This window comes from Dendrobates tinctorius, unplaced genomic scaffold (genome assembly GCF_039654945.1).
Source record: "Dendrobates tinctorius isolate UK_male_01 unplaced genomic scaffold, ASM3965494v1 ptg000032l, whole genome shotgun sequence".
NCBI classification, from domain to species: Eukaryota; Metazoa; Chordata; class Amphibia; order Anura; family Dendrobatidae; genus Dendrobates; species Dendrobates tinctorius.
In genome coordinates, this window is record NW_027361700.1 from 37,710,303 (window position 1) to 37,782,391 (window position 72,089).

The following is a 72,089-nucleotide window of genomic DNA, read 5'->3' on the forward strand; positions in this document are numbered from 1 at the left end:
GTGTGATACTTACCTCCGACTGGCTCCCCCGCTGTCTATCGCTGATCGCGCGTGAACGTCCTGGGCCGTTTCTGGTGAGATCTGCCTGTGTGGCAGCACAGTAGCGACCACTTAGCGATGCACCTGCGATCCTGACCGCGTCATATCGCTGGTCGGGATCGCTGGTACATCGCTAAGTGTGACAGTACCTTTAGGCTAAAGCCTGAATTTATGGGTAGGTAGGATGTTAAGCGTCTCCCATTTTTTCTGGTTATCTAGAGCAGTAATGCTATTCATATTTACATGCTTTAGTACTACAGAGTGCAACTTTATTTTTTTGTCAGGTATATAAAAAAAACGAGACACTGCTTTGGTTAAGATACTAGAGCCAAGGTATGTTAAGTGCAGGGTTAACTCTGCCAGACAGTATTAATGAGCAATAAGAAATGCTATCTGTTCTTGTGTTCTCTTATGTAATCTCGATATGTTGTATAATCTTCAATAAAATTAAAAAAAAAAAACAAACCAAGCATGAACTTGTTATCCAAGGTCGAGTTGTGCTTAATCTGTAATATATTTTATTGGATTTATTTATTTACAAGTCCCAACAACCACTGGATGAAATGTTCCTGGTCACTGATACTAGTGACATCTTATCTTGCAGTAGTTAATCCGGAAGGTCACAAAGCAGTGAGTCTAGGTCATCTGGGGGGGAAAAAAAAAAAAAAACACAGCACAATTACCTCTGTGATGCAAAGACCTACACAATGTTGCCTAACTAAATGAAGTTATGAGTAAAGCCCCCGTTACACACTGCGATATCGCTAGCAATATGGCTGTAAAGTCACCGATTTTGTGACGTATCAGCGATATTGCTAGCGATATCGCTATGTCTGATACTTACCTCCGACCGGCTCCCCCGATGATTATCGCTGATCGCGCGAGAACGGCCTGGGTCATTTCTTGTCGGGCGCTTCCTGTGGCGCCGACGAGCGACGCGTGGACGCGGGCGGGAGGACGTCAGGATCGCCACGTCTGACAGGTAAGTAGCGACCCCCGTCCCCAGCGATGTCGCTGGTGAGATCTGCCTGTGTGGCAGCTCACTAGCGACCACTTAGCGATGCACCAGCGATCCATATCGTTGTCGGGATCGCTGGTGCATCGCTATGTGTAACGGTACCCTAATACAGATCAAAGACGGGGATCAATGCCTGCAGAAATTATTTATTTTCTGTGTATACAGTGCCACCGGTTATTGCAGTTCATCCCCACTCTGGTGTGTGATGTGACTTGCAATGCCACCCACAGCCTATGGGCAAGCAACACCTTCAAGATCAGCAAATGTTAAAGGAAAACCGATTACTTCACTCACCTAAATCCCAGTCCGGCTGTGGGGTGTCTGGCTGCTCTGTGCTGTATGACTGGCGAAAAACTGCTGTTTTGGCATGAATTGACTGTGTAGTGTAGGATATGCGAGAAGCCACAGGGTGATGACTTCTGAAGGACGGGTGAGACAGTATTGGCTGAGAGGTCTGGGCATGTGATGTGCTGGATAAAGGAGAGGGTGATGTCTGTGGGGCACTCAGCGGTTCTGTGCTCGATGAGAGATCAGGTGGTGATCGGGCCTGGTTACAGGTCAGATCCATGTCCTCATGTGGCACAGGCACCTGTATAGAGACAGTGGCAGTAATGTTTCATTTCAATAAAAATTACATTTTATTTACAGCTTTGCATTGCATTGTCCCTCTATTACTTCCCCTCATCAATGCAGTGTGTCCCTACACACAGACTAGAAGCGATATGCATAACACTTATGGAATTACATGGGGACCATCACACTCATCTCATAAGCTTTACCTTGGGTTTCAAGCCTTCATCCACGGGGGGATAGATTTTTACCAAGTTGCTTGGGGTCACATTAAGATAATGATTACGGTGAGATGGTGAAAAAACTCCGACCTGCAAAGGCAAAACAAAGGAATACGATGAGTGTCATTAGTACGTAGGTATTCCAGTGTCAGTAAAAAATCATTCATTGTATGGCTGGTTTGTCAATATAATGTCTATGGCTGGAGTCACACATAGCAACTTACCAGCGATCCTGACAACGATATCAACGTGTCAGGATCGCTGGTAAGTCGCTATGTGATCGCTGGTGAGCTGTCAAACAGACAGCTTCACCAGCGATTAGCACAGCGATGCCTGTTCGTTAGCGCTGATGCCATGGATCCATGTAAAAAATAGAATTAAAATAAAAAATATTGTAAGGGTATGTGCACACGCTGCGGTTCTGCTGCGGTTTTGGCCCTGCAGAACTGCAGCAGTTCCGCAGACATGGTACTTCACCATGTTAGCCTATGGGTTTTCAAAACCGCAGTGCTCACGCTGCGGTTTTTTACCTGCGGAAAAGCTGCGGGTTTTTTTCTGCAGCATGTCAATTGTTTCTGCGGATTCTGCTGCGGTTTCACACCTTTAACATAGTAGAGGTGTGAAACCGCAGGGCAAAACCGCAGGCCAAACCGCAGGTCACTTTACCTGCGGTTTTACCTGCGTTTCCGCGGGAAAAAACCCGCAGCAGAAACCGCAGCGTGTGCACTCACCCTTATTCTCACCTTCCGACGTCCCGCGCAGCATTCCCGCCTCTCTCCACGCTCCGGTCCCAGTAATCCTTTGCGAGAATGACCGCGATGACGTCCGTTCTCGCGGGATCGCGAAGTCTCGCGGTCATTCTTGCAAAGGATTACTGGGACCTGGAGCGTGGAGAGAGGCGGGAAGACTGCGCGGGACGCCAGAAGGTGAGAATAACAATAATTTTTATTTTTCTTTATTAATTTTACAGCTGATCGCTGGTCTCCCGCCTGTCACACGCAGCGATGTGTGCTGGCCAGCGGGAGATCAGCGACGAAAAAAATGTCCAGAGGTTTCTTGCAGCGAACAGCGATACCGGCAGGGGGGCTGATCGCTGTCACACACAGCGATCTCGCTGGTGAGATCGCTGTTGTGTCACAAAAGTTGTGACTCAGCAGCGATCTCGCTAGCGAGATTGCTATGTGTGACGGGGCCTTAAGAGAATGTTATAAAGTAATGAGATCAGACTACGAGAATTGTGTAGATTAGCTATTCTCTGTATTATTGCGTTTCGGGGTACCCCTCCTTCCAAAACAATGCCTTCTGCCTAATATGCGTGCCTAAATTGTAAGTATTTATAGCATTCAGAGGAAGGTAACCCATATTCGTTTTGCAGCTGTGAAAATTACTTAATCATATCACCTATCAGCACTAATAATAATTTTATTTCTATAGCGCCAACATATTCCGCAGCACTTTACATTATAAAGGGGACTTGTACAGACAATAGACATTACAGCATAACAATAATCACATAAATCATAATAGATACCAAGAGGAATGAGGGCCCTGCTCGCAAGCTTACAGTCTATGAGGAAAGAAGGAGACACAAAAGGTGGATGGTAACAATTGCTTTTATTGTTGTGACCAGCCATGTTGTAAGAATCGTGTATTCATGTAAGGTGGCATGAACCAGTTAACAGTCTAAGTATGTAACAGTACAGTCACAGAGAGCTATTAAATGCCTAAAGCGTGTGAGAACATGATACGAGGAACCTGGTTATGGTAAAAAGTTGTGAATGGGCCACACAGGGCCATTAAGCACTGCCTAATGTCCAATTTAAAGACAACAAAATATGGGGACAGTAATTCTTGTATTTGGCTAATAGTGTTCAGAGATATACAGATCACGTAGCTTATGCCTGAATACAGCCCTTCCCCATCTCTTCTGTGACTCACAGCTGGATGCTCTATACCTGCCGTACCCAACTACCATCCAAAAAGAATGCAAAGAATCGGAGGAAGCCCATAATCAGAAACGCCCGACTCTCAAACTACATGCCCAGTGTGCTCTCCGACAGCTTGTTTTAGTGAGTCATCATTTTGTTATGCCATTACAGCTCATGTCAGAAACAGAAAAAATTTGTATATAAAATGTGGGTCATGCACAAAATAGATAAGGATCATAAACAAAAAAAAAAAAGGGGTGCAAAAAAGACCAATGAAGGAAACGTAATCGTATATAATACAGAATTTTATTAGGGATAGTAAATAAAAAAATATAATAGGCAGCTGTAACAGGTGATGGCGCACGTTACAAAGAAAGGAGTATACAAAACTCCTAGAAAGTATGAACTCATAAAGAGGTTACATTGCAAAAATGCCCAGAAAAAGTTACAGCTACAAAAAGCTAAATCAAAATGAAGTACAAATGTCCTAGCAGCACATTAGATACAGAATAGCACATGATAGATACAAATACCAATTGTAACCAAAAATAGAGTAAAAACACATCAGTGTGTTAGTATAGTATACATAAAGAGTAAGATGGCAGAGTGTATAAGACGATTAAGCATATAGGCACAGTGTGCTAGTAGAAAAGATAAAGTGCATGAGCAACGTCAGAATAACATTTTCACCTAAGGAGTAAACGTGCTGCCGAAACACAGACACAGGTAAGGGACCCAGCAGCACGTCTATTCCTTAGGTAAAAATACCCCTTTATTTCTGTAACGTGCACCATTCATCTGATTCAGCTGCTTATTATAATATATATATATATATATATATATATATATATATATATATATATATATATATATATATATATTAGCCCTAATAAAATTCTGTTTTATACTATTACGTTTCCTTCAATGGTCTTCTTTTGCACTTTTTTTTGTATGTGTTCATTAAAGCTATTAGAAGAGCAGACCTGTGCCTGTTCTTTGCTGCCCTTACATAGAGCATCATAGTCCAACAACAGATATGAGGCTGAAATATTCTCCTAAAAGAAATCTATATATTGCATATTATTTTTCCTGCCAATACCCGGCCATTGTATCAGTATTTTCCAGGATATGTTTAAAATATGATATATTAAGTTACTTTTCACATAAAAGGCACAGTAAGCTCAAATCCGAAGATGGATAAGTATTCTGCTTTTTTTTTTTTTCTTTTATGTTAATACAATATAACCTGCATGTATTAAATCCTAAGTATCTCTGTATGTGCAGCACTGTGAACAGCGTACAAGAGCAGAGGTCCCACTGCAAACATTATGGTTTTGGGATTTTGCAACCTAGGCAAGATGAGGTGTGTGACCACAATTACCTGCTGCAACAAGAGGACGCTACCAATCTTCAGCTCACTCTCTCGCTCCTCTAGTAGCACATGATGGACAGTGCCCTGGATATCTCCTAGAGAAGAGAAGGTATACTACTTGTACTCATTGAAAAATGACCAGAAAAAAAAACAAGAAAACCGCTAAAAAAGGAAGCAGCAGCCAGAGTTATAGGGGTGAACAGAGTAAGGCCAAAGTCACACATCCATTTATCATTGCCCAAGTACAGGAGGGGACTTCAGGACTGACCACAGGTCTCATGATCCAAACTCAACAACCTCATATACACCCATCAAGCTATTAAATTTAGGTAAGGTTACCCACATCGAGTCCAGAAATATAAGTCCATACTCGGACATTTGGCCGAAGTCACTATAGTAAAATGGGAAGGGTAGCGCTCACAGTACCTGTGGGGTCTCTGAACACTGCGCTAGCATCTCCATTGGCCAAGGTCAACGTCTTAAGGGCCACCGCCATTTTTGGGACTTTGTTCCTTGGAAGTTGCTTTAGAGCCGCCTGAGAAAAGGAGGGGAGTAGAGCAGTCGCATCTGGAAGCCACATATGATTATATAACCCCCTCATGGGCTCAATAAGGAAGAAGATCTTTTGTTACCTTGCGGAGCACCATGACCACACTGTACGTTCGGAGGAAACAGGCAGGGTCGTTTTCATCCAATGACAGCTCAGCTTTCATAGTGGCCCAGGGACCCCTGATAAACTGCTCCTCTACTGGTTGCTGTGAGGATCCCCCTTCCTGTAGACAGAAGAAACCATGAATCTATGTACGGTGGTTGAACTAATGTGAGTACAGAACTGTACACAGACAGGAAAGATTAAATACCCACCTTACTATGTAGCTTGGCACGTGCCCCGTGGCTCGGGGTGTGAGGAGTGGACACTAAGATTTCATCCAGCCCTCTTCCACTGCCCTGGGAACAGATGTCAATCTAAGGTTTATTCAAGGACAACAGTACTGCAACAAGTCGTATGACAGAGGGTTTATCAGGTTATGGTCCTGGCACTGTTCCTACCAGCAGACGGAAGAAGAGAATGCTGGCACTACATACGCAGCTCATTACCTTACAGCCATTAAAAACACACGTGACATGCACAAATGTGAACAAGTCGGTCGGACAGTGTTCACACCACCCACTGACTGAAACACAAGAAGAAAACACAGAGTAACAAATTTGCAAAAATACTCTGCAGTAAAGAATATGACAGTAATCAGCAAGTGCTGGTAAAAAGATGATAATACATACAGGGTATTTAGTCGATAGTTTTTTTGCAAAAAATGTATACCAAGCTGCCCCACCTCGTCACGGTAACCCTTAACGGAGCAGTCCCTATCTAATGTATTTAAAACCTGAACATATGAACAGTGTCTACATGAACAGGATTCAGACAGGCGCCGTCTTACACCACGTGCCCATACTAGGAAGCGCCTGTCTGAATCCTGTTCATGTAGACACTGTTCATATGTTCAGGTTTTAAATACATTAGATAGGGACTGCCCCGTTAAGGGTTACCGTGACGAGGTGGGGCAGCTTGGTATACATTTTTTACAAAAAATGTATCGACTAAATACCCTGTATGTGTTATCTTTTTACCAGCACTTGCTGATTACTGTCATATTCTTTACTGCAGAGTATTTTTGCAAATTTGTTATTCTATGTTTTCTTCTTGTGTTACTTTACAGCCATTGCCTGATTGCAGAGTGAATACCAGTGGCATCTGTATAAGTAGGGAAATATTTATTTGCGGTGTCATACAACAGTATTTCCCAAAGTGGGTGCCGCAGAACCTTAGGGGTCCTATGTGGGGCCTCTGGGCTCCGGCAGATGGCTTACCAATAATGGTGGTAGGTTTTATGCTTTTACATTTACAGAGAATATGCTACAGCAAACTGGCATCTTATAGGGGCAAACAAGGGTAGAGCAGTGGGCAGCCACGGAGACAAGTTGGAGGCCCATCCTACTGTGACATAACGGTGATTAAAATTTGCCAATGAAGGCAACTGATCCAATAACTTTGAATGAACTATTTAAAGAATAAGATTAAAAGATGCGACAGTCATTGTGTATGTGGGGACATCAGGATATACCGTATTTTTCGCTTTATAAAACGCTCCGGATTATAAGACGCACCCCAAATTTTGAGGAGAAAAATAAGAAAAAAATATTTTTTTTAATAAAATGGTGGTGCTTCTTATAATCCATGCGTCTTATTTCTTACCGGGGGGTGGTGGCTGCGGTGAAGCGGGGTCCCAGGGTCGCTGCTGGAGGAGGCAGGAGTAGGGTGACACTGCAGGCCGCAGGAAGGGATGAGAGGGTGCTCCGATTTGCAGCGCGCTGCCAGGGGGTCTTGTGCTGCTGCCAGGGGGGGCTCTGCCGACATTTACCGGGTGTAGGCCGCAGGGGTGTCCGGGTGTCCAGCAGTGTCTCCAAGTGCCCAGCGGTGTCTCCGGTTCCCATCCCGGGGCTCTGCCGACATTTTGCGACAGGCCAGAGCCCCGGGGCTCTCTCTCTCTCTGTTTCCTCTGTATTGACTCCGGCAATATGGCGGCCGCCGCTCATCTCTCTAGATCTCAGTCCCGAGATAACCATTAGCGGTGGTGTCTGTCTGTGTCTGCTAATCCCACTTGGGGAGACGAACACTAGGACAGGTACGAATAGCAGACAGGCTGGTGGGCACGGCAGAGACACTGGCAGGCGGGCACGGCAGACACACTGGCAGGCGGGCACGGCAGACACACTGGCAGGCGGGCATGGCAGACACACTGGCAGGCGGGCACGGCAGACACACTGGCAGGCGGGCACGGCAGAGACACCGGGACAGGGACCAACTTGAAAGGCACAGGGAAACGGGCAGGAAGGAGTGGTGTATGGAATAGGTAGGGTCCTGTTCACACAGCAGGTGCAGGTACTGGCAGGAAAGAATGGTGTATGAAGGGACAGGTAGAGACCTGTTCACACAGGAGGTGAACCACAAGACTGCGGAGATGTGCTGCAGTTTGCAGCAAGAGGTTCCGCAGCAGAGGAAGCGGGGTACAGGCAGAACTGCAGGAGTGCGGAGCATAAGCAGAGCCATAAGAGTACAGAGCAGGCAGAGCCGCAAGAGTGCTGAGCATAAGCAGAGCCACAAGAGTATGGAGCAGGCAGAGGTGCAAGAGTGCGGAGCACAGGAAGACAGAGGACACAAGGATAGACACAGCAGGGAAAGTAGCCTCAGACGAAGAGACCGAGAGACAGGAGGTAGGACTGAGTACAGACAAGGTAATGGTAGGAGACAAGATACAGGAACTAAGACACAAGGACCATGATATTCTGCCTCCTGGAGGGCGGCAAGGACAAGTACTAGACAAGGTCAGGAGCAATAGCACAGAGGTCAGGATATTCTGCCTCCTGGAGGGCGGACAGACAGGAACAAGGCAAAGCTAGGAATCAGGCCTCCAGAGAAGGCGAAACACAGGACCAGACCTGGCAACTCAGTAGCAAGACACTGAGTTAAGACATTGCACAGGCAGCTACCACTGGGTGGAGCTGCCCTAAATACTAGAGGCCTCTTGGTAATTGGTCAGGGACACATTAGACAGGTGCACCCTGATTCCATAAGAACCAGAGAGTTCTGGCACCGCCCCCCTATGCACAGAGCCAGGAAGCATGCAGAGAGCAGGCAGGAAGCAAGAGGAACACAGCATGGAGCCGGCAGCAGACAGGACTCACAGTATGGCCTGGAGCAGTGAGTAAGTTGGTGTGTGGGGGATAGGAAGCCATGCAGTGATGCCGACAGGGTTGTTACACGTTACATGAGGTTTTATTGGGTACGTTTTCTCCTTGTGGAGAGAGACATGCCAGGTCTGGCATGCCAGTATGAGGAGACTTGAACATCTCTGGGAAATTCATGGCACTAGAGTTTGTCCTCTTTTAAACATTTTTCAATAAAGAAATACATTTTATGGGAACACTGGAGGATGCTTTTTTTCCATTATATAAAGCATATTACATCTGCTTGGAGGGTCCTTTTGAAGGTCTTGTCCTATAAACAACATTTATCACCCATCCACAGGATCAGTGATGAATGTAAACCTGAACCACCTTTGCTCCATTCATGGTCTATAAGAGTGGTGGTCATACATGCTTACTACCTCTACGTTCTGTGGGCTCCATTCTTGAGATTGATGGGAATCTCGGCACCTAAACCCTCAATAACCATACATTTATCATTTATCCAGTGGACAGCTGAGATGTTTATAGAACAAGCCTTTCAAGTGTTGCATTCATTTAGCCCCGACTCTCACACATAATTAAAACTTATCCTCTAACTGAATAGACAGGTCACCTGCTGTGGAAGGAGTCCTGCTGGCCCCGGAAATCTCCTCTCTTTGGATGGAGGGGTCTCCCATGGAAGATTCTGTGAGGTTTTACTCGCTGCTGTCATCAGCTGTACAAGATGATTGGTCACCACTGGTGTCTGTAGAGTATTGGGTGGGTGTGGGCGGGGAGATGAGAGGGGAGTTCCAGGTGGCACTGAGTGGGAGTTGGCCGGTCCATTTTGCCATACTTTTGTTGAGGTGGATGCACTGGATGACGAAATATACCGTGGATGGGCAGAACCTGAGAGCTTATTGAAGGATCCACCTCTCACTGGGGTCACAGGCTGAGTTTCCACACCAGGCCTTATACATGGCCTCTTAGCAGTGGGCCCTGGAGACTGACATGGTCCATTTGCCCCACCACTTAGAGCAGGACTGTGATTTAAAGGATGGTTCGTATTGATATGTGGATACCGTGTCTGTGCAGTGGTGTCACTCAGCGAATGCCTGTGTCCCATATCTTGATTATTCCGAGACGGCCGCAATTGTAATGAAGACCTATTTGTGTCTTCACTGATGTTTTGTGAGGTCTGGTTGGCCATGTTGGGGAGCAGAGGAGGTCCTGGAGCCTGACATTGATTAGACTGCTCGGCCTCCAGTTCACTACACAGAGACAATAGTTCCTCATCATCCACGTCCAGGACAGAAGGTGGGGCACCTAGCGTTAGCGGAAACTTCAAGCTCCGTCCCACAATGGCCGTTTGGCACACTGGAGAAGATTTTGTAAAATATGACTCCGTTCCTGGGTCTCCAATAGTGGTTTTAGGGATAGGCCGGAGATATACCGATGAGGGTTTGTGGTTAACATGACTGGACTCTGCACCCTCTACTACAGACAGGAAATCCTACAAAAGAAAACGGATTATATAAATTACACAACAACAGATAACAAGATGTAGCATGAATGTAAGCGCTGGGGGACGCACCTCTGAAACCCTGACCCATTTTTCCCCATAGCTGACGGCAGTTGTATTCAGCCTATTATAGCAAAAACATGATATTCCTAACAGCGGGAAGCCCATCATATATTTAGACCATATCCTCTGGCTACGCCATACAAGAAACCTGCTTTGGGTTAGGAGCACACTGTCTTTCAGGTGAAAATCGCCAGAAAAACCTATTCGAAAACACTCAAAATAAGCATTTCTTTGCCAGAATGACATGTTGAAACGTGTTTTAATCGCTTCAGATTTCTAAAATAACCGGCTAAAAGAAGCGACGTGTCCATTTTTCAGGTGTTTTTCACTAAGAAGATCTGTACTTTACAAGATGAGTCAAAGACACCAGAACTTCTTTTGAGATTTTGGTCATTGCTGTTTTTTTGGCCTAAAAAAATACGCTGGGGGGGGGGGGGGGGGGGAACAGTTTTATGAAAAATCTTCTGCTTGAGAATCTCAGCGGGTATTCCTGAACTTAAAAGACATGTGTGCACATAGCTTGAGTAGGATTTGTCACGAAAGACTTCCATTGCTTAGTACATGTATGTTTCAGCCAGTACACCCCACTAATGGTCTGTATTTAATTTGGAGAAACGTCCCCTCGCTCAACATATTATTTTGGGTAGAAGAATGATCAGTGATGTGGAATTTCATCATCTGACCCTTTTGATCCCAGGAGAGATAAGATGCCGCTTGGGAGGACAGCCAAACCAAATGGGCACGTGTATGGTGGAGTCAGAAGGAAGAGCTGTGGGACGATGTATGGGCACCTTTAGTCCAATATGAGTGCAATCTCTGCAGAGCACCTAATGTTATGTAAGTGCTATATAAATCTCTATCCCACACACATATGGACACACCTTCGCATTCAAAGAGTTTTCTTTATTTTCATGACTATGAAAACTGTAGATTCACGCTGAAGGCATCAAAACTATGAATTAACACATGTGGAATTATATAATTAGCAAAAAAGTGTGAAACAACTGAAAACATGGATTTTTGTGAGTACTCACCGTAAAATCCTTTTCTCCGAGACGCTCATTGGGGGACACAGAGACTGTGGGTGTGTGCTTCTGCCGTCTGGAGGCCGACACTAAGTGTACAAAAAAAGAGTTAGCTCCTCCTCCGCCGCATACACCCTCGCCCCTAGGCCGGGCGTAACTCAGTTTAGTGCATAAGCAGTAGGAGAACGCGCCTTAAACTCAGGCAAGAAACTATATGTCTGAAAAAGGGGGCCACCCTAAACCTTGTACAAGGAATTGTAAAACTCAAAATAAGTAAATGCCAACTGGCTGATAGGGTGGGTGCTGTGTCCCCCAATGAGCGTCTCGGAGAAAAGGATTTTACGGTGAGTACTCACAAAAATCCATGTTTCTCCTTCGTCTCATTGGGGGACACAGAGACTGTGGGACGTCCTAAAGCAGTCCTCTGGGCGGGATCTTAGCTCACCCAATCCATGCTAATTTGCGCCCCTGATTAGAGGTGCGCAACTGCTGCCTGGAGAATCTTTCTTCCCAGGCTTGCATCCGAGGATGCCTGGGTATGTACGTTATAATGTTTGACAAACGTATGTAAACTGGACCAGGTAGCTGCTTTGCATACCTGCTCCGCTGAAGCCTGGTGTCGTAGTGCCCATGAGGCACCCACTGCCCGTGCCGAGTGAGCCTTGATCCCTGCCGGAACCGGCGTGCCACTGATTTGATAAGCTTCTTGGACCGTCAGGCGAACCCATCTGGCCAAAGTCGCTCTGGATGCAGCGAGCCCCTTCCGCCGTCCCTCTGGAACCACGAATAGAGAATCTGTCTGGCGGAATGGCGCCGTCCTTGTCACATACCTCCTAAGAGCTCTTACCAGATCCAGGGTGTGCAAAGCCTTCTCTACCCTGTGCACCGGTGCCGGGCAAAATGAAGGTAAGACGATGTCCTCGTTGATATGAAATGCAGACACAACCTTCGGCAAGAAGGGGGGAGCTGGCCTTAAAACTACCTTATCCTTATAAAAGGTTAGGAACGGTGGTTTACAAGATAAGGCCGCCAATTCCGAAACCCGCCTAATAGACGTTATGGCTACTAGAAAAACGACCTTTCTGGACAGGTAAGGCAAGGATACCTCTTGCAATGGTTCGAAAGGGGCCTCCTGAAGGGCTCTGAGCACCAAGTTCAGGTCCCATGATTCCGTCGGCGCCTTATAGGGGGGTACTAAATGTGCGACCCCTTGCATAAACGTCCTAACCTGCCAGACGGAAGCGACTTTTCGTTGGAAAAGTACCGACAGGGCCGAGATTTGCGTTCTGAGGGAACTCGGGGCCAACCCTGCGTCCAGCCCTGCCTGTAGAAAAGCCAGTACGTTGGGGATCGAAAAAACCAGAGGAGCCACTTCACGATCCCTACACCAACGGAAGAAAACTTCCCAAGTTCGATGATACACCCTCGCCGAGGAAGGCTTTCGGGCACTCACCATCGTGGCCGCCACATCGCGTCTGAATCCTGCCTGTGTTAACAGCCAAGATTCAATGGCCACGCCGTCAAACACAGGGCCCCTAAGTTCGGATGGCAGATCGGCCCTTGGGACAGTAAGTCCGGCCGATCTGGAAGACGCCAGGGTACGTCCACCACTAGTTGGACCAGATCTGCGTACCAGGCCCGCCGGGGCCAGTCCGGGGCCAGCAGAATTGCTGGAACCTTCTCTCTCCTTATTTTCCTGATAACTCTTGGAAGCAGCGGCAGCGGGGGGAACAAGTACGGGAGACGAAACTGGCTCCACGGGAGCACCAGCGCGTCTGCTGCGATTGCCTGCGGATCGAGGGATCGAGCAACAAACCTTAGTACTTTGGCATTCTCTCTGGATGCCATAAGGTCCACGTCTGGTGTCCCCCACCGTTGGCAGATCTGCTGAAAGACCTCGGGGTGCAGGGACCATTCCCCTGCCGCGACCCCCTGTCGGCTGAGAAAATCTGCCGCCCAGTTTTCGACTCCTGGGATGTGCACCGCTGAAATTACCACGCGGTTCTTCTCCGCCCAACGTAGTACCAGTCCGACCTCGCGCATGGCTGCCTGGCTGCGCGTGCCCCCTTGATGGTTGACATATGCTACTGCTGTAGCATTGTCCGTCTGGATGCGCACCGGCTGGTGTCTCAGGAAACACTGGAAATGTTGTAGGGCCAATCGTATTGCCCGTATCTCCAGAATGTTGATCGGGAGAACTATCTCCTGAACGGACCACCGCCCCTGGGCTATGTGACTCTGGAAAACTGCTCCCCAACCTTGCAGGCTTGCATCGGTCGTCACCACCAACCATTGTTCCGGGGGAAAGGGTTTCCCCTGGACCAGAGACGAGTCGCGAGACCACCACCGGAGAGAACTCCGTACCAGCGGAGACAACTTGCACCGATGACTGAGAGACAGCAGCCTCCGGTCCCATGCTGTCAAGAGCGCATGCTGAAGCGGACGGAGATGGAACTGGGCAAACGGGATTGCTTCTATCGCCACCACCATTCTGCCCAAAACACTCATGCCATACCGGATGGACCTGGAGCCCGGCTGTAGAAGGTTCCGTATCCCTTGCTTGATTTTTTGCGCCTTGTCCTGAGGGAGGATCACCAGCCCCCGGGAGGTGTCGAAAATCATGCCTAGGAACACAATTTTTTGGGCTGGAACCAAGGACGACTTGCTCCAATTGATCAGCCAGCCCAGACGGGCCAGGGTATCCAGAGTAATACTGACATTGTCCTGGCACTCCTGAAACGACGGCCCCTTTACCAAAAGGTCGTCCAGGTAGGGTAACACCGTTATGCCCCGTGCATGCAGGATGGCCATAACCACCGCCATTATCTTTGTAAAGACTCTGGGGGCAGTGGCCAGACCGAAGGGCAGAGCCACGAATTGGAAGTGACGTCCTCCGATCGCAAATCGCAGGAACCTCTGGTGTGGGGGGAATATCGGAACATGCAGATATGCATCCTGCACATCGATTGAGGCCAGGAATTCCCCTGGATCCATGGCTGCAATGACCGAGCGGAGGGATTCCATCCGGAATCGCCTGACCCTGATGAATCTGTTTAGGATCTTTAGATCCAGAACCGGCCTCACAGTCCCGTCTTTTTTGGGGACCGAAAAAAGATTGGAGTAAAACCCCTGCGACTCTTCGCTCTGCGGCACTGGGGCGATGACCCCTTTGTGCTGTAGCGACGCTACAGCCTGTAACAAACTCTTCGCCTGCGAATCTGTTATGGAAAGTCGCGAACGGAAGAATCGCTGAGGTGGCCGTCCGACAAACTCTATCTTGTACCCGGACGATACAAGTTCTGCCACCCAAGCGTCGCGTGTCACTGCGACCCAAACGTGGCTGAACCTTAGTAGGCGTCCGCCCACTCTGTCGTCCGTAGGTACGGAGTGCCTCCAGTCATTTAGCTGGAGGTTTTTGGGGCTTGGCCCCCTTCGCTCTGGGTAAATGGCCTCGGCCTCTACCCAGCGGATTGGCCCTGTAAGAGACTTGTCTTTCCCTACTCTGGCCATCGTTTGCGGAGGAGTATGCCCTGGCCGAAGTCCCCCCCCAGGGGCTACAAAGGGTCGAAAACGCCTTTGCGTTTGCCTGAATGCCGGGCGACTTCTCTGCTGCGGAAGGAAACTACTCTTCCCCCCTGTGGCTTCTGAGATAAGCCTATCCAGCTTCTCACCGAACAGTCGATTGCCCTGAAACGGCAATGAGGTTAAGGATTTTTTAGAGATAGAATCCGCTTTCCACAGTCTCAGCCATAATGCACGCCTAATGGCGATCGCATTTGCCGCCGCCACCGCCGAACACTCGGCCGCGTCCAGTGAGGCGCTGACAAGATAATCACTTGCTCCTGACATCTGATTTGCCACCTCTAAGACCTCCGCGGGGAGATCCCTGTCCTGGAGGGCCTTATACAGAGCGTCCCCCCACGAAACCATGGCCTTAGCCACCCAAGTCGCCGCAAAGGAGGGGGCCAGAGCCGACCCTGCTGCCTCATATACCGAGCGGGCAAGCCCGTCCATGAGGCGATCAGTTGGGTCCTTTATAGAGGAAACACTGGGTATCGACAATAGCGATCTTGATGCTAAACGTGACACCGGAGGATCCACTACTGGCGACTCTACCCAAGCCTTATGGAGCTCAGGAGGAAACGGATACTTTGCCTGCAGCGCTTTTTGCATTGCAAAACGCTTATCCGGGTGATCTCTATGTTTCTGGACTAGCTCCTCAAACTCCGGATGCGTGGCAAATCTTCTATGTGGTCGCCTGGATTTCTTAAAAGAGACCTTGTGACCTGAGGCTGTGGGCAAATCGTCCTCGATCTCTAATGTCTGGTTGACTGCCTCAATGAGACTGTCCACCGAATCCTGGAACCCCAGACTCTCTAGATTCCAGGCCTCTTCCTCCTCTCCTTCATCCTGATCGCTCCCAGAGCTTAGTGACGGGGAACGGGATGCCCTAATACCCGCCGCCGAAGCCCCGGAGGGTCCGGCCGACGGGGAACGAACCCTCTTGATATGAGCTTGCCTGGTACTGGAGCGACCTCTAATGGTTGGAGGGTCCTGAGACGAGGACGAGCTCTCTTCCGCTGGCAGACCCCCCTCCCTGTTCCTGCCCGGGCCCTGAAGGGATTCAATTGCCCTTGTAAGGGACAGCATAGACTGCGATAAGGACACCGCCCATTCCGGGGGGTCCTGACCCCTGGGTTCAGAAACAGTGGGGGGCTCCTGGGCGCGCTCCGACTCACAGGCTTCACAATATTTACCCGCCTGTGCCTTTGGCAGCCTGACCCCACAGGAGACGCAAACCGCGTAAAGGAAAGAGTGAGCTTTCCCTTTGGCAGACATACTTGCACAGGCTGAAGGCAGAGTAGAAGGAGGAGGAGGGTAACCTCTTCCTTGACAAGCAGCGTGGTTCTCCACACGGAGTTACACTCACCCACCGGCTCCTGTCTGCAGTACCCCTGCGTGGATGCCAGGTGTTAGGGCGGAAGTCTCCGGGATCTGTGCGCCCGCCGTTTCTCTGACCTCCTGCCCTATATCGCACGTCTCCGCATCAAAGGAGGGGCCTCATACCGCCGCCACCGCCGCGTCAGCGGGCGGGACTTCCGGCTACCACCGGAAGTCAGCGGGCGGGACTTCCGGCTACCACCAGAAGTCGGCGCGCGGCCTCGCGCGATACTCGCGCTCCTCTTGCAGCGGGGCCGCGGCCCGCTCCGATACACGCGGCGTGCGGAGCCCGGGTGCAACGCCCTGGCTACCGCTACTCACCAGCGCCAATTTGCGGTGCGCTCCCGGAGCGGACCCATATATTAAATAGGTGAGCAGGACCACTCGCCGTGCAGGGGGGGGGGGGGGGGTCTGGCTCTGTCGGTTTTACTCGCGGCCTCTTCCCCTGTACCGGAACCCCCGCTCCGCTCTCACCTGCGCCTCCGATTCAACCCCCTGGACTCACAACCAAGGGGTGGACGGGGCCTCCATACACTGCTGCTGTAGGAGAGGAACAACGTGGAGGCTGACCACTGGCTGCTCACACGCGCCTGATGAAGTTGTGGGGAAACCGAGTCCTCTAATCAGGACGCGTTGCCCCTCTTTCATTAAAAAAATAGATGTCTGGAAAAAAGTCCCAGATGTGTCCCTCGGTGCGGGAGAGGACACGTGGAGGGTTACTCACACGTGGTCGCCCGTTGGTGATTTGGGGAGATCGGATCCTCTCTATAGGATCCGTCGCCCCTATCTTATCTTCATAGAAAAAAAGGAAGGGAAAAAAAGAAAAAAAAAAAAAAAATCTAGTCTGGAACTCCAGACTGCGTGTGCCTCCATCAGACACTAAGCAAAAACTGAGTTACGCCCGGCCTAGGGGCGAGGGTGTATGCGGCGGAGGAGGAGCTAACTCTTTTTTTGTACACTTAGTGTCGGCCTCCAGACGGCAGAAGCACACACCCACAGTCTCTGTGTCCCCCAATGAGACGAAGGAGAAATATGTCTTATAGTCTAGGTTCTTCAAAGTAGCCACCTTTTGCTTTGATTACTGCTTTGCACACTCTTGGCATTCTCTTGATGAGCTTCAAGAGGTAGTCACCGGAAATGGTCTTCCAACAGTCTTGAAGGAGTTCCCAGAGATGCTTAGCATTTGTTGGCCCTTTTGCCTTCACTCTGCGGTCCAGCTCACCCCAAACCATCTTGATTGGGTTCAGGTCTGGTGTCTGTGGAGGCCAGGTCATCTGGCATAGCACCCAATCACTCTCCTTCTTGGTCAAATAGCCCTTACACAGACTGGAGGTGTGTTTGGGGTCATTGTCCTGTTGACAAATAAATGATGGTCCAACTAAACGCAAACCAGATGGAATAGCATGCCGCTGCAAGATGCTGTGGTAGCCATGCTGGTTCAGTATGCCTTCAATTTTGAATAAATCCCCAACATTGTCACCAGCAAAGCACCCCCACACCATCACACCTCCTCCTCCATGCTTCACGGTGGGAACCAGGCATGTAGAGTCCATCTGTTCACCTTTTCTCCGTCTCACAAAGACATGGTGGTTGATACTAAAGATCTCAAATTTGGACTCATCAGACCAAAGCACAGATTTCCACTGGTCTAATGTCCATTCCTTGTGTTCTTTAGCCCAAGCAAGTCTCTTCTGCTTGTTGCCTGTCCTTAGCAGTGGTTTCCAAGCAGCTATTTTACCATGAAGGCCTGCTGCACAAGGTCTCCTCTTAACAGTTGTTGTAGAGATGTGTCTGCTGCTAGAACTCTGTGTGGCATTGACCTGGTCTCTAATCTGAGCTGCTGTTAACCCCTTTCTCACATCAGACGTACTATCCAGTCCATAGGACCCGGGCCCCTATGCCCATGTACGGGATAGTACGTCTAGCGCGATCAGCGGCGCCCACGTGGTGAGCGCCGCTGATCGTGGCCGGGTGTCAGCTGATTATCACAGCTGACACCTGGCACAATGTGTCAGGGGCGGTCACGGACCGCCCCCGACACGTTAACCCCTTGCACACCGCGATCAAACATGATCGCGGTGTACCGGGGGTTAAAGGGAAGTATCGGCAGGGAGGGGGCTCCCTCCGTGCTTCCCTGAGCCCCCCACAGCAGCGCAATGTGCAGCGCTGCTGCGGGGGGCTCTTTCCCTGCAGGCCTTCGGGGGCCTGCAGAGAGCTGGCTTCCACAGTGCCTGCAAAGCGCAGGCATGAGGAAGTCTGCAGTAGTGCCTGTGACAGATCGCTGATCTGTCACAGTGATCTGTGATGTGACAGATCAGCGATCTGTCACAGGACAGTGATGTCCCACCTGGGACTATGTAATAAAGTTAAAAAAAAAATTTTTAAAAAAAGTGTTAAAATAATTTAAAAAAAAATTGCCAAATAAATTAGAAAAAAAAAAAAAATATTCCCCCAATAAATCCATTTTATGGAAATAAAAAAAAAAAATAAATAAAAGTACACATATTAGGTATCGCCGCGTCCGTAACGACCCGCCCTATAAAACTGTCCCATTAGTTAACCCCTTTAGAGAACCCCTTAAAAAATAAAAAACGAAGCAAAAAAAAAATGATCTAGTATCATAGCGCCAAACAAAAAGTGCAATAACGCGCGATCAAAAGACGCATATACATATCCATGGTACCGCTGAAAACGTCATCTTGTCCCGCAAAAAACGAGAGGCCATACAGCATCATCAGCGAAAAAATAAAAAAGTTATAGCTCGCAGAATAAAGCGATGCAAAATTAATTATTTTTTATATAAAATAGTTTTAATTGCATAAAACCACCAAAACATTAAAAAAAACGACCTAAATGAGGTATCGCTGTAACCGTACTGACCCGAAGAATAAAACCGCTTTATCAATTTTACCGCATGCGGAACAGTGTAAACGCACCCCGCCAAAAGAAATTCATGATACGCTGGTTTTTGTTCATTCTGCGTCCCAAAAATCGGAATAAAAAGCAATCAAAAAATGTCACATGCCCGAAAATGATACTAATAAAAACGTCAACTCGTCCCGCAAAAAATAAGACCTCACATGACTCGGTGAGTCAAAATATGGAAAAATTATAGCTCTCAATATGTGGTGATGCAAAAACTATTTTTACAATAAAAAGCGTCTTTTAGCGTGCGACAGCTGCCAAACATAAAAACCGTCATAAATAGTAAATCAAACCCCCCGTTATCACCCCCTTAGATAGGGAAAAATAACAAAAAATTAAAAAAAAGTATGTATTTCCATTTTCCCATTAGGGTTAGGTCCAGGGCTAGGGTTAGGGCTGTGTTGGGGTTCGGGTTGGAGTTAGAATTGGGGGTTTCCACTGTTTGGGCACATCAGGGGCTCTCCAAATGCAACATTGCGTCTGATCTCAATTCCAGCCAATTCTGAGTTGAAAACGTCAAATGGTGCTCCTTCCCCCTTCCAAGCTCTGCCATGCGCCCAAACAGTGTTTTACCCCCACATGTAGGGTATCAGCCTACTCAGGACAAATTGCAAAACAATTTTTGGGGTCCATTTTCTCCTGTTACCCTTAGGAAAATAAAAAATTGGGGGCAAAAATATCATTTTTGTGGAAAAAAATGATTTTTTTATTTTCACGTCAGAGCGTTATAAACTTCTGTGAAGCACTCGGGCGTTCAAAGTGCTCACCACACATCTAGATAAGTTCCGTGGGGGTCTAGTGTCCAAAATGGGGTCACTTGTGGGGAGTTTCAATAGTTTAGGTACATCAGGGGCTCTCCAAACGCACATGACACCCGCAGACCATTCCATCAAAGTCTGCATTCCAAAACGTCACTACTTCCCTTCCGAGCCCCGACGTGTGTCCATACAGTAGTTTTCTTCCACCTGTGGGGTGCCAGCGTCCTCAGGACAAATTGGACAACAACTTTTGGGGTTCAGTTTCTCCTGTTACCCTTGGGAAAATAAAAAAATTGGGGACTAATTGATCATCTTTGTGGAAAAAATAAAAAAATTTTATTTTCATGCCCGGGCATTATAAACTTCTGTGAAGCCCTTGGGGGTTCAAAGTGCTCACCACATATCTAGATAAGTTCCTTAGGGGGTCTAGTTTCCAAAATGGGGTCATTTGTGGGGGTTTCCACTGTTTAGGTACATTAGGGACTCTCCAAAGGCAACATGACACCCGCAGACCATTCCATCAAAGTCTGCATTCCAAAACGTCACTACTTTCCTTCCGAGCCCCGACGTGTGCCCATACAGTAGTTTTCTCCCACATATGGGGTATCAGCATACTCAGGACAAATTGGACAACAACTTTTGGGGTCCAATTTCTCCTGGTACCCTTGGGAAAATAAAAAAATGGTGACTAAAAAGATCATGTTTGTGGAAAAAATACGAATTTTTTATTTTCACGTCCGGGCGTTATAAACTTCTGTGAAGCACTGGGGGGTTCAAAGTGCTCACCACACATCTAGATAAGTTCCTTGGGGGGGTCTAGTTTACAAAATGGTGTCATTTGTGGGGGGTTTTCACTGTTTTGGTACATCAGGGGTTTTCCAATCGCGACATGGTGTCCAATCTCAATTCCAGCCAAAAACGTCAAATGGCGCTGCTTCCCTTCCGAGCTCTGCCATGCGCCCAAATAGTGGTTTACCCCCACATGTGGGGTATCAGCATACTCAGGACAAATTGTACAATATCTTTTAGGGTCCTGTTACCCTTGGGAAAATAAAAATTGGGGGTGAAAAGATCATTTTTGTGGAAAAAATATGATTTTTTAATTGTACCGCTGTACGTTATAAACTTCTGTGAAGCCCTTGTGGGTTCAAAGTTATCACCACATATCTAGATAAGTTCCTTGGGGGGTCTAGTTTCCAAAATGGGGTCACTTATAGGGGGTTTCCACTGTTTAGGTACATCAGGGACTCTCCAAACGTGACATGGCGTCTGATCTGAATTCCAGCCAATTTTGCATTGAAAAAGTCAAACGGCGCTCCTTCCATTCTGAGCTCTGCCATGCGCCGAAACAGTCGTTCCCCCCCACATATCAGGTATCTGCGTACTCAGGACAAATTGCACAATAACTTTTGCAGTCCAATTTCTCCTGTTACCCTTGGTAAAATAAAAAAAAATTGAACCTGAAGTATTTTTTTTTGTGAAAAAAAGTTAGATGTTCATTTTTTTTTAAATATTCAAAAAAATTCCTGTGACGCACCTAAAGGGTTAATAAACTTCTTGAATGTGGTTTTGAGCACCTTAAGGGGTGCAATTTTTAGAATGGTGTCACTTTTGGGCATTTTCTATCATATAGACCCCTCAAAGTGGCTTCAAATGTGATGTGGTCCGTAAAAATATAATGGTGTTGCAAAAATGAGAAATCGCTGGTCAATTTTTAACCCTTATAACTTCCTAAATTGTGCTGATGTAAAGTAAACATGTGGGAAATGTTAGTTATCAAGTTTTTTGTGTGCCGTATCTCTGTGATTTAAGGGCATAAACATTCAAAGTTGGAAAATTGCGAAATTTTCAAAATTTTCGCCAAATTTCCGTTTTTCTCACAAATAAACGCAAGTTATATGAATGAAATTTTACCACTAACATGAAGTACAATATGTCACAAGAAAACAAAGTCAGAATCACCGGGATCCATGGAAGCGTTCCAGAGTTATGACCTCATAAAGGGACAGTGGTCAGAATTGTAAAAATTGGCCCGGTCATGAACGTGCAAACCACCCTTGGGGGTGAAGGGGTTAACCTGCGATTTCTGAGGCTGGTGACTCGGATGAACTTATCCTCCGCAGCAGAGATTACTCTTGGTCTTCCTTTCCTGAGGCGGTCCTCATGTGAGCCAGTTTCTTTTTAGCGCTTGATGGTTTTTGCCACTGCACTTGGGGACACTTTCAAAGTTTTCCCAGTTTTTCGGACTGACTGACCTTCATTTATTAAAGGGAATCTGTCACCCTTTTTTTGGCCTTTCACCTGCCGGCATAGACATCGGGGGCTTATCTACAGCATTCTGTAATGCTGTAGATAAGCCTCCGATGTAACCTGAAGGAGAAGAAAAACACGTTATATTATACTCACGGAGGTGGGCGGTCCGGTCCGATGGGTGTTGCGGTCCGGTCCGGCGCCTCCCTTCTTCATGCGATGACGTCCTCTTCTCCCGTCCTGTAATGGCTCCGGCGCATTGCTCTGCCCTGTTGAGGGCAGAGCAGAGTCCTGCAGTGCGCAGGCGTCGGGAGGGGTCTGGCGCCTGCGCACTGCAGAATTCTGCTCTGCCCTCAACAGGGCAGAGCAATGCGCCTGCGCCGGAGCCATTACAGGACGGGAGAAGAGGACGTCATCGCATGAAGAAGGGAGGCGCCGGACCGGACTGCAACACCCATCGGACCGGACCGCCCACCTCCGTGAGTATAATATAACGTGTTTTTCTTCTCTTTCAGGTTACATCTGAGGCTTATCTACAGCATTACAGAATGCTGAAGATAAGCCCCCGATGTCTATGCCGGCAGCTGAAAGGCCAAAAAAAGGGTGACAGATTACCTCTAAAGTAATGATGGCCACTCGTTTTTCTTTACTTAGCTGCTTTTTTCTTGCCATAATACAAATTCTAACAGTCTATTCAGTAGGACTATCAGCTGTGTATCCACCAGATTTCTGCACAACACAACTGATGGTCCCAACCCCATTTATAAGGCAAGAAATCCCACTTATTAAACCTGACAGGGCACACCTGTGAAGTGAAAACCATTTCCGGTGACAACCTCTTGAAGCTCATCAAGAGAATGCCAAGAGTGTGCAAAGCAGTAATCAAAGCAAAAGGTGGCTACTTTGAAGAACCTAGACTATAAGACATATTTTCAGTTGTTTCACACATTTTTGTTAATTATATAATTCCACATGTGTTAATTCATTGTTTTGATGCCTTCAGAGTGAATCTACAATTTTCATAGTCATGAAAATAAAGAAAACTCTTTGAATGAGAAAGTGTGTCCAAACTTTTGGTCTGTACTATATATATATATATATTGTGTATTATACATACATACATACACACACACTATGAAAGGAGCAGGTATTTATCATCCTCAAGTTAAATACCTGCTCCTTTCATAGAAGCCGCTGAACATCTTCTCTTTACTATTATTCCCTGTGGGTCTGCTGTAAGAAAGCTATCAGATTGTGGTTACCAGAAGCTCAAGCAAGATGGCCACCCCAACATCACATGTTCAAAATAGAAGAAAAATAGAAATCACAAAATGAAACCAGGTTTCAGTATCTGATATGTTCAGAACCTGTTTTTCTCATCAAATGGTCTCAAGAATGAAAGTCTCTGTGTTATAGGAGTTTTCCCACAAAGTACACTCTAATCAATACATCTTGGAATAATAATAATTTCCACAATTGGATGTGTTTAAAAAAAATGTTCCTGTGCTGAGATAATCTTATAAATGTGCCCCTGCTGTGTACTGTGTAATGTCTGTCTGACCATACCACATCTCCTGGGTATCTAGAAATTACAGCATGGATCACATCTTACAGTTTCCAGCAAAATGAAGCCGGTGGCTGCTCAACGAGCCAAGATGTCGATCTGTCCATGGGCCGTCAGCGGCTCCATTTTGCTGGAGACCATAAGATGAATCTGAGTAGGCGCCACCTACAGCACCATTTTGCTGAAGACTGCCGAAGGTTAATTTGAGCATGCATCGCCTCTAGCGTCATTTTTCTGGAGAGAAATGGGACATGAATGTGCGAAAGCGACACCAGACGCAAGGGAGGCGCTAGCGTGAAATTTATAAAAGGAGGCTCATACAAATGTGGAAAGGCTGCGGGAGAGCTGAAAACCCTACCCACAGTCCTGCCGTAATGCATGAAGAGGATGTTACACCAAAACTTGTAAGGTAAATTAAACAATAACCAAGCAAAGGATTTTTTCACTACAGTTATCCATTAAATCAGTATAACAGGGCCATTACAGCCATACCTTTACTTTAACAGGTTAAATCGTGATGACAAGTTCTCTTTAAGCCTCATGCAGTATTCTAGCCATGTTATTCAGGCATCAAAACACAGATCTATTATTGTCTATGGAGCCGTTCACATGTCCATGATTTTTTGCAAACCAAAGGTCTACAAAAAATATATATATATACACAGGAGATCAGTGAACTCACAAAAAAGATAATTAGAAAAACTATTTTACGCCATGGTTCTTATAAGGCTACATGCATGAGTCGATGGGCACCTAGGGAACAGTGACCACAATATAATACAATTCCACTTGTCCTTCAGTAAGGTGCCCTGGAAGGGGGTTACAAAAATAGGTATTAGACCTACCGGTAATGATGTTTCCAGGAGTCCATCCTGACAGCACCATGGAGGACATCCTCCTCCTCCTTACAGGGACAGGAAAGCACACGAGAGGTTAAAAGGCCCCGTCCCACCCCTTTCCCTCAGTGACTTAACAAGAACCACAGCGTGGATAATGCTATAACTCTTTTAATGGTATCATCATATTACATCATATGACATAACTTAACATAACCTATCCGGGAGGGAACTACCCGTGCTGTCAGGATGGACTCCTGGAAACATCATTACCGGTAGGTCTAATACCTATTTTCCAGGACATCCACCTGACAGCACCATGGAGAGTACCAAAGCACCTCCTCAGGGTGAGAACTTTTCTCCCAAATGCGGTATGTTGGCCTGATAGCACGTCAAGTTTGTAGTGCTTGCAAAATGTATTCAGGCTGGCCCAGGTTGCCGCTCTACAAATCTGCTCGACTGAGGCGCCTGCGCGCTTGGCCCAGGAGGCTGAAACTGCCCTAGTAGAGTGGGCCCTTAAGGTATCTGGTGGGTTGGCGCCTTCCGACTGGTAGGCGTCTGAAATTACTGATGTGATCCATCTTGCGATGGACGCCTTAGAGGCTTTTCTCCTCCTATTTTTACCCCCGAAGAGGATGAACAGGTTTGAGTCAATATGCCAGTCATTGGTGGCCTCTAGATAGCTTATAACTGCCCGTCTTACGTCTAGGGAGTGGAGACGCTGTTCTTTCTCATTGCGGGGATTGCTGCAGAAGGATGGTAGTACTATCTCCTGATTTATATTCTGGTAAGAGGCTACCTTGGGGATAAAAGCCGGATCTAATCTTAAGGTTATATGATCGTCTCTGATCTGGAGATATGGATCCTTGGTGGACAGGGCCTGGATCTCCCCTATTCTTTTGGCCGCGGTGATGGCTACGAGAAAAGCCGTCTTTCGAGAGAGAGTCGAAATGGGCATGTAGGGGTCCCTACATAAAGATCTGAGTACCAGGCCGAGGTCCCAGGGCGGGGTGAGCTGCCTAATTGTGGGTCTAAGACGCTGCTTGGCCTTTATGAATCTTACCACCCAAGGATGGGAGGCTAAAGGGTAGTCGAAGAAGGCGCTCAAAGCCGAGATCTGGACCTTTAACGTGCTGGGTTTAAGCCCCTTATATCCCGACTGCAGAAAGTCTAGGACACTAGTGAGGTCAGGGGTACCTGCGGAGGTCGGACCTGCCACCTTCCAGGCAGAATCTCTTCCATATTTTTCTGTAGATTGCGGATGTTACCGGTTTCCTGCTGGCCAGTAGAGTGGACATGACCTGCTCAGATAAGCCCTTTGCTCTCAGGATGTCCCTTTCAGGATCCATGCCGAGAGGCGTAGCCTTGCTGGGTCTGGATGGCGAATCGGCCCCTGGTGGATAACATCTCCCTTCAGGGGTAGCTCGACTGGGTTTCCTACTGCCATGGCTCCTAGCAGCGGAAACCAGCTTCTCTTTGGCCAGTATGGCACTATTAATATCACCGACGCGCGGTCCTCGCAGATCTTCCTGAGTACCGCCGGTATCAGCGCCAGTGGCGGGAATGCATACAAGAGGGGTTCCGTCCAGGCCTGGCTCAGGGCATCTACTCCGTCTGGGTGATCTGCTGGGTTCAAGGAGTAGAATCTGGCGACTTTTGAGTTCTTCCAGTTTGCAAACAGGTCTATACTGGGGGTCCCCCAACGCTGACAAAGCTGATGGAAGATTTCTTCGTTTAGTTCCCACTCTGTCGGGCTGACCCGCTGTCTGCTTAGATAGTCTGCTACTACGTTCTGAGAACCCTCTAGGTGGATTGCCGTTATGGAGAGGACCACCTCTTCTGCCCAGACGAATATTCGACCTGCGAGTGCCTGGAGTGGTCGATGTCTCGGACCTCCCTGGTGCTTCAGGAATGAGACTGCCGTTGTGTTGTCGGACAATATCCGGACATGTCGATTTCTCACTACCGACCGGTTCTGACGCAGGGCTTCCCAGACCGCATAGAGCTCCCTGAAGTTGGAGGATCTGCTTCTGATGCTGACCGGCCAACTTCCTTGAAAAATTCTCCCTTCTACGTGGGCTCCCCATCCCCACGTACTGGCGTCTGTGGCGATTACCACGTACGGCGAGGTTGTCCATAGCACGCCCACCTGTAAGTTCTGGGGCTGTATCCACCACCGCAGGGATCTTCTTACCGTGTCTGGTAAGGATATGGGCCCGTCGAGAGAATCCTGACGCCTGTTCCATCCTGCGAGGATTTCCTTTTGCAGGGGCCTCGAATGGGACTGGGCCCATCTGACGCATGGAATGCAAGCAGTCATCAGACCCAGAACTTCCATTGCACCTCTTATGGAGGAGCGGTGTCTCAGTAGTCCCTTGACTCTGTCTTGAATTGTCTGCTGCTTTTTTCTCGGTAGCCGGGATATTCTGTCTCTTGAATCCAGAAGGACTCCCAGGAAGATCTTCCTGCTTTCTGGTTTTAGGTCTGACTTCTGGTCATTGATCAGCCAGCCGAGATACTCCAGTGTTCTGATCGTTCGGCTCCTGTCCTGGATGAGCCTTTCTTCTGATCCTGCAACTAGGAGAAAGTCATCTAGATACGGTATTATAATGACTCCCTGCTTTCTCAGGTAGGCTACCACCTCCGCTACCAGCTTTGTAAATATTTGAGGGGCCGAAGCCAGCCCGAACGGAAGGCACTGGAACTGGAAGTGGCAGGTCCGGAATGGTAAACTGATTGCGAATCTTAATAGGCTTTGAGATGCGGGATGGATGGGGACCTGATAGTATGCACTCTTCAGGTCCAGAGTACACATGACAGCATCCCTGTCTATAAGTTGAATCGCTAAGCGTATTGATTCCATTCGAAACCTTTTGTATACCACCCAGGCATTTAGGGGTTTTAAGTTTATAATTGTTCTGGCCACGCCAGATGGTTTTGTAATGGAGAATAGGGAAGAGTAATGACCTTTTCCCCTCTCCTGTGGCGGAACTGGCACTATGACCTCTGACCGGAGCAGGTACTGTAGGTCTGCCCACATGGTAGAGTCTTTCGGGACTACGGTGGGGGCGATGTATCTGTCGGGGGGAGGGGAATAACATTCTATGCTGTACCCTTCTGTGATGGTTCTGAGGACCCACCGGTTCTGGGTTACCTGGCGCCACCTTGCTGCGAATCGTCGCAGTCTTCCCCCGACACCTATGGCGTCATTTCCTTCTAGACCTGGAGGATGACGCGAAAAGAGGGGCCTTGCTTCTCCCCCCTTGGCTCTGAGTGTTTCTAAAGGAGCCCCTGTTGGATCTACCCTGGCTCCTAAAATCAGTCTGTCTCCTGAAAAAGGACCCTCTACGAAAGGACTGGGGACGCTTGGGTTTTTCCTCTGGAAACCCCTTGTTTTTGTCAGACACCTGCTCTAGGATGCTATCTAGAGCTGGCCCGAACACCCTTGAGCCTGAAAAGGGGATGGAGCAAAGCTTTGCCTTTGAAGCGTTATCCCCAGACCAAGACTTCAGCCAAACCGCTCGCCTAGCTGCGTTGGAAAGGGAGCTGTTTCTGGCTGCGAATCTTACTGATTCGGCCGATGTATCTGAAAGGAACACAGTGGCTGATTTCATCAGAGGGAGGGAAGCTAGGATCTCAGATCTAGGGGTCTTGTTGGATAAATGCTCTTCCAACTGCCCCACTCATAGGAACATGGACCTGGCCACTGAGGTGGCTGCTATGTTAACCTTAGTAAAGGGCAGCTGCCGATTCCCATGTTCTCTTTAACAGAATATCCGCCTTCCGGTCCATCGGGTCTCTGAGACTTGATGAGTCCTCGAAGGGGATGGCGTTTTTTTTGGTCACCCTAGCTACGGGAACATCGATTTTAGGAATTTCCTCCCACAATCGTGTTTCCTCTGGGTCAAAGGGCAGTCGGCTCTTAAAGTCCCGAGACAGTACAAGTCGCCGTTCTGCCTCTTTCCATTCTTCTAGGATCATTGTCTTAATGTGTTCGCTTACGGGGAACAGAGTTTGTTTCCGAGCGACCAGTCCCCCAAACATGAGGTCCTGTCGGGACTGCGGTTTTGGAACATCTTCTATCTGCATGGTGTTCCTTACCGCCTGCACCAAGTCCTTGGTGTCCTCTAACTTAAACAGGTATTTCCTGCCTTGGTCCCTCATGTCAGTCGGGATCTCCCCCTCCTCGGGATCCGAGTCCCGGGGGTCTGACTCTTCAGGCGAACTTGTCTCCGAGGCTAGCTCCATCTCCCACCTCGGCCGCTTCCGGCTTGGCCCCGGACTAGGGGACTGCTGCCGTGAGAGACTGGATCTGGAGGCCTGTACTTCCTCCCGAATCAAGGATCGCATCTCGGCCAGGAGGGACGGCTGCTCGTCTCTTACGACCCTTGAAGTGCAGGGTCCGCAGAGAGTCTTGGTATAGTTGTCTGGCAGCTTTACCCGGCAAACCGGGCATCTGACAGACTTAGATGTGGCCTTTACCCAGTCCTTAACCTCTGTCGGGGGGGCTGGGGTACCCTTCTCCTGTACGATACAGAACAGGGATAGTCGGGTCAGTTGTCCTGGGCTGCGGGGAAGGCCGTGTGGGGGTTGGATTGCGCCAGGCGCACTTACCCCTCTGTCGGCTGGTGCCTCTGGGTCCATACCACTGAAGCAGCTGTTGCCTGCAGTGAGCTGCTAGCGTGCGGTGAACTCCTGGTCTGCGGTGAGCTGCTGGCGTGCGGTGAGAGCTGCTGGTGCGGCAAGCTGCTGGCGTGCACTGAGCTGCTAGCGTGCCCAGGCTGCTGGCGCGCTGTTTTCAAATCGGCGCGTGACGTCATCGCCACGCGCCGGCCACTTCCGCTTCCTGTTCTGAAGCCCCGCCCACCGAGCGTCCTGCAATGGCGGCGCCCATCCGGCTTTCTGCGGGGACCCGGCTCCAGCTGCCCCGGGTTCTCTCTCGCAAGCGCTTCCAGCCGTAACCGCCGCGCGGTCTGTATGTCGCGGGGACCCGGGCGACTGCCGCGCGGCCTGGAGCCGAGAGCCTCCCACCGGGAGGAGCGGCTTCCTCCAGGAGCGACGTCCTGCTCCTGGCTTTGGGGCAGAGGGACTCCCCACCGGGAAGTGTCGGCCCTGGGCATCCTGACAGGGGGAAGGATTGGACCGGCCGCCCGATCCCCCTGCGCCCTCAGGTAATCTTCCTGCTCCTCTCGTATGTCCCTCCGTGCAGGGACAGGAAAGACACTGAGGGAAAGGGGTGGGACGGGGCCTTTTAACCTCTCGTGTGCTTTCCTGTCCCTGTAAGGAGGAGGAGGACGTCCTCCATGGTTCTGTCAGGTGGACGTCCTGGAAAACGCTGAATTTCAGGAAAGCAAAGTTTGATCAGCTTAGAGAGGACCTTCGCCGAATTGATTGGGACAATGTCCTCAAAAATAGGAGCACAGAAAATAAATGGGAAATATTTTAATCAGTTTTACACACCCACTGCGAGCTAGCCATACCGTACAGAAATAAAAGGGCTAGAAACAGGAGAACACCAATGTGGCTAATAAAGGATGTAAAAAGGCAATAAAGAACAAGAACAAGGCATTTAAGAAGCTAAAACAAGAAGACAATGAAGAAGCATTAAAAAGTTATAGAAAAAAAAATAAAATGTGTAAAAAACAAATACATTTAGCAAAAGTGGAAACAGAGACTCATTGCTAAGGAAAGTAAAACAAAGCCCAAACTATTCTTTAATTATATAAACAGTAAAATTATTAGAATTGATGGTGTCGGCCCTTTAAAGAACAATGAGGGTGAAATCATAGAGAGCGATGTGGGAAAAGCAAATGTTTTAAATACTTTTTTCTCAACAGTGTTCACACAGGAAAAGGATTTGCCAGGGGAAATGCAGAGTGATAATGTAAACTCCCCATTAAGTATTACCTGCCTAACCCAGGAAGAAGTGCAGAACCGCCTTAGTAAGATTAAAATTGACAAATCACCAGGCCCTGACGGCATTCACCCTCGGGTATTAAGGGAGTTAAGTAATGTGATAGACAGGCCTCTATTCCTTATATTTAAAGACTCTATAGAAACAGGGTCTGTTCCTTTTGATTGGCGGCAAGCAAATGTGGTACCAATATTCAAAAAGGGGTGTAAAAGGGAACCTGGAAACTATAGGCCGGTAAGCTTAACATCTGTTGTGGGTAAAATTTTTGAAGGGTTTCTAAGGGATACCATTATGGAATATCTCAGTGTTAATAAATGTTTAACTCCATATCAACATGGATTTATGAAGGATCGCTCCTGTCAAACTAACCTCATCAGCTTCTATGAGGATGTAAGCTCTCAAATGGACCAAGGAGAATCATTGGATGTCATTTATCTCAACTTCTCTAAAGCATTTGACACTGTCCCACATAAAAGATTGGTAAGTAAGATGAGAAAGCTTGGGCTAGGGGAAAATGTGTGTAGATGGGTAGGTAGCTGGCTTAGTGATAGAAAGCAAAGAGTGGTTATTAATGGTGCATACTCAGATTGGGCCAGGGTTACTAGTGGGATACCTCAGGGTTCTGTATTGGGCCCCCTACTATTTAACATATTTATTAATGATCTAGTGGATGGCTTAGGCTAGTTTCACATTAGCGTTTACGGCCGCAGCGTCGGGCTGCACACGGCAGCCGCTAAGCCTCGCCCCCTGCCGCGCCGGTAGCTCCGCCTACGGACGCATAACGCTGCATGCGTCCTGCGTCCCCTATCTATAGCACTGGGGACGCAGGCCATGCGCAGTATGCGCATGCGTCCTTTTGACGCTGCGCCGAGCGCACCAAATTGCAACCTGTTGTGTTTGGCGCTGGCGGCGCTGCGTCAAAAGGACGCATGCGCCGCAAAACGCATACTGCGCACGGCCTGCGTCCCCAATGCTAAAGAGAGGGGACGCAGGACGCATGCAGCGTCATGCTTCCGTAGGCGGAGCTACTGGCGGAGGCGCGGCAGGGGGCGGGGCTTAGCGGCGGCCGTGCGCAACCCGACGCTGCGGCTGTAAACGCTAATGTGAAACTAGCCTTACTCAGTAAAATATCAGTATTTGCAGATGATACGAAACTATGTAAGGTAGTTAACACAAAGAAGGACAGTTTGCAACTACAGACAGATTTGAGTAAATTGGAGAATTGGGCTGAAAAATGGCAAATGGGGTTTAACACAGATAAGTGTAAGGTTATGCACATGGAAAGGAGAAACAGATGCTATAATTACTTACTAAATGGGAAACTGCTGGGGAAATCAGACATGGAAAAAGAATTAGGCATCTTAGTCAATAAGAAGCTAAATTGGAGTGCCCAGTGTCAGGCAGCTGCCACCAAAGCAAATAGGGTCATGGGATGCATTAGAAGAGGTCTGGGGACACGAGATGAAAACATAATTCTCCCTCTGTACAAATCACTCGTCACACCACACTTGGAGTATTGTGTGCAATTTTGGACGCCGGTGCTCAAGAAAGACATTACTGAACTTGAAAGGGTTCAAAGGCGGGCTACTAAAATGATAAATGGAGTTGGTTCACTACAATACCCAGAAAGGTTATCAAAATTAGGTCTATTTACTCTAGAAAAGAGAAGACTTAGGGGAGACCTAATATATATGTACAAGTATATCAGAGGGCAATACAGAGATCTCTCCAATGAACTGTTTGTACCAAGGACTGTGAAAAGAACAAGGGGGCATTCTCTTCGTTTGGAGGAAAGACAATTTCTGCACCAGCATAGAAGAGGGTTCTTCACGGTAAGAGCAGTGAGGCTCTGGAATTCTCTTCCTGAGGAAGTGGTGATGGCCAACTCACTGAATGAATTTAAGAAAGGAATGGATACTTTTCTTGTGAGTAACAGTATAGAAGGTTACGAATAACAGAATATTATAGGTAGATGGCTGACCCAGCTTAGGGGAAGGAATTTTTTTCCCTATGGAGAAAATTGGCTTCTACTCTGTGGGTTTTTTGCCTTCCCCAGGATCAACAATGCAGAACAGATGGACATAAGGTCTTCCTTCAGCCTTCAAAACTATGTTACTATGTAAAACCAGACAGTATAATGGGCGTGTTAAAAATAAAATCGATGCCATACTGACCCAATCTATTTTTATGCGATCCACTGCAAAGACTGCATAGGTAAGAGAAATGTATCTTTTTTTGTTTTTAATTGTGAATTGAGAAAAATAAATATCTTATATGGATGTCACAAAGATCTGGCCGACACGGGAACCCACAAGCAGATCCGCTCTCTGGGGAGACACGGGGACCTGCAAGCAGACACGCTGACTGGGGGGACACAGGGACCCGCAAGCAGACACGCTCGCTGGGGGGACACAGGGACCCGCAAGCAGACACGCTCGCTGGGGGGACACAGGGACCCGCAAGCAGACACGCTCGCTGGGGAGACACGGGGACCCGCAAGCAGACACGCTGGGGGGGGAACACAGGAACCCACAAGCAGACACGCTGGGGGGACACAGGGACCCGCAAGCAGACACGCTGGGGGGGACACAGGGACCCGCAAGCAGACACGCTGGGGGGGACACAGGGACCCGCAAGCAGACACGCTGGGGGGGACACAGGGACCCGCAAACAGACACGCTCGCTGGGGGGGGACACAGGGACCCGCAAACAGACACGCTCGCTGGGGGGACCCACAAGCAGACATGCTAGGGGGGACACAGGGACCCACAAGCAGACACAGGGACCCGCAAGCAGACCTGCTCGCTGGGGGGACACGGGGAACCGCAAGCAGACATCCACATTATTAAAAAAAAATCATACATTTTCAATGGATTAAAAAAAGATGATGTTTCTTTTATAAGCTTGTCTGAATTCAGACCAATACTCTATATGAAAACGGACAAAAGCAAAACAAAAACAATAAGGAATAGTCACCATTACCTCATCATCAAAATCTTCAGATCCAGAGCAGAAGAGGTTCTGGAAACTTAAAGCCTAAAAACACAAAGCATGTAATGAATGTAAAGCATGGAGGGTCAGTGGTTAATCTCCATCTCTCCAACTGATGTGAAACTACATCTCCCAGCATTCTGTAAAAGCTGCAGATATATTACCATCGGTTAATTTCTCCATCACAGTAAACATTTCAGTGAACTCTACTCCGTCCGAGAGCCTCTGGCATTTTTTACCTCAATATCGGCTGTGAGGTTGCTGTGTGGAATCTGTGTGTGCATTAATCCCTATGGCTGGCGCACGAGACAAACGAACATGAGGGGGACTCCCTCCATAAAGCCAGAAAACGTGGTGCACGCCATATCTGTGCAATGATTTGCACCTTCCTCTTGCCGATACCAACACAATTTTCTAAAGAGAGCAGGCCTTACAGGAAGGGGCATGACTATTTTACTATTATTTACTGCAGGATTTAGTGTAAATTATAGCACAAATTTAGGTCAGCGTCCAGGTGGTGTAGACAGTCGCAGAGCTGTAGGAGAGATCAGAGCAACATAGGGTTTTATCCGAGGAGTATCACAGGCGATAAATTCATAATTACGCTTACCTTTTACGAATATCTAGAAAGCATGTAATAAAGCACATCAGCTGCAGCAGGTCCACGGGTCAGTAAATGACCATAAGATATCCAGGACAGAAAGGAGAGGTTTGTGGGTGGTTTCTGCGCTTGCTGATGAGACGTATATCCCAGATTGTCAAATGGATAGCGGTTTCTTCTACGTGCTTTAAAAGACTTCTTCATCAGGAAAACCACAAGTAACTAGTAAGTATGATACTTGTGGTCTTTCCTGATGGAGAAGTCTTTTAAAACGTGTAGAAGAAACCGCTATCCATTTGACAATCTGGGATATACGTCTCATCATTTATCAGCAAGCGCAGAAACCACCCACAAACCTCTCCTTTCTGTCCTGAGCTGGTGTACATAGCATTTTCTGCCACATGGACAAAGACGCAAATTTATTAAGAGGCGAGCTAGGCACTTCTTACAGCAAAGCACAATTGTCTAACACAGCAGTCGCTGCAGACAGAAAAACATGGCTACTTACTGGACACAATTTGACCCCTCAAAACATATAAAAAATATCTATTTTTCTTTTATAATCTGTAACTGGATTATCCATTGGATACACAGATACAGGGGAAAACAGCACCTTATAGTGACAGAAATCACAGGCAGATCTGGTCTGGGTCTGTTAGGACCCAGAAGTAGTGATGATCAAACATGTTCAGAAAAGGTGTTATCTGAGCATGCTCAAGTGCTAACCGAGTGACTTCGGCGTGCTCGAATAATATGTTCGAGAAGTGAACCATCTTAATGTCAAGCAAAGTTGCCATGAGGCCCACGCCAAAGTCTCAGGAGGTTCCACAGGTCAGCACTCAGGTGCGTGGGCAGACATTACTGTTCGGGCTGCACTTGTGGTCTCTGCCTAAGGGTGCAAATGTATCAAAACTAATGGAAAAGAAAGTTACTGCCAGCAACCAATCAGAGGGCTGCTTCCATCTCCAAAACTGTCCCTGAACTATGAAATCTGCATCCTGATTGGTTCCTCTAATCCACTTCTCCAAATATCACTTTTACCAAGGCTCATGGACATATCTATGGCAGTTGCTGCACAGGAGACTGCAGTCAGGACACGCTAGGACCTAACACAACGCTTATAGTAACAGACATTGGCAAACAATGAGATGTGTGCTGCAGTCAGTAACTAAAGAGAAGAAAAATTCACCATATGTCAAAAGTATAAGCTCCCGCAGCATCAGCCATCCAAACAGTCAACGACCGCTCCAACGTTTGTAAAATCCACAGGAGACAGCTTCCGTAAGACACTTCCGGTGTCTGGAACGCAGACTTCCGGTAATTGGAATGCAAAACTTTTTCTTTGCGAGATTGACGTTTAGTACTACCGCCCCATTTGCGCGTATAAAGTCTAAGCTCTGCCCCCTGGTGGTGGACTGGACAGTGGCAGCTGTCAGAAGATTTTCCTGTATTTTAGCGCAGAACATATGTAGCCAAGGGGTCAGTGCAATTCTGGGGGTGTAGGGAAAGGTAAGGAGAGCAGCGGGTCCCAGTGCAGATGTAGAATCTCCCTTGAAGTATTTAATGACGTCAGGGGACATGGTGACTCTTACGTCACGTTCACACGGTCAGTATTGGGTCAGTATTTTACCTCAGTATGTGTAAGCCAAAACCAGGAGTGGAACAGTCATAGGAAAAGTATAATAGAAACCCGTCACCTCTTCGTTATTTATCACCCTCTCCTGGTTTTGGCTTACACATACTGAGGTAAAATACTGACCGTGTGACCGTGGCCTAATAATTATTACTGCAGGAAACTTATGGAGGAGCCAAGTCCTGGGTGAAATTCTTTCTGGAAGACTAGGATATGCTGTCACTGTGGTCAAAGACCTAATGTTTCATTTTATTAAACTAATTAATTTTCCTATAATTAAAGCAGATCTGTGATGGGGATCCATATCGGTGTAGTCATTGGGGTTAAAGCTTAATCACCAGCTCCTTCTCCCCAACTTCCAAGAGGCTTCCGAAAACCAGGAAATTGTCCGATCTCCTGGAATGTATCCTTAACCACAGGACATGGAGAACAGAGAAAACTACTATTGTATGGGGACACAAATGTGGGACATTCCTGTGTGTGGGGGCACAAATGTGGAACATTACTGTGTGTGGGGGCACAAATGTGGGACATTACTGTGTGTGGGGGCACAAATGTGGGACATTACTGTGTGGGGGCACAAATGTGGCTCATTACATTACATTGGAGTGGGTTTCCTCTTTTCTAAAAACTGCTCCTTCAACCCTATCCAACCCCCACCCTCCCTTATCCTCCCTTCTTTCGAGGTTCACTCTGTTCGTATCTACTCTCCCTCTAATCTCCAAATGGCTGTCATATATCGACCACCGGGCTCAGCCACTATCTTCATTGACCAATTTACCAATTTTCCACCTGGCTCCTCCACTTTCTCTCTGCTGACATCCCCACCATCTTCACGGGGGACTTCAACATCCCCATTGACACCCACCAACCAGCAGCCTCCAAACTCCTGTCACTTACCTCATCCTTTGGACTTAGTGGTCCTCCACAGCCACGCACACAGATGGACATACATTAGACCTCATCTTCACCCGCCTCTGTTCCCTATCTAATCTCACAACCTCTCCCTTCCCCCTATCTGACCACCATCTACTCACCTTCTAATCCTTGTCCTTCTCACCTACCCCCCATGTCCAGCCACTTGCACATTCTCGCAGAAACCTCGCACACCTAGACATTCACAGACTCTCAGACTCTCTTCTACCTCTGTCCTTCATATCTTCACTCCACAACACGGACAGTGCCACCGCTTTCTACAACGCCGCCCTCACATCAGCCATAGACTCAGTCGCTCCTCTCATGCATGGCAAAGTGCGACAACCCAATAGGCAACCCTGGGACAACAACCTCACCAAAAAACTTCGACAAGCATCCAAGGTTGCAGAGCGGTGTTGGAAGAAAACACGCCTGCCAGACGACTTCACTGCTTTCAAACAAGCTACACTTGCCTTTAAATCAGCCCTCGCCTCTGCTAAACAGACCTATTTCACAAACCTTGTATCTTCACTATCCCACAACCCAAAACAACTGTTCAGCACATTCAACTCTCTCCTCCGCCCACCACTGCCACCTCCAACTCCTCTCATCTCTGCTGAGGACTTTGCCACCTACTTCAAAAACAAGATTGACCAAACAAGGCAAACCTTTACAGTTCCACCACCCCAACCGCTCCATATACCAGCCTCTGCCCCTCCCTAATAACCTCCCTCTCCAACACCACTGAAGGAGAGCTTACGCATCTCCTTTCCAAATCACGCCTCACCACCTGTGCACTCGACCCCATCCCTTCCCACCTGCTCCCCAACCTCACTAACATGATCATTACAGCCCTAACCCATCTCTTCAACCTATCCCTAACTTCTGGTACCTTCCCCTCTGCCTTCAAACATGCCACCATAACACCCATCCTCAAAAATTCAAACCTTGACCCAACTGCTATGCCCAGCTATCGCCCCATATCACTGCTCCCGTTTGCTTCCAAACTTCTTGAACAGCATGTCCATGCTCAACTTTCCTCCCATCTCTCATCTAACTCCCTCCTTGACATCCTGCAATCTGGCTTCCGCCCCCACCACTCCACTGAAACTGCCCTGACCAAAATTACTAATGACTTACTCACAGCCAAAGCTAACAGACAATTCTCCATCCTCCTCTTTCTTGACCTGTCCTCTGCCTTTGACACAGTTGACCACTGCCTACTGCTACAGATTCTCTCTTCCCTTGGCATCAAAGACCTTGCCCTATCCTGGATTTCCTCATACCTTTCTGACCGCACATTCAGCGTCTCCCACTCCCACACTACCTCCTCATCCCGCCCCCTCTCTGTTGGAGTCCCCCAAGGCTCTGTCCTGGGGCCCCTACTTTTTTCCATCTATTCTCTTGGCCTAGGACAAGTCATAAAGTCCCATGGCTTCCAGTACCACCTGTATGCAGATGGCACTCAGATCTACCTCTCTGGCCCAGATGTCACCTCTCTGCTGTCCAGAGTCCCTGAGTGTCTATCAGCCATATCCTTCCTAAAACTCAACGTAGACAAAACTGAACTCATTATCTTTCCTCCATCTCACGTATCTTCCCTACCCGATCTATCTATTATGGTAAATGGAATCATGCTCTGTCACGCACCTGAAATCCGCTGCCTTGGAGTAACTCTCGACTCTGCCCTGTCCTTCAAACCGCACGTCCAATCTCTTGCCACCTCCTGTCGCCTCCAACTCAAAAATATTTCCAGAATCCGTCCCTTCCTCAGTCCTCAATCTACTAAAACTCTTGTACATGCCCTCATTGTCTCCCGCCTTGACTACTGCAACACCATCCTCTGTGGCCTCCCTGCTAACTCTCTTGCACCACTCCAGTCTGTCCTCAATTCTGCTGCCCAACTAATCCACCTCTCTCCTCGCTACTCCCCTGTCTCACCCCTCTGCAAATCCCTCCATTGGCTCCCAATTCCCCAACGAATCCAGTTCAAACTACTAACACTGACCTACAAAGCCATCCACAACCTTTCCCCTCCCTATACCTCTGAACTAATCTCCCAATATCTTCCCTCACGTACTCTTCGATCCTCCCAAGACCTCCTACTCTCCTCCACACTTATTCGTTCCTCACACAACCGCCTCCAAGATTTCTCCCGAATATCCCCTATCCTCTGGAATGCCATACCTCAACACGTCCGATTATCCACCACCCTCGGATCCTTCAAACGGAACCTGAAAACTCATCTTTTCAGGAAAGCTTACAGACTGCAATAACCATTTTGCCGCCTCACCACCGCCTGAGCTGCCGCCTCATCACCACCAGAGCTGCTGCACCCCCGACCTTCTGTCTTTTCCCCGCTATCCCGTAGAATTTAAGTCCGCAAGGACAGGGTCCTCTCCTCTCTGTACCAGTTTGTCATTGTAAATTTGTTGCGGAAACTTGTTTACTGTTAACGATATCTATGACTTTGTATGTAACTGTGGCGCCCCCAGGAGTATGGCCCCAAATGGCATTGCCTTCCTCCAGGGAGAGTGATGTCATGCCTGGGAGCAAGGAAGGGTCTCTCTCGCAGTTAACCTACACATGCAACACAGTTCCACTCCAAGCCAGCAGGGGGGACTCTGTACCGGAATTAAGGGGAGGAGTGCTCTCTGAGGGCCAAGAGGAAGGAGTGGTCAGTTAGTCTGAGGAGGGCGAAGTGTGCAGACGTGGGGAAGAAGCGCAGAGATTTAGCAGAGAGGAAAGGCTCATCTCCAGTGAGAGCGCATGAACTGGAGCCTGGTCTCCACGGTTGTATGGGTACTAATGATCCTGCAACAGACACCAGAGGAGTAGGAGGCTGTAAATGCACTACCCCCATCTAAGACTCGGAGGCACAACAGCACGGAGTGAGCCAAGAGAGGAATAGTGGCTACAGCTGTCTGCCATACGAGGAGTGAGAATAGAAGAGAATTGAGAGGAACTTCAGTGTAACTCAGTACTAGGAGTACTTCGCTCAAATAAGCGCTAGGAAGGAGACTGCACAGCCCATCTGCTGAGAGAGAATCCCTGAGTTGCTTCTAGGCTAGCCTGCTCCGGTACCATCTGTATTCAGGACCCTGGACTGCAGTTATCAAGTAAAGGTACAGAAATTGCACCCCGCTGTGTCTTTGTCTGCTTCCTACCCTTCCGGCACCGCTACATCCCCGTGCCAACCACATCTACACTGCTACACAGCCCTGGGACTTCAGATTCACCTGTGGGGAGCTTTTTCATCTTTGCTGCACCATACCATCAGTCCCAGAGGATCTGCATGCAGCGTCGGCCTAACATCTCCCTTGCCGAGCACCACAGGTGGCGTCACGAACTATTCATTCAAACCATTACATTCCCCCATTACTTGGGCACCCAGGGCCACGGACCGGGTCCCCGCTGCTGTGACACATCCCGCTGATACCGGCCCGGTACCAAGTACCCCACAGCGGGAAGAGGAAAAAGCGCGCGAGAGGTGGGAGGAGCTGAGGCCTGCAACCCGGAGCATCGGGCCTGCGAAGCCGCCGCCGGTAAGCTCACACAACCCCCGGCCCTGGCTAACGTTAACTAGGGTGGGAAGAGAATGTCCGCGCCACACAGCAATGCAGCGGCGGACGCCGCCGCCAACCCCTCTGCGCCACAAGGAGTAGCGCCCACCGCAGCGGTCCCCATAATGCTGCTGTCTATGCCCTACCTTCCGGGAGCAGCATGGCTACCGCAGTATTCAGGGGGGTCCCATACCCTGAGTGAATTTAAGGAGAGACTGTGCAGTTTGTTTCAAGTATACCCCCTGTCTGAAAGCCAGAAAGTGCACATCCTTATTGGACAACTAACCGGTGCAGCACAGAGAGAGGTGAAAGCCTGACAGGACACTGATAAAGAGACTGTTAAAAAGATTCTAGCCAAGCTGAGAAGCACCTTTGACACTCGCACTGCAGCTGAAATCAAGATGCGATTATTTGGATGTAAACAGAAGGCGCAGGACAGTCAGTATAAGGGACTATGCTCTTAACCTGCAGGAGGCGCTGCGAGCAGTTAAGCGAGTTGAACCTGACAGTGTGAAGGAGGAAGATAAACTATTTAAGGAGCAGTTCATTGAAGGACTCCTATCCGGTACCCACAGAGGACAGTTGCGCATCATAACTCTGCAAAACCCTGATCTGGACTTTGCTGATTTCAAGGACAGGGCTATTCGGGTACTGCAGGAATCCACTGACAGCTGTCCAGCGCCCCTGAGGCGCCCAGCGATCACCTGCCACCAGGAAGCAACATCTTTCCCTTCCATCCCTGTGGAGGCTGATGCACATACTCTGGATAAAGATCCAACAGAAGAGCTGTGTCTTCAGGTCCAGGAGTTGACCAAAGGAATGGCTGCACTTACTAAAACTGTGCAATCCCTGCAAGTGTCCTCCAAGGAGAAGATCCAGCTTGCTTCCAGTCAAGAGGATGTCCCGTGGCTCCGGAAGAGGAGAGCCCCGCCACTCCGAGAGAGGAACAACGACTGCTATGACCAGGACGGACGTCCCATCTGTCGTCGCTGCTACAAGGCAGGTCATCTTGCAAGATTCTGTCCTTTAAACGAGCAGCCCCTGGGGCAGAGGGCCAACCCTCAGGAATAGGATCCCCAGGCCCAAAGAACTGGAGAGCCAAGTATATTGGAGGGAGACCGATCCTCCCTGTGGTGATTGATGGCATCCCCATGAACGCTTTGCTGGACACTGGCTCCCAGATGACCACTATGCCATACATTCTCTGCAAGAGGTATTGGGCTGATTCTGAACTTACCGTGGCCCAACTGATGAACTGACAGTAGTTGCCAGTAATGGTCAGTCTTTACCGCAGATTGGATGTAAAGAGATTACTGTTAAAGTGGGTCGGGTAGAACTAAAATCTCAAGGTCTGATGTGGATATTGATCGAGGAGAATGTAATCCCATGATGACTCTTGGTACAAATGTAATTGAAAATTGTCTTTCCAAGGGTATTGTCTTGTTGCAACAGGTGGCTGAGACTGCTGGTTCCAGTGAACAACGAGTCCTGCAGAAGGAGATCAGAGCCCTGATGCAAAGACAACAGGTGGAACTCTCTGGTGGAGAAATTGGCTGCATCAGAGTGAGTGATGCTTTTACCATTGCAATACCCCCCAGGTGTGAAATGTTGATTTCGTGTCGGGCAGCTATAGGTCTCAGAGGGAGAGATTACCAGGCATTGGTAGAACCAGTATACTCCGATAGCAGGCCCACTGTCCTGACAGCCAGAGGGGTGGTTGTTGTACGAAAAGGGAGAGTACCTGTACGCCTTTTGAATTGTGGGGAGGAGGAGGCCACAATACCTCGGTACGCCACAGTTGCTAAGCTGCTCACTGTTAATAACTCATTGCAGGCCGCAGAGCCCTTGGTCTCATCTGACCAGGTGGTGGACAATGGCTCTGGAAAGCAGCTAGAGGAGTGGTGCCAGCAACTGCAGGTGGGGACTGACTCTACACTTTCATACCAGAAAAATGGGGTTTATAGAGTGACACAAGAATATGAGCGGGTATTCAGTAAACACCCCCTAGATTTTGGGAAGGCAAAAGGGGTTCAACATCATATCCCCACTGGAGATTGTTACACCGCTCCGCCATACTCACCCGGCCTCCGCTCCCACGCCGCAGTCGCCCTCCGCTCCCACGCCGCAGCCTCTCTCCACCCGACGGCCGCGGCGGTCACCTGAGACAGACCCGCGACCGATGCCTTCCCTGCATGCTATGCGCATGCGCCATAGGCCGCGGCCGCGCCTCCTTCCTGCTTCTTATGCTCCGGCTGTGCCCTGACCCGGAAGCACATTTGGACCAATGGCTGACCAGACGGGGCCATATCAGGCCGCTTCCCCCTGAGGGAGGCGCCTGATCGTTGTGTTTCCTGACACTCTGGCCTCGCTCCATCGTGCACACTCTGCTCCTGCAGTTCCTGTCTCGGCTGCTCCTCACAGCAGCTTCTCAGTCCTGCTACCCGTGTTCCTGTCGTCCTACTCCAGTCCTGCCTTGTGTTCCTGCCGTCCTACTCCAGTCCTGCCTTCACTGTTCCTGCCGTCCTACTCCAGTCCTGCCTTGTGTTCCTGCCGTCCTACTCCAGTCCTGCCTTCACTGTTCCTGCCGTCCTACTCCAGTCCTGCCTTGTGTTCCTGCCGTCCTACTCCAGTCCTGTCTTCAGTGCTCCTGCCGTCCTACTCCAGTCTCAGTCTTACTCCGGTCCATCCTGAGCCGCCCCTCTCGGTACCGGCTACCGTGGTACTCGAACCCCTGGGCCTGCTCCTAACGGTCCCTGTATAGGGGTCGGTTCCACCTGGCAGCTCGCCCGGGGTCCCTCGGTGCCACGGTCCAGAGGGTCCACTCTCGGAGCTCCCGCTCCTGACCACCCACGCTAACAGTACGATCAGGCCATGGACTCCGCCGGTACTACGGCTGCTACCCAGAAAGAGTTGCTATTCCTACGGGAGAATCAGGGGCGCATTATGTCAATCATGAAGTCGATGGACACCCGTTTGTCGGCCTTACAGGTGGCCGATCCTGGAAATGCCACTCAGCTGGCCAGTCTCCAACAGGAGCTGGGCCAGCAGCAAGATACTCAAACCCACATTTTGTCCTACATGGCCTCCTTTGATAGTCGCTTGTCGGCCCTCCAGGCTGCCGCTGCAGTGCCGACTCCTCCCCCTGCGTCTGCTGCTCATCCGACGCCCCGCCTCGCCAAGCCGCCTCGTTTCACCGGGGATCCCAAGCTCTGTAGGGGGTTCTTAAATCAGTGTAGTCTCCACTTTGAATGGCTGCCGCAGCAATATCCCTCGGACCGGGCCAAAGTGGCCTTCATCATGTCCCATCTGGAGGGAGAGGCCCATTCTTGGGTAAACCCGCTCTGGGAACGTGACGACCCGGTCGTTTCGAGTCTCCCGGTTTTCCTGGATACGTTTCGTAAGGTTTTCGATGAGCCGGGCCGGTTAGCCTCTCTCACTGAGTCACTCTTTAACTTACACCAGGGCTCTCTCACGGTCGGACAGTACACTATTCGCTTTCGCACTATTTCCTCTGAGCTCGGCTGGAATAACGCAGCTTTGGTGGGGGCATTCTGGCGCGGTCTTTCTAGTAAAATAAAGGATGAACTCGCTGGTCGAGATACCCCGTCCACCTTAGAGGACCTTATCTCGCTGGCTACCCGCATTGACCTGCGCTTCCTGGAGCGCGCTCGGGAGTCAGTGAGAGACAGGCGCTCCTCCAGGTCAGTTCCTCCTTTCACTCAGTCGGCCAGCTCACGTTCAGTCGGATCTTCCCTCTCTTCGGGTGAGCCCATGCAGATAGATCATCTCAGGTTGGCCGAGTTACGTCAGAGAGAGAGACGGGCACAAGGTCTGTGCCTCTATTGCGGTCATTCGTCACACTATATCCGCACCTGTCCTAAGAGACAGGGAAACGACTCCACCTAGGTCAGGTAAGAGAGGCCTTCCTAGGTGATGATGATGATTCCTCTCAACCCCTTACGATTTCTGTGCTTTTGGTTTCAGGAGGGAGGCGTGGTTCCGAGGTGGCCTACGTGGATTCGGGCTCAGCGGGTAACTTCATTCGGCCGGAAGAGGTAGACAAATACCAAATTCCTGTAGTCACTCTATCTAACCCAATTCAGATTGCCACCGTGGATGGCAAACCGCTACAGGTGACCGTCACCTTGGTCACTGAAGAGGTGGAATTGCAAATCGGAGCCTTACATCGAGAGAAGATAGCCTTTTACGTTTTACCTAAGCTCTCTCACGCCATTCTACTCGGTCTTCCATGGTTAAGGACTCATCAGCCTGTTCTCGACTGGTCTTCTGGGGAGATACTCCGCTGGGGGCACCCGTGCCAAGCTCGCTGTCTGACTCCTGTCCGCCTGGCGGCCGCTCCACGGTCACCTCCAGACCTCCCGGGTCTTCCTCCAGCTTACAGCTCCTACGCCGATGTTTTTGATAAGAAGGAAGCAGAGGTCCTCCCTCCACACCGGCCGTTTGACTGCCCAATTGAACTTGTTTCTGGTTCAACCCCCCCAAGGGGCAGAATCTACCCTCTGTCTCCCGTGGAGACCACCGCCATGTCCGAGTACGTCCGAGAGAACCTCGCCAAAGGCTTTATACGGAAATCCTCTTCGCCCGCGGGAGCCGGGTTCTTCTTCGTCAAAAAGAAGGACGGGACTCTACGGCCATGCATTGACTATAGGGGCTTGAATGAGATTACCATCAAGAACAGGTACCCTCTTCCACTCATTCCGGAACTGTTTGACCGTCTCAGAGGGGCTCGGGTCTTTACCAAGCTGGACCTCAGAGGAGCCTACAATCTGGTCCGTATCCGTGCAGGTGACGAGTGGAAGACCGCTTTCAACACTCGAGATGGCCATTACGAGTACCTGGTCATGCCCTTCGGTCTTTGCAATGCTCCTGCAGTCTTTCAAGAGTTCGTCAACGAGATCTTCCGGGATCCCTTGTACTCCTGTGTGGTCGTGTACTTAGACGACATCCTCGTCTTCTCGCCGGACCTCTCGTCCCACAGAAAGAGTGTCCGCCTGGTGCTTCAGCGTCTTCGGGAGAACCGTCTGTATGCAAAGATCGAGAAATGTCTCTTCGAACAGACCTCTCTGCCATTTCTGGGATACATTATCTCCGACGCTGGTCTAAGGATGGATCCCGAGAAGTTGTCTGCCATCCTCAAATGGCCTCGCCCCGTCGGATTAAAGGCGATACAACGATTCCTCGGGTTCGCCAACTATTACCGGCAATTTGTCTCCCACTTCTCCGCGATCACAAGACCCATTTCTGTGCTCACCCGTAAAGGGTCTACTTCCAAGGATTGGTCTCCTGAGGCAGAGGAGGCCTTTCTGTCCCTAAAACGGGCTTTCTCCACGGCTCCGGTCCTGCATCGCCCTGAGAGCGATCGACCTTTTGTACTCGAGGTGGACGCTTCCTCGACTGGTGCCGGGGCGGTGCTGTCCCAGAGAACCGCCTCCGGTCGCCTGCACCCTTGTGGCTTCTTCTCGAAGGCCTTTTCTCCATCCGAGTGTAACTACTCGATCGGTGACCGGGAACTTTTGGCCATCAAGTTGGCCTTGGAGGAATGGCGCCACCTCCTGGAAGGAGCTGTCCATCCTTTTGTCATCTTCTCGGACCACAAGAATCTGGCCTATCTCCAGTCTGCCCGGAGACTAAACCCTCGCCAGGCCAGATGGTCTTTATTTTTTGCCCGATTTGATTTCGAGCTCCGATTCCGTCCCGGCAGCAAGAATTCCAAAGCCGACGCCCTGTCCAGGGTCTTCCAACCACACGAATCCACGGAGGAACCGTCACATATCATTGATCCCACTAGGATCATCACCGTGGCTCCAGTGAACTGGCTTACTCCTCCGCCTGGCAAGACGCTTGTGCCAGAGAATCTCAAGCAAAAGGTTCTTCTATGGGGGCACTCCTCCAAACTGGCCGGCCATGCCGGAACTAAGAAGACCCTTGATCTTATCAAACGTCACTACTGGTGGCCCTCACTTCGCCAAGATGTACTCGATTTTGTGGCTTCTTGTCCATCCTGTGCAAAGAACAAGGTACCACGGAGATCTCCGTCTGGCTTGTTGCTTCCGTTGCCTGTCCCTACGGTTCCTTGGGAGAACATCGCCATGGATTTCATCACGACCTACCCTGCTCTGCGGGCTGCTCAGTCATTCTGGTGGTGGTGGATCGTTTTTCCAAGATGGCTCACTTCACCCCTCTGCCCGGTCTTCCCTCAGCGCCGGAGCTGGCCGAGATCTTCATTCATCAAGTCTTCAGGCTTCATGGACTACCTCGACGCATTGTGTCTGACCGAGGGGTTCAGTTTACCTCCAAGTTCTGGCGTTCGCTTTGTAAGCTTATGAACGTTTCCCTCGACTTCTCCTCGGCCTACCATCCACAGTCCAACGGACAAGTAGAGCGTACCAACCAGACGCTTACGGGATACTTACACCACTTCTCTAACGCCCACCAGAACGATTGGGTCAGCTTACTCCCCTGGGCAGAGTTTGCTTATAACAACCATGCTGGTGAGTCTTCGGCCAAGTCTCCGTTTTTCATTGTTTTTGGCAGACATCCTGGTGTCCCTCTTCCGATAACCCCTGCCTCTGAGGTACCCGCGGCCAATGCCTTGTCCTCGGAATTTTCTAAGATTTGGGCTGAGACCAACACATCACACAAGAGATCCGCTGATCAGATGAAGAACTATGCAGACAAAAAGAGGTTGGATTCTCCTCCGTATCGTGTTGGCGACAAGGTCTGGCTCTCCTCCAAATTCGTCCGACTAAAACTGCCCTCCTACAAGTTGGGTCCACGCTACATCGGTCCGTTTGAAATTCTGGGACGTATTAACGAAGTTGCCTACAAATTGAGGTTGCCTGCTTCGCTCCGGATCCCGAACACCTTTCACGTCTCTCTCCTGAAGCCTGTGGTGCTGAATCGTTTCCATTCCTCGCTTGATCTTGGTCCTCAGCCGGTGGGTGCCGACAACGTTTTTGAAGTGCAGGACATCCTCGCTGTGAAAAGGGTTAGAGGTAGGACTTTCTTTCTCGTTGATTGGAAGGGCTTTGGTCCTGAGGAGAGATCCTGGGAGCCTCGGGAGAATATTAATGCTCCCCGTATCCTCAAGAGGTTTCTTGTTAATCTCCGGGGGGGGGGCGGCTTAGGGGAGGGGGTACTGTTACACCGCTCCTCCATACTCACCCGGCCTCCGCTCCCACGCCGCAGTCGCCCTCCGCTCCCACGCCGCAGCCTCTCTCCACCCGACGGCCGCGGCGGTCACCTGAGACAGACCCGCGACCGATGCCTTCCCTGCATGCTATGCGCATGCGCCATAGGCCGCGGCCGCGCCTCCTTCCTGCTTCTTATGCTCCGGCTGTGCCCTGACCCGGAAGCACATTTGGACCAATGGCTGACCAGACGGGGCCATATCAGGCCGCTTCCCCCTGAGGGAGGCGCCCGATCGTTGTGTTTCCTGACACTCTGGCCTCGCTCCATCGTGCACACTCTGCTCCTGCAGTTCCTGTTTCGGCTGCTCCTCACAGCAGCTTCTCAGTCCTGCTACCCGTGTTCCTGTCGTCCTACTCCAGTCCTGCCTTGTGTTCCTGCCGTCCTACTCCAGTCCTGCCTTCACTGTTCCTGCCGTCCTACTCCAGTCCTGCCTTGTGTTCCTGCCGTCCTACTCCAGTCCTGCCTTCACTGTTCCTGCCGTCCTACTCCAGTCCTGCCTTGTGTTCCTGCCGTCCTACTCCAGTCCTGTCTTCAGTGCTCCTGCCGTCCTACTCCAGTCTCAGTCTTACTCCGGTCCATCCTGAGCCGCCCCTCTCGGTACCGGCTACCGTGGTACTCGAACCCCTGGGCCTGCTCCTAACGGTCCCTGTATAGGGGTCGGTTCCACCTGGCAGCTCGCCCGGGGTCCCTCGGTGCCACGGTCCAGAGGGTCCACTCTCGGAGCTCCCGCTCCTGACCACCCACGCTAACAGTACGATCAGGCCATGGACTCCGCCGGTACTACGGCTGCTACCCAGAAAGAGTTGCTATTCCTACGGGAGAATCAGGGGCGCATTATGTCAATCATGAAGTCGATGGACACCCGTTTGTTGGCCTTACAGGTGGCCGATCCTGGAAATGCCACTCAGCTGGCCAGTCTCCAACAGGAGCTGGGCCAGCAGCAAGATACTCAAACCCACATTTTGTCCTACATGGCCTCCTTTGATAGTCGCTTGTCGGCCCTCCAGGCTGCCGCTGCAGTGCCGACTCCTCCCCCTGCGTCTGCTGCTCATCCGACGCCCCGCCTCGCCAAGCCGCCTCGTTTCACCGGGGATCCCAAGCTCTGTAGGGGGTTCTTAAATCAGTGTAGTCTCCACTTTGAATGGCTGCCGCAGCAATATCCCTCGGACCGGGCCAAAGTGGCCTTCATCATGTCCCATCTGGAGGGAGAGGCCCATTCTTGGGTAAACCCGCTCTGGGAACGTGACGACCCGGTCGTTTCGAGTCTCCCGGTTTTCCTGGATACGTTTCGTAAGGTTTTCGATGAGCCGGGCCGGTTAGCCTCTCTCACTGAGTCACTCTTTAACTTACACCAGGGCTCTCTCACGGTCGGACAGTACGCTATTCGCTTTCGCACTATTTCCTCTGAGCTCGGCTGGAATAACGCAGCTTTGGTGGGGGCATTCTGGCGCGGTCTTTCTAGTAAAATAAAGGATGAACTCGCTGGTCGAGATACCCCGTCCACCTTAGAGGACCTTATCTCGCTGGCTACCCGCATTGACCTGCGCTTCCTGGAGCGCGCTCGGGAGTCAGTGAGAGACAGGCGCTCCTCCAGGTCAGTTCCTCCTTTCACTCAGTCGGCCAGCTCACGTTCAGTCGGATCTTCCCTCTCTTCGGGTGAGCCCATGCAGATAGATCATCTCAGGTTGGCCGAGTTACGTCAGAGAGAGAGACGGGCACAAGGTCTGTGCCTCTATTGCGGTCATTCGTCACACTATATCCGCACCTGTCCTAAGAGACAGGGAAACGACTCCACCTAGGTCAGGTAAGAGAGGCCTTCCTAGGTGATGATGATGATTCCTCTCAACCCCTTACGATTTCTGTGCTTTTGGTTTCAGGAGGGAGGCGTGGTTCCGAGGTGGCCTACGTGGATTCGGGCTCAGCGGGTAACTTCATTCGGCCGGAAGAGGTAGACAAATACCAAATTCCTGTAGTCACTCTATCTAACCCAATTCAGATTGCCACCGTGGATGGCAAACCGCTACAGGTGACCGTCACCTTGGTCACTGAAGAGGTGGAATTGCAAATCGGAGCCTTACATCGAGAGAAGATAGCCTTTTACGTTTTACCTAAGCTCTCTCACGCCATTCTACTCGGTCTTCCATGGTTAAGGACTCATCAGCCTGTTCTCGACTGGTCTTCTGGGGAGATACTCCGCTGGGGGCACCCGTGCCAAGCTCGCTGTCTGACTCCTGTCCGCCTGGCGGCCGCTCCACGGTCACCTCCAGACCTCCCGGGTCTTCCTCCAGCTTACAGCTCCTACGCCGATGTTTTTGATAAGAAGGAAGCAGAGGTCCTCCCTCCACACCGGCCGTTTGACTGCCCAATTGAACTTGTTTCTGGTTCAACCCCCCCAAGGGGCAGAATCTACCCTCTGTCTCCCGTGGAGACCACCGCCATGTCCGAGTATGTCCGAGAGAACCTCGCCAAAGGCTTTATACGGAAATCCTCTTCGCCCGCGGGAGCCGGGTTCTTCTTCGTCAAAAAGAAGGACGGGACTCTACGGCCATGCATTGACTATAGGGGCTTGAATGAGATTACCATCAAGAACAGGTACCCTCTTCCACTCATTCCGGAACTGTTTGACCGTCTCAGAGGGGCTCGGGTCTTTACCAAGCTGGACCTCAGAGGAGCCTACAATCTGGTCCGTATCCGTGCAGGTGACGAGTGGAAGACCGCTTTCAACACTCGAGATGGCCATTACGAGTACCTGGTCATGCCCTTCGGTCTTTGCAATGCTCCTGCAGTCTTTCAAGAGTTCAACGAGATCTTCCGGGATCCCTTGTACTCCTGTGTGGTCGTGTACTTAGACGACATCCTCGTCTTCTCGCCGGACCTCTCGTCCCACAGAAAGAGTGTCCGCCTGGTGCTTCAGCGTCTTCGGGAGAACCGTCTGTATGCAAAGATCGAGAAATGTCTCTTCGAACAGACCTCTCTGCCATTTCTGGGATACATTATCTCCGACGCTGGTCTAAGGATGGATCCCGAGAAGTTGTCTGCCATCCTCAAATGGCCTCGCCCCGTCGGATTAAAGGCGATACAACGATTCCTCGGGTTCGCCAACTATTACCGGCAATTTGTCTCCCACTTCTCCGCGATCACAAGACCCATTTCTGTGCTCACCCGTAAAGGGTCTACTTCCAAGGATTGGTCTCCTGAGGCAGAGGAGGCCTTTCTGTCCCTAAAACGGGCTTTCTCCACGGCTCCGGTCCTGCATCGCCCTGAGAGCGATCGACCTTTTGTACTCGAGGTGGACGCTTCCTCGACTGGTGCCGGGGCGGTGCTGTCCCAGAGAACCGCCTCCGGTCGCCTGCACCCTTGTGGCTTCTTCTCGAAGGCCTTTTCTCCATCCGAGTGTAACTACTCGATCGGTGACCGGGAACTTTTGGCCATCAAGTTGGCCTTGGAGGAATGGCGCCACCTCCTGGAAGGAGCTGTCCATCCTTTTGTCATCTTCTCGGACCACAAGAATCTGGCCTATCTCCAGTCTGCCCGGAGACTAAACCCTCGCCAGGCCAGATGGTCTTTATTTTTTGCCCGATTTGATTTCGAGCTCCGATTCCGTCCCGGCAGCAAGAATTCCAAAGCCGACGCCCTGTCCAGGGTCTTCCAACCACACGAATCCACGGAGGAACCGTCACATATCATTGATCCCACTAGGATCATCACCGTGGCTCCAGTGAACTGGCTTACTCCTCCGCCTGGCAAGACGCTTGTGCCAGAGAATCTCAAGCAAAAGGTTCTTCTATGGGGGCACTCCTCCAAACTGGCCGGCCATGCCGGAACTAAGAAGACCCTTGATCTTATCAAACGTCACTACTGGTGGCCCTCACTTCGCCAAGATGTACTCGATTTTGTGGCTTCTTGTCCATCCTGTGCAAAGAACAAGGTACCACGGAGATCTCCGTCTGGCTTGTTGCTTCCGTTGCCTGTCCCTACGGTTCCTTGGGAGAACATCGCCATGGATTTCATCACCGACCTACCCTGCTCTGCGGGCTGCTCAGTCATTCTGGTGGTGGTGGATCGTTTTTCCAAGATGGCTCACTTCACCCCTCTGCCCGGTCTTCCCTCAGCGCCGGAGCTGGCCGAGATCTTCATTCATCAAGTCTTCAGGCTTCATGGACTACCTCGACGCATTGTGTCTGACCGAGGGGTTCAGTTTACCTCCAAGTTCTGGCGTTCGCTTTGTAAGCTTATGAACGTTTCCCTCGACTTCTCCTCGGCCTACCATCCACAGTCCAACGGACAAGTAGAGCGTACCAACCAGACGCTTACGGGATACTTACACCACTTCTCTAACGCCCACCAGAACGATTGGGTCAGCTTACTCCCCTGGGCAGAGTTTGCTTATAACAACCATGCTGGTGAGTCTTCGGCCAAGTCTCCGTTTTTCATTGTTTTTGGCAGACATCCTGGTGTCCCTCTTCCGATAACCCCTGCCTCTGAGGTACCCGCGGCCAATGCCTTGTCCTCGGAATTTTCTAAGATTTGGGCTGAGACCAACACATCACTCAAGAGATCCGCTGATCAGATGAAGAACTATGCAGACAAAAAGAGGTTGGATTCTCCTCCGTATCGTGTTGGCGACAAGGTCTGGCTCTCCTCCAAATTCGTCCGACTAAAACTGCCCTCCTACAAGTTGGGTCCACGCTACATCGGTCCGTTTGAAATTCTGGGACGTATTAACGAAGTTGCCTACAAATTGAGGTTGCCTGCTTCGCTCCGGATCCCGAACACCTTTCACGTCTCTCTCCTGAAGCCTGTGGTGCTGAATCGTTTCCATTCCTCGCTTGATCTTGGTCCTCAGCCGGTGGGTGCCGACAACGTTTTTGAAGTGCAGGACATCCTCGCTGTGAAAAGGGTTAGAGGTAGGACTTTCTTTCTCGTTGATTGGAAGGGCTTTGGTCCTGAGGAGAGATCCTGGGAGCCTCGGGAGAATATTAATGCTCCCCGTATCCTCAAGAGGTTTCTTGTTAATCTCCGGGGGGGGCGGCTTAGGGGAGGGGGTACTGTTACACCGCTCCGCCATACTCACCCGGCCTCCGCTCCCACGCCGCAGTCGCCCTCCGCTCCCACGCCGCAGCCTCTCTCCACCCGACGCCCGCGGCGGTCACCTGAGACAGACCCGCGACCGATGCCTTCCCTGCATGCTATGCGCATGCGCCATAGGCCGCGGCCGCGCCTCCTTCCTGCTTCTTATGCTCCGGCTGTGCCCTGACCCGGAAGCACATTTGGACCAATGGCTGACCAGACGGGGCCATATCAGGCCGCTTCCCCCTGAGGGAGGCGCCTGATCGTTGTGTTTCCTGACACTCTGGCCTCGCTCCATCGTGCACACTCTGCTCCTGCAGTTCCTGTTTCGGCTGCTCCTCACAGCAGCTTCTCAGTCCTGCTACCCGTGTTCCTGTCGTCCTACTCCAGTCCTGCCTTGTGTTCCTGCCGTCCTACTCCAGTCCTGCCTTCACTGTTCCTGCCGTCCTACTCCAGTCCTGCCTTGTGTTCCTGCCATCCTACTCCAGTCCTGCCTTCACTGTTCCTGCCGTCCTACTCCAGTCCTGCCTTGTGTTCCTGCCGTCCTACTCCAGTCCTGTCTTCAGTGCTCCTGCCGTCCTACTCCAGTCTCAGTCTTACTCCGGTCCATCCTGAGCCGCCCCTCTCGGTACCGGCTACCGTGGTACTCGAACCCCTGGGCCTGCTCCTAACGGTCCCTGTATAGGGGTCGGTTCCACCTGGCAGCTCGCCCGGGGTCCCTCGGTGCCACGGTCCAGAGGGTCCACTCTCGGAGCTCCCGCTCCTGACCACCCACGCTAACAGAGATCATCCACCCATTAAAGAAAGGTACCGGCCTATACCCCCAACACAATACCAATGTGCTAAGAGTATGTTGAGAGAGATGAAGGAAGCTGGTGTTATCAGAGACGGTTGCAGCCCCTGGGCAGCTCCCATAGTTTTTGTAAAGAAAAAGGATGGTACCATGAGAATGTGTGTTGATTACAGGAAAATTAACAGCATTACACATAAAGATGCCTACCCATTACCTCGAATTGAAGAGTCATTAGCTGCACTTAAAACTGCTAACTACTTTTCCATCTTGGATCTCACTAGTGGGTATTGGCAGGTACCCGTGGCAGAGGCAGACAAGGAGAAAACAGCATTTACTACTCCGATGGATCTCTGTGAGTTCAACTACATGCCATTCGGGCTCTGCACCGCTCCAGGAACATTTCAACGGCTGATGGAGTGCTGCCTGGGACACATGAACTTTGAGACAGTCCTGTTGTACCTTGATGATGTCATTGTTTTCCCCAAGACGTATGAGAACCATCTGGAACACCTGGCTGAAGTGTTTGAAGCCTTGTCCAATTTTGACCTGAAAGTGAAGCCTTCCAAATGCCACCTCCTGAAGCCCAAGGTACAGTACCTCGGTCATGTGGTGAGTGCAGAAGGTGTGGCACCAGATCCGGACAAGGTCACAGTCATCCGGGACTGGCCGAAGCCCAGCAACCTCCATGAAGTACGCCAATTCCTCGGGTTGGTAGGCTACTACCGAAGGTTCATCAAAGGCTTCACTGAAATAGCCACCCCTCTGCAAAATCTTCTGGTGGGGCAGTCCAAGAAAGCCAAACAGAAGAATTCCACATTTGAATGGACTGAGGAGTTGGAGAGGACCTTCACCCGACTGAAGATGGCTCTCACAGGAGATGAAGTTCTGGCCTACCCAGATTATGACCAACCATTTGTTCTGTACACTGATGCCAGCAACGTAGGACTGGGAGCAGTGCTGTCGCAGGTACTGAATGGAAAGGAAAGAGTGATCTCCTACGCCAGCAGGAAGCTGCGTCCCACTGAAAGGAACCCTGACAACTACAGTTCCTTCAAGCTGGAGTTCCATGCCATAGTCTGGGCTGTCACTGAAAGGTTCAAGCATTACCTAGCTTCAGCCAAGTTTACTATCTTCACGGACAACAATCCGTTGACCCACTTGGAAACTGCGAAACTAGGTGCACTGGAGCAGCGATGGATGGCTCGGCTGTCTAACTATGAATTCACCATCATGTACTGAGCAGGGCACAAGAATGCCAATGCTGATGCGCTGTCCAGAATGCCTAATCTGCTGGATGCAGGAGAAGACCCTGAGGCTCTTGAGGAAATAGAGTTGCCTCCCTTCCACCGGCCACTTGCGGCCCAACGTGCTCAAGGAATGAGAAACAGAAGGTCTGGCTTGAAAGAGGTCACCCTAAATCCACTGCCCCATCATGACTGGGCAGAAACTCAGGATGATGACCCCGCAGTCCGCCTGGTGAAGGAGCTACTGTCACAAGCTGACTCACGCCCAGAGTCGGATGCTCCGGAAGAAACCCAGCAGTTGTGGAAGGAAAGAGGTCGGCTGTTCATCTATGAAGGAAAGCTGTGTCGGAGGAGTATCAATGCCCGCACTCATGAGCTGGTCTGGCAGGTAGTAGTCCCAAAGAGAGAGGCATCAATGGTCTTGGAAGCATAGCACAATGGAGCTGGACACTTCGGATGGAAGAAGTTGGAAGCATTGCTTCCGGGAGAGGTTGTACTGGGCTGGTATGAGGAAAGCCATTGAAAAGTGGTGCCGGGAGTGTGGACAATGTAACCTGCGCAGAAAGGATCGAGACAGCCAGAGAGCTCCTCTACAGCCAATAGTAACCAAACAGCCACTCGAGTTGGTAGCCCTGGACCATGTGAAGCTGGTTCCAAGCCGGTCAGGCTATGTCTACGCTCTTACCATGGTGGACCACTACTCAAGATTCCTGGTAGTTGTGCCTGTAAAAGATCAAACAGCCAGGACAGCAACCCGAGCTTTCCAACAGCACTTTTGCAGACCACATGGTTACCCTGAAAGAGTGCTTACAGACCAAGGTCCAGCTTTTGAGGCAGAAGTGTTCCAGGAATTCTGTAACTTGTATGGTTGCAAGAAGATCCGGACAACCCCTTATCATTCACAGACCAATGGTATGTGTGAGAAGATGAATCAGGTAGTGATTGACCTACTGAAGACATTGCCTTTGGAGGAGAGAAATCTGTGGCCAGAAAAGTTGCCAGATCTGGTAGACCTCTACAACCATATTCCAGTGAACTCCACCAACTGTACCCCAGCCTACTTAATGAGAGCAAGGCCTGGTAAGCTGCCTATTGATTTGGACATGGGAGTCCTGACACCTGAAGTAACGTCACCAGATGCTGACTGGGATACAGAAAGACAACAACAGTACAGAAGAGTACAAGAGTGTGTGGAGAAGAGCCTAGCTCAGGCAAGACAAAAACAAGAAAGGAACTACAATCAGCATGCACCTGCAGTTCCCTTGTCACCAGGAGAGCAAGTTCTCAAGAAGAAAAGAAGACTGCATAAATTGGATGACCAATGGGAAGCTGAACCCTATATTGTTCTACCCTCAAACTTTGACAATACCAAGGTGTGCCTTATTAGTAAAGATGGAGGAGAAACCTCAGCAGCCGTATCAAGGGATCATTTGAAATTATGCCATGACCAGTTTAGAGAAAGAATGGAAGAACAAGATAACATCCAACCCATAGAAGAAGAAAAGGTCAGCACCATACTTGGAGAATTTCCTGCCAATTGGACTAAAGTAAATGATGCAATAGTGGTGCCCGTGTTGACATTTCCCCCACTGGTAGCACAGGAAAACGTGACTCAAGAAAATCCTGAGGATCAGGAAAATCAGGCAGCAGATGCCACATCAGCAGTGGAGCCAGAGAACCCTTGCCCTGCCAGTGGTAAACCTGTTATGCCCATGGTGAGTCTAAGAGTCCATAGGAGAATACTACCCAGTTTACCCACACCAGAGTTACGCAGGTCTACCCGTACTACACAAGGTATACCGCCTATCAGATATCGTATATAGATAAATTAATAGAGATCCAATCGTTATCCTCCTCATCAGGTGGCAGATCACTACCACTTAAACCAACCTCACTACCTCCTGTCACCACCAGAGGGAGAACGGAAGGAGAACTCTCAACTGGTGGAGCAGAAAATGAGCTCATAACAGTACCCCCCCTTGAGAAGTGGTCACCGAACCCTCATCCATGCCACCAGGCCGATCAGGATGGGCCCGGTGAAAAGCACGAACCAATTTATTGGCATGAATATCAGAGGCAGAGACCCAAGAATTATCCTCCTGGCCATAACCCTTCCATTTGACCAAATACTGGAGTCTCCGTCTAACCAAACGAGAATCCAATATTTTCTTTACCTCATATTCCACATTGCCTTTAACCAATACAGGGTTGGGAGGTGCCGCCACAGGAACTACCGGCTCAACAAACCTCTTCAACAGTGACTTGTGAAATACGTTATGGATTTTGAACGTAACTGGAAGAGCCAATCGAAAAGAAACAGGATTAAGAATCTCCAAAATCTTATGAGGTCCAATAAATCTGGGCTTAAATTTTGGAGATGCAACCTTCATGGGAATATTCTTTGACGACAACCAAACCATATCACCCACTTTAAACCGGGGACCAATGGTCCTATGCCGGTTGGAAAAACGCTGGGCCTTTTCCTGAGAGAGTGACAACTTATTCACCACTTGGTCCCATATCTGCTGCATTCTCACAACCACAGTGTCCAACATGGGCAGGACGAAGATTCCACTTGCCCTGAAGAGAATCGAGGATGAAACCCAATATTACAGAAAAAGGGTGACATCAAAGTGGCAGAACTAGCTCTATTGTTCAGCGCAAATTCGGCCAAGGGCAAAAATGAGACCCAATCATCTTGATCAGCAGATATAAAACATCTTAAATAAGACTCCAGGGTCTGGTTTGTTCTCTCAGTCTGCCCATTGGTCTGGGGATGAAACGCGGAGGAGAAGGATAACTGAATTCCCAGATTGGAACAAAAGGCTTTCCAGAATCTGGAAACAAACTGGACCCCTCTATCGGACACAATGTTCTCAGGAATCCCGTGTAACCGAACCACCTGTTGTAAAAACAAAGGTACCAACTCAGCGGAAGATGGCAACTTTGGGAGTGGTACAAGATGGACCATCTTCGAAAATCTATCACAAATCACCCGGATAACAGTCATTCTCTGAGAGACAGGAAGATCAGAAATAAAATCCATTGAGATATGGGTCCATGGCCTCTTGGGCACCGGCAGGGGCATCAGCAACCCACTAGAACGAGAACAGGGTTTAGACCGAGAATAAGTCCCACAGGACTGTACAAAATTCCTGACATCACGAGATAAGGCAGGCCACCAAAACGACCGACTCACCAAATCTCTAGTACCAAAAATACCCGGATGACCAGCCAACGCGGAGCAATGGACTTCAGACATCACTCTCTTTCTCCACTGGTCAGGAACATACAATCTTCCCATAGGGCAACGCTCAGGTTTATCCTCCTGAAATTCCTCCAGGGCGCGTCTCAAATCTGACAAAATGGCAGAAAGAACTACCCCCTCACCTAGGATAGTAGTAGGCTCGGTCACATTAAGAGAATCAGCAAAGAAACTCCTAGAAAGGGCGTCTGCCTTAACATTCTTAGTGCCCGGAAGAAAAGAGACCACAAAATTAAAATGCGTGAAAAACAAGGCCCATCTAGCCTGTCTAGGATTCAAGCTTTTGGCCGACTCCAGATAAATCAGATTCTTGTGATCGGTGAGGACCACAAATTGATGTCTAGCTCCCTCCAACCAATGTCTCCACTACTCAAATGCCCATTTCATGGCCAACAATTCCCGATTCCCCACGTCATAGTTGCGTTCAGATGGGGAAAACTTTCGAGAAAAGAAGGCACAGGGATTCATCTTAGAAGTCACAGGGTCTTTTTGGGACAAAACAGCTCCTGCACCAATCTCAGAAGCGTCTACCTCCACTTGAAATGGAAGTGAGACATCAGGTTGCCGTAAAACTGGAGCTGAAGTAAATCTCCGCTTAAGCTCCTGAAATGCTGAGACAGCCTCAGGAGACCAATTCAGCACATCAGCTCCCTTCTTGGTCAGATCAGTCAGTGGTTTGACAATACTAGAAAAATTACCTATAAATTTACGATAGAAATTAGAAAAACCCAAAAACTTCTGGAGAGCCTTCAAAGAAGTAGGCTGAACCCAATTATAAATCGCCTGTACCTTGGCCGGGTCCATTTCAATAGTCGATGGAGACAAGATAAATCCCAAAAATGAAATCCTCTGTACACCAAAGAGGCACTTCGATCCCTTAACAAACAGGGAATTCTCCCTCAAAATCCGGAACACAGTCCGGACATGTTCCACATGGGAATCCCAATCACTAGAACAGATCAAAATATCATCCAGATAGATGATCAAAAACTTATCCACAAAGTCTCGGAAAATATCATTCATAAAGGACTGGAAGACAGAAGGGGCATTAGAGAGCCCAAAAGGCATCACCAGGTACTCAAAATGTCCCTCCGGAGTATTAAACGCCGTCTTCCATTCATCCCTGTGCTTGATGCGAATAAGATTATACGCCCCCCTGAGGTCAAGCTTAGTAAACCAGCAGGCACTCTTAACTCTGGAGAATAAATCAGACATGTAACGGGTACTGATATTTAACCGTCATCTTGTTAAGGGAACGATAATCAATACACGGTCTTAATGAACCATCTTTCTTGGCCACAAAAAAAAAACGAGCACCTAAAGGTGACGAGGATGGTCTAATATGACCCTTCTCCAACGACTCCTTAATATAGGATTGCATAGCATCATGTTCGGGTACAGATAAGTTGAAAAGCCGACCCTTGGGAAATTTACACCCAGGCATCAAGTCAATTGCACAGTCATAACTCCTATGAGGAGGCAAAGACGCAGACTTAAGGGGGTTTTACACATAGCGATATCGCTAGCAATATCGCTAAAACGTCACTGATTTTGTGACGTTATAGCAATATTGCTAGCGATATCGCTATGTGTGATACTTACCTCCGACCGGCTCCCCCGCTGTCCATCGCTGATCGCGCGAGATCGGGCAGCTCCATTTCTCGTCGTCTGCTTCCTGCTGGGCTTCCTGCTGTGTGAGACGAGCGACGCTGAACGCGGGCGGGAGGACGTCAGGATCGTTGTGTGTGAAAGGTGAGTATCGTGCGCTGCGTCGCTGCTGCATCGCTGTGAGATCTTTCTGTGTGAAAGCTCACTAGTAGTGTTGAGCGATACCGTTCGATACCCAAAAATATCGTATCGGATGGTATCGCCCGATACGAAAAAAATATCGGGTATCGCCGATTCCGATACCGGAAGTCCCATTCAAGTCAATGGGACTTCCGGTATCGGAATTAAAAAAAGGCCTTTATTTCCTTGTTGGCTAATTCTACATAATTGAAAACAAATAAGAATCATGTAGAATGTATTGTGGGAGGTGGAGGAGACATTAAAAGCATAGTGGTTTATTCAAATCACATGGCATAGCATTAATTCCAATTTTTTTTTTCAAGACGTTCGGAGTTAAAAAGATATTGACTATGTTAACTTTTTTATATTTAGTCAGATATGTATGTTTCGCAACTTCCATGCTCTTCACCTTCTTTTGTACTTCTCCCACACTTTCTCCTTCATGATCCGCAGCAGTAGCATTTTTTTCATCAACTTTTCCTTCACCTTATTCATCTTCTTCTTCTTCACCTTCTTCCCATTAATTTTTTTTTTCCATTCTTCATATTCTTCTTATTCAGCTATTATTAATTTTCATATGCTATTTCTTCATCTTCTTCCTATTCTTCTTTTTCTTCATTTTCTTATGGTGACAGGCATTCCTGTAGTACTTATCTATAAAAGTTATAAGATTACACCTTACGTTCTGCCTGTCACAAAAGATTTACAGCAGGATTTGTCCGCGTTCAGTTTGGCCTGCAGCAGCAGGCATTTTCCAGGGGCACCACGAGGAGGAACGGACTCACCCCCATGTACTGCTTAGTCTTCTTCTGCTTATAATTTTGATTTCTTCTATGCTGATTTTTTGTCTTATGCTTAATGTTCTTCTGCTTTCTGTTCTTCTGCTTTTGCTTCTTCTGCTTTTTGTTCTTCTGTCTTTTGTTCTGTATCTTGGTGGTTGTCTTCATGTTCTTTGTCCTCTTGGTCTTATTATTTAGGGTCATATTTCTGGTCTTCTTTGGTGTGGTCTTCAGGGTCGTCATCATCAGGGTCATCGTCATGGAGATCAATAAGGATTACCAAAGACAATTTCAAAAAGCTTGATCTTCGAAATGTAGCAGAAGGTACAAGAAGGCTGAGAAACTGGCGAGAACCAGCAGACAGTGCTGGCACCCGGAAGGGTAGCAGAAGGAACAAGAGCCAATGGCACTACCGAGGACCAACTGACGGTGCTGGACCACGGTTACTAAGCAGAAGGTACCTGTGCTAAAAAGCACTACCAAGGACCAGCTGACGGTGCTGGACCTCGGATACCGAGATGGAGGCACCTAGGCCAAAGGCTGTGGCGAGAACCAGCAGACAGTGCTGGCACCCGGGTGGGTAGCAGAAGGTACCCATTGAAAGCAAAGTAGCCAGGCCGCAAGCCGGCCGCAGTTACCGAAACCCACAGTCCTACAGGGGGTCCATGTCCCATTGGCACTACGGATCCAGCCTTCAGTGCCAGTTCCCGCAGCCCACATAGGAGTCACCTAAACTGCAGGCACCATAGAGTCGGCTAACCCGGCCGCAAAATGACAGGACAACGGATTGGTGGCATAGTGACCTTGACACTACCCGGAAACAGTAGGCGTGCTGGAACCAGGCTGGGCAACAGGGAGTCCCCGTGCCAAAGACACTGCCGAGAACCAGCTGACGGTGCTGGAACCCAGATGGGTAGCAAAAGCTACAAGAGCCAATGGCACTACCGAGGAACAGCTGACGGTGCTGGACCACGGTTACTAGGCAGGAGGTACCTGTGCTAGAAAGCACTACCAAGGACCAACTGACGGTGCTGGACCACGGTTACTAAGCAGAAGGTACCTGTGCTAAAAAGCACTACCAAGGACCAGCTGACGGTGCTGGACCTCGGATACCGAGATGGAGGCACCTAGGCCAGGCTGTGGCGAGAACCAGCAGACAGTGCTGGCACCCGGGTGGGTAGCAGAAGGTACCCATTGAAAGCAAAGTAGCCAGGCCGCAAGCCGGCCGCAGTTACCGAAACCCACAGTCCTACAGGGGGTCCATGTCCCATTGGCACTACGGATCCAGCCTTCAGTGCCAGTTCCCGCAGCCCACATAGGAGTCACCTAAACTGCAGGCACCGTAGAGTCGGCTAACCCGGCCGCAAGACGACAGGACAACGGATTGGTGGCATAGTGACCTTGACACTACCCGGAAACAGCAGGCGTGCTGGAACCAGGCTGGGCAACAGGGAGTCCCCGTGCCAAAGACACTGCCGAGCACCAACTGGCGTTGTTGGAGCCCAGGGACAATCATGGTGTAGGCCGAGGCCTACTAGGAGCCAGGTGTAAAGCTGAGGTATTTTGACTTTGGAGGGAGCAGGACACTTTGCCCTCCACACAGCGGGGGATCAGCTGACGTTACTGACCCCCACTTTCACATGAACGAGTGTGTTTTTCTGTGTGGACAGCACTTCTGAGCACCAACTAGCATTGTTGGAGCCCAGGGAGAACCAGGGTGCAGGCTGAGGCCTACTTGGTGGCAGTTTTACAGTGTTTGTAGGCTACAACAGACTGTCAACGTGCTCCAATTAGGCATCTGTCTCCACTCTGTTTCCAGGATTTCACGTGACTACCAACACCGCCAGTTTATGCGTACAGTAGCCGTCTGCCCAATCCACACGTGTTGCTGTGTTACTGGGATTCTGTAATGTCAGCAGAACCCCTGATGTGTGTCTGCCACTGTCTCCTGCTCTGTCCACATTCCCACCGCTTGCAGTGGGAAGGTGGACAGCGCAGGAGACAGTGGCGGACACATATTGGGGGATCTGCTGACGTTACAGAACCCCAGTAACACAGGAACACGTGTGGAATGCGTGGACGGCAACTGTGAGCAGGAACTGGCGGTGTTGGAGGTCAGGGGAAATACTAGAGACAGAGTGGAGACAGAGGCCAAATCAGAGAATGTTTAAATCTGAAGTAGTTACAATTTGGAGGCAGCAGCAGTTTGCCCTCCACACAGCAGGGGATCAGCTGACGTTACTGAACCCCACTTTCACATGAACGAGTGTGTTTTTCTGTGTGGACAGCACTTCCGAGCACCAACTGGCGGTGTTGGAGCCCAGGGACAATCATGGTGCAGGCCAAGGCCTACTAGGAGCCAGGTGTAAAGCTGAGGTATTTTGACTTTGGAGGGAGCAGGACACTTTGCCCTCCACACAGCAGGGGATCAGCTGACGTTACCAAACCCCACTTTCACATGAACGAGTGTGTTTTTCTGTGTGGACAGCACTTCCGAGCACCAACTAGCGTTGTTGGAACCCAGGGACAATCATGGTGCAGGCCGAGGCCTACTAGGAGCCAGGTGTAAAGCTGAGGTATTTTGACTTTGGAGGGAGCAGGACACTTTGCCCTCCACACAGCAGGGGATCAGCTGACGTTACTGACCCCCACTTTCACATGAACGAGTGTGTTTTTCTGTGTGGACAGCACTTCTGAGCACCAACTAGCGTTGTTGGAGCCCAGGGAGAACCAGGGTGCAGGCCGAGGCCTACTTGGTGGCAGTTTTACAGTGTTTGTAGGCTACAACAGACTGTCAACGTGCTCCAATTAGGCATCTGTCTCCACTCTGTTTCCAGGATTTCACGTGACTACCAACACCGCCAGTTTATGCGTACAGTAGCCGTCTGCCCAATCCACACGTGTTCCTGTGTTACTGGTGTTCTGTAATGTCTGCAGATCCCCTGATGTTTGTCTGCCAATGTCTCCTGCTCTGTCCACATTCCCACCGCTTGCAGTGGGAAGGTGGACAGCACAGGAGACAGTGGCGGACACACATTGGGGGATCTGCTGACGTAACAGAACCCCAGTAACACAGGAACACGTGTGGAATGCGTGCACGGCAACTGTGAGCAGGAACTGGCGGTGTTGGAGGTCAGGGGAAATACTAGAGACAGAGTGGAGACAGAGGCCAAATCAAAGAATGTTTAAATCTGAAGTAGCTAAAATTTGGAGGCAGCAGCAGTTTGCCCGCCACACAGCAGGGGATCAGCTGACGTTACCGAACCCCACTTTCACATGAACGAGTGTGTTTTTCTGTGTGGACAGCACTTCCGAGCACCAACTGGCGGTGTCGGAGCCCAGGGAAAATCAGGTAGTAGGCCGAGGCCTACTTGGAGCCAGGTGTAAATCTGAGGTTGTTTGACTGTGGAGGGAGCAGGACACTTTGCCATACACACAGCAGGGGATCAGCTGACATTACCGAACCCCACTTACACATGAGCGAGTGTTTTGTCTGTGCGGACAGCACTTCTGAGCACCAACTGGCGGTGTCGGAGCCCAGGGAAAATCAGGTAGTAGGCCGAGGCCTACTTGGTGGCAGTTTGCGATTGTTTCTAGACTACTACTAACTGTCAACGTACTCCAATTAGGCCTCTGTCTTCACTCTGTTTCGAGTATTTCCGCTGGCTTCCAACCACGCCAGTTGCTGCTCTGAAATGCCGTCTGCACAACCCACACTTGTTCCTGTGTTACTGGGGTTCTGTAACAGCAGCTTCTCCCTAGAGGTGAGTCAGGCAATGTCTCCTGCTCTGTCCACATTTCCACTACAAGTAGTGGGAATGTAGACAAAGCAGGAGACATTGCCGTGCTCAACTCTGGAGATGAGCAGATGTTACAGGACCCAGGTACCACAGGATCAAGTGTGGATTGTGCAGACGGCACTTGAGAGCAGAAACAGGCGGTGTTGTAGGCCGGAGGAAATACTCAAAACAGAGTGGAGACAGAGGGCAAATCAAAGAACATATTAAATCAGAGGTAGTCAGAAGTTGTAGGCAGCAGGAGAGTTTGCCGTACACACAGCAGGGGATCAGCTGACGTTACCGAACCCCACTTACACATGAGCGAGTGTTTTGTCTGTGCGGACAGCACTTCTGAGCAACAACGGGCATTGCTGTAGCCCAGGAAATAAAGTTCAGGTCATAGAAACATGAACACAACAGGAGACCTGGATCCTGTTGCCAGCCAATTATTTATTCTGGAAGAGGACTGGCAAATTCAGGTGAGATCTAGGCCTTGTTCATTTTCACAAAAGTAAGCCGGTCAACATTATCGGCGGATAGTCGCGTGCGACGGTCTGTTACCACACCACCTGCAGCACTAAAGACACGTTCCGATAATACACTGGCAGCAGGGCAAGCCAGCACCTCCAATGCATACTGGCTAAGCTCTGGCCATGTATCCAGCTTAGAGACCCAATACTTGAACGGGGAAGAGCCGTCTGGGAGAACACTAACAGGGCACGACAAGTAGTCTGTCACCATCTGACGGAAACGTTGCCTCCTGCTGACTGGAGCCATCTGTGATGGTGTAGCCGTTTGTGGCGGTCCCACAAAACTTTTCCACATTTGGGCCATACTGGCCTTGCCTTGTCCTGTGGCACTGCCTCTGCTACCTCTTTGTGCAGAGCTTCCTCCACTGCCTCTACCCACATGGCTGCTTTGAAAAGCACTACCAGCAACACTTGTGGGGGGAATGGAGAACATGATGGCCTGCACAAGTGTTTCTTGGTACTCCCGCATTTTTCGCTCCCGGATCAACTGTGGTATGAGGCTTTGTAAGTTGTCCCGGTAGCGAGGATCTAGGAGGGTGTACACCCAATAATCAGCCGTGTGGAGAATGTTGGCGATGCGGCGGTCATTTAACAAGCACTGCAGCATGAAATCAACCATGTGCTGCAGACTGCCAACTGGACCGGAAACGCTGTCCCCAGCTTGAGGCAGCATCTCTGCCTGCTCAGCATCACCCCACCCTCGCTGTACACAGTGACTACTAGAGCCTTGTGTACCTCCCTCCTCTGGAGAGATGTGTTCCTCCTCCTCCATTGACTCCTCGTCATCCTCCTCACTAAGTGTCCCCTGCCTGGGCCTTTGTGTGGAAGCACATTGCGCAGACTTGCCAGAAGCAGATGGCATTTCTGACTGCTCATCCTCGACCTCTTCAAAAACCTCCTCACTTAGTGCTTGTAAGGTTTTTTGAAGCAGACAGATGAGGGGGACAGTCATGCTGATTAGTGCATCATCTGCACTGGCCATCCGCGTGGAGTCATCGAAGGCACGCAAAACTTGGCAGATGTCCCTCATAGTGGCCCACTCAGTGGTGGTGAAGTGTGTCCGGCGCACAGTGCGACTTGTTTGCGCCTGATGCAGCTGGTATTCCATTACTGCTGCCTGCTGCTCACACAACCGCTCCAACATATGTAACGTTGAATTCCACTTGGTGGGGAGGTCACATATGATGCGATGTTCTGGCAGGCGGAATCGGCGTTGCAGAGATGCAATGCGCGATCTTGCCATGCTGGAACGCCGCAAGTGAGCACACTCTAGGCGAACCTTGTGCAGCAGTGCATCAAGATCCGGATAGTCCCTCAGAAAGCTCTGCACGACCAAATTGAGCACGTGTGCCAGACATGGTATGTGAGTGAGGTTGCCTAGGCCCAGAGCTGCCACTAGATTTCGGCAATTGTCACTCACTACCAAACCTGGCTGGAGATTCGCTGGCACAAACCACACATCGCTCTCCTGCTTGATGGCATTCCAGAGCTCCTGTGCTGTGTGGCTCCGATTCCCCAAAGAAATTAATTTAAGGACGGCCTGTTGACGTTTGGCCACACCTGTGCTCATATCTGGCCTAACAGGCTCACGCAGTGCTGATTCCGAGGAACTAGAGTAGGAGGAGGACTCAATATGTACAGACTGCATTCCTGCAATCCTTGGAGTTGGCAGAATACGTACAGAGCCACTCTCCAGATCTGTACCCGGCTCCACAACATTGACCCAATGGGCAGTGAGGGAAAGGTATCGTCCCTGTCCATGGCTACTGGTCCACGCATCGGTGGTCAGGTGGACCTTGCTACTGACGGCATTAAGGCTGGTTTCACATTTGCGTTTTTTTTCGCGGTAATTTAGCGCTAAATAGCGCATGCGTTTTTTTCCTATACTTTGCATGGGATGCGCTTATGTGCGCATACACATGCGTTTGTACGCGTTTTACCACGCATGCGTTTTTTTGCGGTATGCGCTCGGGCGCACAAAATGCAACTTGTTGCATTTTTTGTGCGTCCGATTTGCCTCAAAAAAACGCATGCGCGCGCAATGCGTTTTTTTACAGCAAGACACCCATTATAAGTCTATGGTGAGCATATGTGCGCATTGGCATGCTTATGTATGCGTTTTTTTGCACATGCGTTTTTTTTTTTACCATTAGTTTAGACAATGGAATTTAGGGGTTTGGGTAAAGTTAGGGTTAGTTAAGGGGGTTTAGGGTTAGGGTTAGGGTCAGGGTTAGGGTTAAGTATGGTTTGGTTAAGGGTTAGGGTTAGGGTCAGGGTTAGGGTTAGGGTTAAGTATGGTTTGGTTAAGGGTTAGGGTCAGGGTTAGGGTTAAGTATGGATTGGTTAAGGGTTAGGGTTAGGGTTAGGGTTAGGGTCAGGGTTAGGGTTAGGGTTAGGGTCAGGGTTAGGGTTAGGGTTAGGGTCAGGGTTAGGGTTAAGTATGGTTTGGTTAAGGGTTAGGGTTAGGGTTAGGGTCAGGGTTAGGGTTAGGGTTAGGGTCAGGGTTAGGGTTAGGGTCAGGGTTAGGGTCAGGGTTAGGGTTAAGTATGGTTTGGTTAAGGGTTAGGGTTAGGGTTAGGGTCAGGGTTAGGGTTAGGGTCAGGGTTAGGGTTAGGGTTAGGGTCAGGGTTAGGGTCAGGGTTAGGGTTAAGTATGGTTTGGTTAAGGGTTAGGGTCAGGGTTAGGGTTAGGGTTAGGGTTAGGATCAGGGTTAGGGTTAGGGTTAAGTATGGTTTGGTTAAGGGTTAGGGTCAGGGTTAGGGTTAAGTATGGTTTGGTTAAGGGTTAGGGTTAGGGTCAGGGTTAGGGTTAGGGTTAGGGTCAGGGTTAGGGTTAGGGTTAGGGTCAGGGTTAGGGTCAGGGTTAGGGTTAAGTATGGTTTGGTTAAGGGTTAGGGTCAGGGTTAGGGTCAGGGTTAGGGTTAAGTATGGTTTGGTTAAGGGTTAGGGTCAGGGTTAGGGTTAGGGTTAGGGTTAGGGTCAGGGTTAGGGTTAGGGTTAGGGTTAGGGTCAGGGTTAGGGTCAGGGTTAGGGTTAATTATGGTTTGGTTAAGGGTTAGGGTCAGGGTTAGGGTCAGGGTTAGGGTTAAGTATGGTTTGGTTAAGGGTTAGGGTTAGGGTTAGGGTCAGGGTTAGGGTTAGGGTTAGGGTCAAGGTTAGGGTTAGGGTTAAGGTTAGTTAGGGTTTGGGTTAGGGTTAAGTATGGTTTGGTTAAGGGTTAGGGTCAGGGTTAGGGTTAAGTATGGTTTGGTTAAGGGTTAGGGTTAGGGTTAGGGTTAGGGTCAGGGTTAGGGTTAGGGTTAGGGTCAGGGTTAGGGTTAGTAAAGTCATGGTTTGGGTTAGTGTGAGGGGCCACCTAATGTTGGAAAAAAACGCAAACGCGGTAAAAACGCACTAAAAACGCATACAAACGCATAAAAACGCTGCGTTTTTTTCATGCATGCTCATAAAAATGCTTGAAAAAAACGCAGCAGTTGTATGCTTTTGTATGCGTTTTTCAATGCGTTTTTTTGCGGGAAAAACGCGCTGCAAAAAAAAGCAAGTGTGAAACAGGCCTTAGTAGCGCATTTTTAATTTTTCCCTCCACATGCTTTTGCAGGGCAGGGACAGCTTGCCTGCTGAAATAAAAGCGGCTGGGCACATTGTATTGTGGAACTGCCAATGACATAAAGTTCTGGAATGTGTCAGTCTCCACCAGCCTGAATGACAGCATCTCAAGGGCCAGTAGTTTGGCAATGCCTGCATTCAGAGCCAGTGCTCGGGGATGGTTTGCCGAGTATGGCCGCTTTTTCTCCCATGCCTGTGCTACCGATTGCTGGTGAGTGGCCTGGGAGGGTGCTGATGACTGCGAACGTGGTTCAGTGGGTGGAATTTCACTGGGTCTCTGGACAACAGTGGCAGTGGTTCTTCCATGGCGTTCCAGTGAGGAAGCCGAACCAGCTGTGTGTGAGCTGGAGGAAGAGGCCCCAACACGAGCTGAAGAGGTGGTAGGTGCTGCTGAAGGTTGGCCTACATCTTCAGTGTGTCTGTGTAACTCCACCTCGTGCTTGGTACGCACATGTTTCCACATATTTGTGGTATTGAGGTTGGTCACATTTTTGCCTCGTTTCACTTTCTGATGACACAGCTTGCATTTGACAAAGCAAATGTCATCTGCAACTGTGTCAAAAAAAGACCACGCACTGCAAGTCCTGGGAGCGCCCGTTTTGTGTTTTGGAAGAGGATTGCTCCTAACGGGTGCCAAAGTGGAGGCTACAGGCAACCAAGTCTGCCCCCGCCCTCTCTCCCTCCTCTTTTGGCCGTTCGGGGAATCTCTTCCTCAGAGCTGCTCCCACCACCTTCCTGTGGCTGACGCCATGATGGGTCAAGGACCTCATCATCTCCACTCCCCTCTTCAAGCACCGGCTGGTCCTGGGTTGTCTCGCCAGCACCGTACGCACCAGAAATTGGCAACTGAGTCTCATCATCATCTGATGCATACTGAGGTGTGCTGACCATAGGCACTGGCCCACCCGCCTCTTCAGATTCAGAGGGACAAAGTAGTTGCGCATCACTGCATACTCCCTCTTTTTCACGCTCTAGAATGCTGCTTGGCTGGCCACCTCTTTCCAAGCCAACAGATTCTGAGAACAGAAGCAAAGATTGAGATGGCTCCTGTCCAGGGCTCTCAGACTGCCTGGGCAATTTGGCAGGTGGTGAAGAGACAGATGGTTGCTCTTCAGTGCTCTGGCCTTGGGAGGATGCGGAAGTCATTGAAGTGGATGCGTTAGCTGCCATCCATCCGACAACGGCTTCAATTTGTTCGTCACGCAGCAGTGGGGTACGGCGAGGTCCTACAAAGCTGCGCATGAAGGACTGTTGCCTGGTAAAAGTGGGGGATGCAGGGTCACTGGTGGCCGCAGCAGATACCGAATCCCCACGTCCTCTCCCTGCTGAATCCCCCCGTCCTCTCCCTGCTGAAACTCCACGGCCACGACCACGTGCCTTACTCCCTGCCTTCTTCATCTTGGTAGACTGATAAAGATAGGCAGAAAAGTAAAAAAGGGGTGGCTTAGTGTTCTTATTCCTGAACACCTGCTAACCAGTATAAGAAACACTAATTTGGCTAAGAGTGTGTGTACTACACTTTAATATGATCTAATGTGGCCTAGACAACTGTAAAGTGGAGTGTTTGGTGAACTTTATTTCCTTTTTTTTTTTGGGTGGGGGAAAGGAAAGGATGTGACCAAAGTTTGAAAGCTATAGTATCACAAACTTTTTGGAGCGATTACAATGCAGGAAGCTAACCTACAATGCAATTGATGAGGCTCCAAAAAATAGGGTGATACTAGCCTGGCTGGCCCTGAAGGGCACAAGCCAGCAAAAAGGCTCCTCTATCTAATCCTATATAGTTTTTGCAACCAACCAATGACAATGGATGCGGTTGGAAGCACACTAATATAGGAGCAAAAATCTGGCTAAATTTGCTGCAAAAAAGGACTATGTATGAGGCAGTGACGCACGCTGAGCGGACTACAGCTATTGGTGGCTGTAGAACACACTGCAACGTGAGCTGCACTCACACACAGAGAGACCTATCAGACAGCCAAAAACAGTGCAGAGAAATGGGCTATAGCACTGAAAGGCTGCTGAAAGGCTCCGCTGTCCACTCCTTTAGTGTTTGCAACCAACGTATATGGATACGTATGGAAGCACACTATACAGGAGAAAAAAAAAGCAGCAATAAAAGAAAAATGTGTATGAGGCAGAGACACACGCTGGCCGGCCTACAAGCAGACGTGCCTGCAGGACACACTACACAGCGTGGGTCTGCACTCACACAGCCCTTGCAGACAGCTGTGAAAACAGCGCTGCTAGGGAAAAGCAAGCTACAGTGGTGGTTTATGTAGCCTGGATAAAGCACAATATTGTTTTTAGAATCGCTATTTCTAACTGTCCCTCATAGTCTTCAACAGCAGCCTGTCCCTAACTGAATTCACAGCAGAGTGACCAGAAATGGCGGCTGCAGCGCTTTTTATAGTGCATCATGACATCATTTCAGCAGCCAATCACAGCCATGCCAGTAGTTAACATGCCTACATGCCTAACAGGATATGCCCACACTTCTGAGGATCCCCATTGGCTGAATCAAATCGAGCGGGCTCCTAGCATTATGGGAACTTCCGATTCCGGTATTCGATATGAAAAAAGTATCGGAACTAAGTATCGGAATTCCGATACAGCTAATATCGGCCGATACCCGATACTTGCGGTATCGGAATGCTCAACACTACTCACTAGCGATCATTTAGCGATGCACCAGCGATCCTGGCCGGGTCGTATCGCTGGTCGGATCGCTGGTGCATCGCTAAATGTAAAAGGGCCTTTACTCTCACTAAATGCATCAGAGAAATCAGCCAGATAATCAGGAATATCATGAGACTGAGGAGAGGTGGAGAAAACAGGAGCGTCCCTAAGAAAACACTGACAACCCCAACTCACCACAGAGACAGATTTCCAATCCAAAACTGGGTTATGAGTTTGCAACCAGGGGAGCCCCAGAACAATAGTATCGTGCAAATTATGCAGCACCAAAAATTTACAATTTTCATGGTGGTCTGGGGCAACTCGCATTATCACCTGGGTCCAAAACTAAGGTTTATTCTCCGCCAAAGGAGTGGCATCAATACCCCTCAAAGGAATAGGCGTCTGCAGAGGCGTCATGGACAAACCACAACGTTTAGCAAAGCCCAAATCCATCAGATTCAGAGCTGCTCCTGAATCCACAAAAGCCTTAGTGGAAAATGTGGACAAGGAGCAGATCAGAGTAACTGCCAAAAGGAACTTAGGTTGTATACTGCCCACAGCAAATGTGTGTGCAAAAAGTTTTTCTCGTTTAGGGCAGACAGAAATAGTATGAGCGGCGTCTCCACAGAAAAAACACAGCTTATTACGCCTTCTAAACTCCCGACGTTGTGCTTAGACAAAACCCCATCACACTGCATAGGTTCAGACATTTGTTCAAAAGGTGGCAGCGCCTCCCGTGTAGTTTTACGTTCACGTAAACGCCGATCAACTTGAATGGCTAATGACATAGAGCCATCCAGACCATAAGGAACAGGAAATCCCACCATAACATCTTTTACGGTCTCTGACAAACCTTTCCGAAAGAGTGCTGCCAAAGCACTATCATTCCATGTAGTAAGGACAGCCCACTTTCGGAATTTTTGACAGTACAACTCTGCAGGATCCTGACCCTGGTCTAATGCCAACAGGG

The 72,089-nt window shown here is 49.7% G+C and overlaps 1 protein-coding gene across 1 annotated transcript; it reads right to left on the reverse strand.

The window, feature by feature from the left end:
• Positions 1 to 534: 534 nt before the first annotated feature.
• HROB (homologous recombination factor with OB-fold) lies at positions 535 to 35,608 on the reverse strand. The gene is made up of 10 exons (XM_073572775.1): positions 35,454 to 35,608; positions 33,655 to 33,708; positions 9,509 to 10,387; positions 6,013 to 6,096; positions 5,781 to 5,921; positions 5,575 to 5,683; positions 5,158 to 5,243; positions 1,837 to 1,938; positions 1,352 to 1,646; positions 535 to 684 (listed from the first exon to the last, which is right to left on the reverse strand). The coding sequence occupies exons 1-10, from the start codon at positions 35,454 to 35,456 to the stop codon at positions 647 to 649; spliced, it is 1,791 nt and encodes a 596-aa protein (XP_073428876.1). The 5' UTR covers positions 35,457 to 35,608; the 3' UTR covers positions 535 to 646.
• Between the last annotated feature and the right edge of the window lie 36,481 nt (positions 35,609 to 72,089).

Excerpts from the sequence above, each read along its gene's own strand:
- HROB (XM_073572775.1), bottom strand. Across the intron at positions 5,244-5,574 it reads AGTGTTCAGAGACCCCACAG|GAGATATCCAGGGCACTGTC; the intron begins GTACTGTGAGCG and ends TCTCTTCTCTAG. Across the intron at positions 1,647-1,836 it reads ATGAAGGCTTGAAACCCAAG|GTGCCTGTGCCACATGAGGA; the intron begins GTAAAGCTTATG and ends GTCTCTATACAG.